At 31.5% G+C, this 72,089-nt stretch overlaps 5 protein-coding genes and 1 pseudogene across 21 annotated transcripts in view; 2 read left to right on the top strand and 4 right to left on the bottom strand.

The window, feature by feature from the left end:
* The window catches only part of LOC106756023, a 5,981-nt pseudogene extending 5,352 nt beyond the window's left edge, over positions 1-629 (top strand).
* LOC106756021 (pentatricopeptide repeat-containing protein At1g18485) overlaps positions 1-5,588 on the bottom strand; it is a 12,160-nt gene extending 6,572 nt beyond the window's left edge. For 2 of the 7 annotated variants that reach the window (XM_022778889.1, XM_022778890.1), the window contains exons 1-2: positions 2,404-5,588; positions 1,443-1,595 (exon numbers count right to left, since the gene is read on the bottom strand). In XM_022778889.1, the coding sequence (XP_022634610.1) occupies positions 2,624-5,554 (2,931 nt within the window). In that variant the 5' untranslated portion in view covers positions 5,555-5,588 and the 3' untranslated portion in view covers positions 1,443-1,595; positions 2,404-2,623. Of the gene's footprint in view, positions 1-994; positions 1,196-1,316; positions 1,596-2,393 lie in introns of those variants that run through there. The other 5 variants (XM_022778887.1, XM_022778891.1, XM_014638257.2 and 2 more) reach the window with 5 other exon arrangements.
* A 3,737-nt stretch (positions 5,589-9,325) lies between these two features.
* Positions 9,326-25,133, bottom strand: LOC106756020 (serine protease SPPA, chloroplastic). 2 transcript variants are annotated; one of them, XM_014638254.2, is made up of 13 exons: positions 24,572-25,129; positions 19,224-19,407; positions 18,448-18,585; positions 17,431-17,601; positions 17,251-17,354; positions 16,648-16,715; positions 14,749-14,915; positions 11,981-12,050; positions 11,008-11,162; positions 10,747-10,852; positions 10,030-10,117; positions 9,794-9,937; positions 9,326-9,716 (listed from the first exon to the last, which is right to left on the bottom strand). In XM_014638254.2, exons 1-13 carry the CDS (start codon positions 25,058-25,060, stop codon positions 9,486-9,488), a joined length of 2,115 nt encoding a protein of 704 aa, XP_014493740.1. In that variant the 5' UTR covers positions 25,061-25,129; the 3' UTR covers positions 9,326-9,485. The 2 variants fall into 2 exon arrangements, with proteins under 2 accessions (XP_014493740.1, XP_022634607.1); XM_022778886.1 differs by lacking the exon at positions 9,326-9,716 and adding an exon at positions 10,282-10,289 and having other exon boundaries at positions 9,805-9,937; positions 24,572-25,133.
* A 13,412-nt stretch (positions 25,134-38,545) lies between these two features.
* On the bottom strand, positions 38,546-40,591 carry LOC106776135 (dof zinc finger protein DOF5.4-like). Its single transcript, XM_014663485.2, has one exon. It carries the CDS (start codon positions 40,246-40,248, stop codon positions 39,283-39,285), a length of 966 nt encoding a protein of 321 aa, XP_014518971.1. The 5' UTR covers positions 40,249-40,591; the 3' UTR covers positions 38,546-39,282.
* Positions 40,592-49,862: 9,271 nt separating this feature from the next.
* LOC106755980 lies at positions 49,863-53,534 on the bottom strand. 3 transcript variants are annotated; one of them, XM_022776055.1, is made up of 8 exons: positions 53,492-53,534; positions 53,031-53,386; positions 52,805-52,900; positions 52,635-52,682; positions 52,406-52,487; positions 51,221-51,844; positions 50,277-50,611; positions 49,863-50,183 (listed from the first exon to the last, which is right to left on the bottom strand). In XM_022776055.1, exons 6-8 carry the CDS (start codon positions 51,818-51,820, stop codon positions 50,069-50,071), a joined length of 1,050 nt encoding a protein of 349 aa, XP_022631776.1. In that variant the 5' UTR covers positions 51,821-51,844; positions 52,406-52,487; positions 52,635-52,682; positions 52,805-52,900; positions 53,031-53,386; positions 53,492-53,534; the 3' UTR covers positions 49,863-50,068. The 3 variants fall into 3 exon arrangements, with proteins under 3 accessions (XP_022631776.1, XP_022631775.1, XP_014493704.2); XM_022776054.1 differs by lacking the exon at positions 53,492-53,534 and having other exon boundaries at positions 52,805-53,420; XM_014638218.2 differs by lacking the exons at positions 52,406-52,487; positions 52,635-52,682; positions 52,805-52,900; positions 53,031-53,386; positions 53,492-53,534 and adding an exon at positions 52,167-52,312.
* Positions 53,535-58,449: 4,915 nt separating this feature from the next.
* LOC106756587 (uncharacterized ATP-dependent helicase YprA) lies at positions 58,450-69,411 on the top strand. 8 transcript variants are annotated; one of them, XM_014639068.2, is made up of 27 exons: positions 58,450-58,720; positions 58,838-59,563; positions 59,783-59,891; positions 60,005-60,102; positions 61,077-61,232; positions 61,585-61,653; positions 62,207-62,329; positions 62,414-62,563; positions 62,687-62,818; positions 62,897-62,976; positions 63,079-63,173; positions 63,263-63,330; positions 63,535-63,636; positions 63,738-63,811; positions 64,607-64,714; positions 64,896-64,971; positions 65,528-65,664; positions 65,761-65,920; positions 66,015-66,191; positions 66,334-66,450; positions 66,538-66,693; positions 67,031-67,198; positions 67,303-67,415; positions 68,360-68,483; positions 68,715-68,810; positions 68,984-69,046; positions 69,136-69,411. In XM_014639068.2, the coding sequence occupies exons 1-27, from the start codon at positions 58,559-58,561 to the stop codon at positions 69,157-69,159; spliced, it is 3,663 nt and encodes a 1,220-aa protein (XP_014494554.1). In that variant the 5' UTR covers positions 58,450-58,558; the 3' UTR covers positions 69,160-69,411. The 8 variants fall into 8 exon arrangements, 7 of the variants coding, with proteins under 7 accessions (XP_014494554.1, XP_022634604.1, XP_022634602.1 ...); XM_022778883.1 differs by having other exon boundaries at positions 66,538-66,750; XM_022778881.1 differs by having other exon boundaries at positions 63,079-63,330; positions 63,738-63,827.
* The last annotated feature ends 2,678 nt before the right edge of the window (positions 69,412-72,089 follow it).

The following is a 72,089-nucleotide window of genomic DNA, read 5'->3' as shown; positions in this document are numbered from 1 at the left end:
CTTACCCCTTTCTTCATCGGCAGACAATTCAAAAGTTTCAGCATCTTCAATATCAAAATCTTCAGTTTTTTTCTTGGCAGACAAATCCACAACTTTAAAAGGCACTGAGAGCACGTAGGAACTCCAATGAAGATGTCGTTGATGACATGGTGATTGAATGGCCAAGATGATCAAAACCGTGTGATCGTTGGTCAAAACCAAAACTCCGATAATGGCAGCAGTAGACAGTGGTAGACAATGGCACCGCCGACAGCGGCAGATGTAGTAGTAGAGACACCAGAAACTTTTTCCTTAAAAGAACTTAGCTCTCATACCATGTTGAATATAGTGAAAAACTATATTGGGATTAATCTCCCTTGTGTTAAATACATACATATGATTCTTTATTTATAATAGAAGAAATATAAATTAAGTCCAAAATATAGATAAAAAATAATAACAAACTAACTAAAGATAAAAGATAAAGACCCTACTTTAGTATTGTTTGACAAAATTGCATGAAGACCCTACTTTAGTGTTTATTTTGAAGCGGAACTCATGTACCTAAAAAACAATTTTTTTATCTTATGATTTTTTTTTTTGGATTTTATGATATGAAATATCAATCTGTTTCGTTTTTTGGTATTTATAGTTTTTGTTTTAAGTTATAATTTTGTAAGAGTGTTTTGAAAAGAAAAGTATAACGTAAAAAAGATTTTTATAATTATAGAATTTTTTTTTTATCTATAGATATAAATATGAATTTTTGAATGTTTTTATTGAATTAGTTGGTAGTAATATTTAAAATAATTCAGAAGCTTATTTGTATATTTTGAGAAGCTTATAACATGGTGAGTTTCTCGATAGTTTAACACTAAACCAGAATGTAAATACATATAAAATGAGAGTAAAAAATTAAAATTGTAAAAAAGTGACTAAATAAATATTACAAAGAATCACATTTTATTATTTAAATAAACCATTTCTTATATTATGAGTTTCTAATAGAATAAGAATATTTTTTAACTTATTCTACTTTAGTTGGTTCATTTAGTTCTTGATTATTTATGTCGAATTTAAGAGTTAAATATAAAATTTGGTTTTGTTAAGTAAATTAAGAATCCTTATTTAAAATAGATGTTCTCATATCTTCCCCTTGATATAATTTCTTTGTTAAAGCCAATCTTCTCATACAGTTTCCCCAGGTTAAATTTTCCTACAAAAAGATGTTATACGTATATTATATCCTCAGTTAAATAATATATTCTGTAAAATAAATTTGTTAATAACTTCGTACTTTTAGCTTCAGTTAACTATATCTTCCNTTATACGTATATTATATCCTCAGTTAAATAATATATTCTGTAAAATAAATTTGTTAATAACTTCGTACTTTTAGCTTCAGTTAACTATATCTTCCTGCTATTCTTTCACCCACTGAAACAGTAAAACACTTTGTTTACCTGTGACCACTCCAATTGAACCGGATAAGGTAAGGCTTTCTGCAACAATAGCATCAGCTCCCATTGCCATATAGTACCCTCCGCTTGCTGCCACATCAGACATTGAAGCAATGACTGGTCTTTTAGCAGCCAAAAGGGATTTCTCCCCACATCCTGCAGATGATAACACCAGATAATGGTCATGATTCTTGGCACCAGAATATGATCACCTAAACATACAAATAAAAATATACTAGGCATAACAACATCATCAATGACAGCAATTGAAGATGTATTGTAAATTGAGGTAAACCACTAAATAAAGGATATGACTAACACCTCAAATCTAAAATTAGTGGTTTTGAATATGAAAATTATTTAATCAAGATTTTAAAAATTCTATACCTACGATAGCTGAAATTGGAAAATTTCATATAGGATTTCCGAAAACCAATTCTAGTGGATCATTTAAGCTACTGCTCTGCTAGTATACTGTTACACATGCCTCCACTGCCTATTCTTATGGATACAAATAAGAGAGTTGCGGTTAGTGCTAAACTTCTCCTTGGCATTAAAAATCTTGCAATTGCCAGGTGTTCTTAGTCATTAAGCATTTTTATTAATGTGTTATATTTTTTAATTTTTCTTATGAAAGGCCATAACTTTGCATGTGTATCAATTTTGCTTATAAATGTAGTCACCTTTATAAATTAAAGTTAAGAAAGAAAAATTGTGAGCGATGTTTATTATGGTCCAACATATATATGCCACTACTATCATCTCAAAATAAAATGCTGAAATCAAGAACAAATCAACATTATACAGGTACTCTAAATGAATGATGCCATGGTACAGAACAGATCTAGATCCATCCAACCAATAAATCAAACCAATGAAAAGAAAGCCAACAATTTCTTATCAAATACTTAAAATAGCAGCAGTTTTGAAATGATTGAAAGAAGGAAATTTTACCAGAACTTACAGATCAGAAGCAAGAGCATCACCTCCAGGGCTGTCAATTCTAATGATAGCAGCCTTAAATTTTTTTGACTCTGAGGGGAAAATAACGCTAGTGAGTGAATTAAAATAATACAATGTTAAAGGTTGCATATTTGTTAAGCAGTTCTTCTTAACTCCATTGATACTTATGGAGTTCTTCACTCAATAAAAAAATATTGAAGACTAACAATGTAGTCCACCAGCTACCAGTAATCTCCACAGGTACAAAATCCGTTTTTGAAATGATGAAACCGCTTGTTGTCCCTTACAACAATATCCCTTTGAACAACTTTTGATACTAATTTGATTGCATTGTGACAGTCTACACATATGCGTAAATTTTTGCAAACCCTCAATGTTGTACCTTTAGCCGTATTTAATAGACCAAAAGAAATTGCAAGCTTCTCGCTATGGTTCTTCAGCATCTTAATCTTTTCCTCTTCTTCCAATTCATGAAGCACACAACTGGTGTCGGGTTTATACCCAATTTTGCTTATTTTTTTCTCCAATTTATTCCAAGTCTGCTGAATCTTCTTTGATTCCAAATGTGATCCATCACTGACAAGAAATCTATAAACCTTTCCTCCTATTTCAATCCAACTGCAGCCTGCGTCTTTATGAAGACCAATCTCCTTCATTCTCTGCCGTACCTTTCTCACCTCATCCCATTTTCCTAATCCAGCATACAAGTTTGATAGCAATACATAATTCTCAACTTTATCTGGTTCCAATTCTAATAACTTTTTGGAAACTTCCTCTCCAATATCCAAATCCCCATAATTCCTACAGGAACTGAGCAATGAACTCCATATACCTGAATCTGGTTCATCTGGCATCTCATTTACCAACTTTAAAGCTTCTTTCAGTTGCCCTGCTCGACCAAGCATATCGATCACGCATGCATAATGTTCTAACTTTGGCTTTACACCATACAAACTCTGCATCTGACCAATATATTTTAATCCTTCTGTTACTATGCCAGCGTGGTTGCAGGCCATTAACACTCCAAGAAACGTAAAAGAATCCGGCCTGCAGCCATTATTTTGCATTAATTCAAACAGCTCAATAGCCTTCAGTCCATGCCCATGAATTCCATATCCTGCAATCATAACATTCCATACTGCTTCATCCTTGTTATTTACCCTATCAAAAATGTTCCGAGAATGTTCCATACATCCACATTTAGCATACATGTCTATCAATGCACAAATAACAAAGGTATTGTCAGATAAATGAGCTTTCAGTGCAAAGGAGTGAACTTCTTTCCCCAGCCGCAATGATGAAACCTGCGAACAAGCTCCCAGAACACTCATTACAGCAATCTCTTGTGGCTCAATTCCGCTTAAGAGCATTTGTTGAAATGTATCAAGGGCCTCACAAGGAAGTTCATTCTGTGAAAAGCCAGAAATCATGGCATTCCAGCATACTAAACTCTTGTTTCCCATCTTATCAAAAATTAACTTTGCTCGTAATATACTGCCACATTGAATATAAAGTGACAACAACGATATCCCAAGAAATTTATCCAATTCTAAACCATTACGCATCATAAAACCATGAATCTCTTTGCCACAGCTAAGGAATTTCAAGTGCGCACAAGCTAAAAGAAGGCTACCAATAGTAAACTGATCAGGATTCAAGCCAGAATCTCTCATCACAAGATACAAATCTAAAGCCTTTCTGGGAAGGCCATTTTGGGCGTGGGCACCAATCAATGCATTCCAAGAGCTCACCGTTTTCTCTTCCATACCACAGAAGACACGCTCAGCGCAATCCAGCAAACTGCACTTCGCATAGGCAGCAACAAAAGCATTGGCTACCAATTCATCAATCTGAAGTCCACGCCTAAGAGCATAACCATGAAGTTCTTTCAAGGTCAGCAGCTCATCCGAACAAGCTGGCAGAACATTTAACACCGTCACCTCATTCACCTTCACCTTGTCTTCTACCAGCATCTCTCGCAGCAGTGAAAATACTCCACTAAAATCTCCTTCCTTAGAGTATCCACCAATCATGGTATTCCAAGAAACAACATTCCTCCCACCATTCATATCAAACAAAACTCTCGCCTCCCCCATGTAACCGCATTTCGAGTACATATCCACAAGGGAATTATTCACCGTCACTTCCTCACTAATGCCAAGTTTAAAAGCCAAACCATGAAGAATCATTCCCATTCCCACTTCACCTAGAGTGGCGCACGCAGGAATCACCGTCACCATCGTAGCAACATCAGGTACCAAACCATCTTCCTCACTTAACAGTCCCTTAAAAACACCGCAACAAACCTCAAAACCCCCATTCTCAGAATACGCGTACATCATCGAGTTCCACGTCACCAAGTTTCTCTCCGGCATAGTTTCAAACACCTTGACGGCACTCTCTACGAGCCCACATTTTCCATACATGGCAATAAGCGCGTTCCCCACAAAAACGTCAAAGAAAAGACCAAACTTCAAAGCTAGCGCGTGAACCGCTTCGCCGAGTCCCGCGTCCGCCACCCCGGCGCACGCTTTAATCACGCAGGGGAGCGTGAAGTTGTCGGGCACGAGCTCCGTCGCGTAGAGCAAGTCAAGGAACAGCAAAATCGCGTCGCGGAAAAGCGCGTTTCGCGCGTAGCTACTGAGAAGCGCGTTGTAGAGGAACAGGTCCTTTTCCTTGGCGGCGTCGAAGGCGGAGCGAGAGTCCGAGGGGGACCCACACGCGGAGAACATGGAGATAATGCGGGTGTTGAGAACGACGTCGTTGCGGAACCGATGCGACTCCGAAACCATAGCGTGGAGCTTTCGCCCGACATCGATATCCTTGCGGAGCGTACAGGCTCTTAGTATGAGTCCAATGGCTTCTTTTATAACGTCTGAAGAGGAAACGACGGCGTTTTGGGTCTGCGAGTGGAGCAAGTTGAGGGCTTCGTTGAGGTTTCCGGAGTCGCAGAGATTGTGTAAGCTTTGGATAAAAGGCTGGTGTGGTTGGTTTATTTTGGCGCGTGAATGATCGTTAACTCTGCGTGTTGTTGGGAGAGAAAGAGAAGACTTTGGAATCGTAGAGGAAGAAAAATGGTTCCTTTTGTTGTGGTTCCATGTCCAACTGCTTCTGCTATGGCATGAGAGAGATGATGGCGACACAGAAGCCATTTTCACACTTCAGTTTCAGTGCACTCCAATTTGAATGGTAGTTACAAGTTCGTTAGCCATAGAGGTGATAAACACCAACCACTTAGTAATAAAAAAAAGATAATAATACTTTTACATATTATTTTTTTACTTTTACTTTTTTTTTTTCTAAAAATAATATAAAAATTTACTTTTTTATAAATATTTACTTACCATTATTAAAAAATGTCATATTTGAATTTATTAATTTTAGTTTGATATGCATTTCACTCCATATTTTGTCAGATAAAGTAATATTTTAAAATTCACCGCGTATCTGTGTTTATCCTTTATGATAATAAAAAATAAAATAGTTATTATCATAATTAAAATATTAAATATAATTTTTTTAATAATTTTATTTATTTTATAGATAATATTTTTATTATAAATAATTATTTTAGGTAAAGAAAAATAATTATGTTAAAAGAGTGGTTAAAATGAAAAGACATTAGACTTAAAAAATAAATAAGTACATTAAAAGAGAGAATTTCAATTGTATAATGATGATATAGTTAACTTCGATAGTGTCCACCCGTAACTATTAAATATGGCATAGTTAAAATTAATTAAAAATAATAAATTTATCAATTAATTGTATTGTTTCAAATTAGTTATCATTTAAACATAAAGTAGTTCAGTAAAATTTTAATATAGAACATATAACTCATTTTTTTCAGTATACTTTTTAATTTTTATTACATTCTTTAATATAAGATAATTTATAAAAAGATTTGTCTGTTTTTATTGAATTTTTGGAGTTGAACAATTTATTTAAGATTTTCGAAAAGTTTTTGCAAGGTTTTGTTTAATAGACATAAATGAATGAAATCTACAAAGACATTATTAACAAGTTTTTATAAGACTTTAGTCTTATATATAATTTTCAAATATAGCTTCAAACTTATAGATGCAATGTTCAAAAGAGTCTAGAGAAATTTAGACAATATATTTTTATACTGTTTCATCTAATAATCAATATTACATTAAAGTTTTACTAATACAAATTAAAAAAAAAAATAGAAGTATTATTTGATTCGAGTCATTTTTAGTTAAATAACAAGTATTCTTTTTTACACAATCATTTTGACTATATAACAAATATATTTCAGGCACAATTTGAATTTTGCTATTATTGACTGAACATGTATTCTTTGTATATAACATTAAATAATACATATTCTTTAAACATAATCATGACTAAACTTGAATATTCTTTTGGATTCAACTAACCTTGATTACAAAATAAGTATATTTTGAACATAATCACCCATAGGTAGGGTTAAAAAATAAAAAAACATAATAATAATAATAATAATAATAATAATAATAATAATAAGATAAAGATATGAATAAAAGAAGATCAAACAATTCTTATAACAAAAATAATAATATTAAATAAATTATAAATAAAAAAAGACAAGAAAGAGTTTGGATTAAATATTGTTATGAACATCAATATAGAATAAAAGACTGAAAATAATTTTATATAAGTTGTCATATTTTATGTGTCTTTTATTGTATTTATAAGTAAGAGAGAGTAAATAATAATCAATAATATTAAAATAAAATAATAAGTAACAATAAATCTTATTAAACTGAAATAGATGTAATAAAGTTAAAATAACATTTATTCATAAAATTAATAGTCAATATATAAAAATACAAATAACATTAGAAAAACTTATTTACTTATTTATTTTTTAAATTATATTAAATATTTCTAACAATCTCTCCAATTTTAAAATTAAAATAACAAAAAAATATATCATTTTTAAAATAAAATATTGTGTTTCGACATAAGAAACCCTTTTGGCACTAGTGCAAAAACGCTGTTTAACGTCATCTATTAGACGTCGGTTTCGTGAAAATCTGACGTCTATTATTGCACGGTGGCATTATCATAAATAAATTGGAAAACTAGATGTCCGTTTCGATGCCAGGCAACGTCTATGACATCATAGACGTCGCACCTGCCGCAAACTGACGTCCAATTGCCTGAGGTATGTGATAAGACAGTCCATTGACGTCGGTGTTCACGGGGACCGACGTCTACTAGGCTGCAATTAATGCTGCCCATCAAATTCCCAGGAGTGTAGACGTCGGCTAGAAAGGGCACCGACGTCTACGTCACTGACAGGAAATCAAACGTTAACCGGTTCAGCTTTAGACGTCGAATAGACGTCGGATCTCGTGAAAAAGCGACGTCGACTGGGCTACAATTAATGTTGTTCACCTAATTCCCCAGGCAATTAGACGTCACGTAGTCAAATGCCGATGTCTAAGGCCTGTTTGGAAGGCGGGAAAACAAAAATTCTTCAATGTAGACGTCGGTTCTGAGGGGCACCGACGTCTAAGTTCCTGTATTTTCACCAAATTCGAGGGTTTTAGACGTCAGTTGTGAGGGACACCGACGTGAACTACCCTGACAAGAAACCAAAACGTTAATCTTTTCAGCTTCATATACGTCGGATCCCCTGAAACACCGACGTCTATAGACGTCGGTTTCAGGAACAACCGACGCCCCATTTCATTTTAAATAGACCGCAGACTCTTCACACCATTCAGTTTCTGATCTCGTCTTCATCTCTTCTCCTTTTTCTCTGCTTCTCCTCTTCTTTTACTCGCTTGCGCACCTTTACTTTTTATCTCTTGCGGCATTGCATTGTCGTTTCTCAATATGTTATTGTCTTCATCCTCGCCTTTTTCTCTCTTGCATCCCAGGTGCGTGGTTTTTTTTTATGCTTTACCGTTTAAACTTTCTTTAGTTTTTTATCGATTATCTTGTCGTTCAACTGATTAAAATTTGATTTCTTTGTGTTGTGTTTTAGTGCAGTTTTGATCCTTTCTTTGGGTAACATAGTGTAACATTCTCCCTTTGCTTGCTTCCTCACAAGAAGAGTGACGATCTTTTGAGTTTTCTATGGCTTCCGACCCAAAATGGAACTTGGGTCCTTGTCTAGTTCTCGTATCACCGTAATTTTTTTATTTGCGGTTGAATAATGGGAAGTAGTCATAGACCCAGTTCGGTTTTGGGTTAAATCTCATAGAAGATTCAAAAGACGCAAACTTTTTTTGTAGGGAAACTAGCAAATAGTTATTGATGTATCAACCTTTTGGTAAGCAGATCATAATATTTTTTTCTGACCTGAACAAAGAGAAATCATATATAACAACTTAATTGTCAGACTGCATTGAAATACAATGTATAAAATTATTTAATAATTGTAAATCATATAACTCTTTTTAAGAAATTATGACACAAGAGTAGTAATATATAAAGGAATAATCTATGTTTTCATGTTAGATTGTTAAATAATTTATGCTTTCATGGTAGATTGTGAAATAACAATTTGTTTAACATATTTTCCGGATGTTGCACATCCACCCAAAGTAAAAACATAACCAATAGTGATTGTCTTTCGTAAAGGATACATTTAACACTAGGGTGTCCAAACATGCCATAAGGATGTCATTCAATAGTAACATGTTTTTAACATGCCTTTCGCTTTTCAGATCATAACCAAGACCAAATTTGTCTTATGCATGTCTAGCGTTTGAAAGTAGTAGGTTTAGAACTTTAGAGCTCTTAGTAATTTTTTTAAATCATTCTTATATCATGTAAATGTTTCCTCTTTATTTTTATTTTATTTTCATGACATTAGATGCATGGATCTATTCAAGGCAACCCAATGTCTTATATGCATGACTGAAAAAAAAGATGAATAGAGCCAGCAGCCAGTACACAAGATCTTCCATCTTAGTTTATGTGTAAAACTAACCTTTAAACTTTTCAACTTTACATGGTGTATGTACAAGGGTTGTGAGGGAGACATTAAAGGAGCCCTTTATAAAATGTCACCTATTTAAATAACAAAGGAAAGGAACATATGATGGAATGAACTATAGACAACTACAGGGAACTGAGGTAAGATTTTATTATTGACAAAATGGGATTTCCAAAAGGATATTCTTCCAATGTCTGAAACATGATTCCATCCATCCGGGCTTGAACTCCATCAGAAAATGTCATGCCCTGTAGCAGCTCCTTCACCATTCTGTCAGCTCCAACGAGGGAACTCCCAACACCTAACAAGATCTCGGGTAGAGAAGGGCTGGGTCTGGATATCTCCACAAGTGTAACCTAAGATAACTCAAGCATAATCACCATGTTTCTCAAGTACAACATTTATACAACAAAAATAAAGATTGCAAACCAACCTGACTGTCTTGAGGTATATTGGCCTTAACTTTTGCTATGGCAATAGCACGGGAAAGCCCGCCAATAGCATCAACTAAACCACGCGATGCTGCGTCGTTACCAGTCCAAACCCTTCCCTGTGCAACCTCCTCCATCTTTTCTACCTAGTGACAGTATACTAGCTGTGAGCCTGTGACAAAGATCTACAAGAAGGATGAACAAAAGCATGGGAATTAGCTTGTTAGATAAAACCTACGGTCATTGATCTGGACAATGCAGCCTTGTCCCGAAATTGTTTATAAGCATGCCTAGCAGATTCGGCAAATAACTCTGCTTCATCCGGTCTGTACCAAAACAAGAAAATCGAAAATTTTTCACTTTGTCTGTCTCATAAGTCAAACATGTACTTTACTCATAAACATTAGAAAAATAAGAACCCTGCAAAGTTCAACGATAAGAATATTTAACTACTAGAGGAAAAATTTAAATCATAAATGGAGGTAGAAACCTGGCCTCCTAAGGTTTTGAGTCGTACAGTTGGTTTCACAGTTTGGAAAGAGAGGGAGCGAGTCAAGGAAATGAAAGATGGTGAGTTATTGGAAGAAAAGAAGCATGAAGTAGATTAAAAAATTAATGGTGGGACACGCATTCTTTGCTTCCAGGCGAACAGTGAAGAAAGCCAAACTAACATTCGCTGCAACATATTAATTATGTTCCTCAAAATGCATAAAATGTGTTGGTTGCCTCCATAATCAATTATGGATAACCACGGGTTTATTTTTATTCTTTTCAGTTTTTTTTTTTTTTATATAAAAACAATCATCAATAATTAATTAAAAAAATTTCAGTGCTGTTTTTGTTTCTCTTCAACCAAAACAACTTCCTTTTCCACATATTTCTCACATATTACACTGTCTAATATTCTTTGCTTATCCACTAGAATTTACTCGAGGAAATGAAGAAATAATATTACCTGAAAGGACGTTGTTCAGCAGCAAGGACCTCAGCATATCTTCCCCTTGATATAATTTCTTTGTTAAAGCCAATCTTCTCATACAGTTTCCCCAGGTTAAATTTTCCTACAAAAAGATATTATACGTATATTATATCCTCAGTTAAATAATATATTCTGTAAAATAAATTTGTTAATAACTTCGTACTTTTAGCTTCAGTTAAGTAACTATATCTTCCTGCTATTCTTTCACCCACTGAAACAGTAAAATACTTTGTTTACCTGTGACCACTCCAATTGAACCGGTTAAGGTAAGGCTTTCTGCAACAATAGCATCAGCTCCCATTGCCATATAGTACCCTCCGCTTGCTGCCACATCAGACATTGAAGCAATGACCGGTTTTTTAGCAGCCAAAAGCCGGATTTCTCTCCACATCCTGCAGATGATAACACCAGATAATGATCATGATTCTTGGCACCAGAATATGATCACCTAAACATACAAAAAAAAAAATATACTAGGCATAACAACATCATCAATGACAGCGATTGAAGATGTATTGCAAATTGATGTAGACCACTAAATAAAGGATATGACTAACTCCTCAAATATAAAATTAGTGTTTTTGAATATGAAAATTATTTAATCAAGATTTTAAAAATTCTATACCTACGATAGCTGAAATTGGAAAATTTCATATAAGGTTTCCGAAAACCAATTCTAGTGGATCATTTAAGCTACTGCTCTGCTAGTATACTGTTTACACAGCTTGAGATGCCTCCACTGCCTATTTGTATGGATACAAATGAGAGAGTTGCTGTTAGTGCTAAACTTCTCCTTGGCATTAAAATCTTGCAATTGCCAGGTTTTCTTAGTCATTAAACATTTTTATTAATGTGTTATATCGTTTAATGCTTCTTATGAAAGGCCATAACTTTGCATGTGTATCAATTTTGCTTATAAATGTAGTCACCTTTATAAATTAAAGTTTAGAAAGAAAAATTGGGACCGATGTTTATTATGATCCAACATATATATGCCACTACTATCATCTCAAAATAAAATGCTGAAATCAAGAACAAATCAACATTATACAGGTACTCTAAATGAATGGTGCCATGGTACAGAACAGATCTAGATCCATCCAACCAATAATTCAAACCAATGAAAAGAAAGCCAACAATTTCTTATCAAATACTTAAAATAGCAGCAGTTTTGACATGATTGAAAGAGGGGAATTTTACCAGAACTTACAGATCAGAAGCAAGAGCATCACCTCCAGGGCTGTCAATTCTAATGATAGCAGCCTTAAATTTTTTTGACTCTGAGGGGAAAATAACGCTAGTGAGTGAATTAAAATAATACAAGTTAAAGGTTGCATATTTGTTAAACAGTATTGTTGATGGGGATTAACTATGATAAAAACCATGATAACAATTATGTTTACAGTCCTAAATGTGAATAGATAAGTTGTGTTGTTGCATATGCAATTTAATAAACCAAACAGAACTAGGCCCTATACTTTACACCCTGAATACAAACAAAGGGTTCGGCTACCGGTTACTTACTGGCTGAAGGATCTCTTGTTTTGTCTGCGGAAATTCATGCTCCATTTCATACGAGAATTATGTAAGAAATAAGATGAGTTTTAGGGGTGTTTGGTTTTGGAGAAATAGAGTTTTGGTTTAATTCGAGTGGATAATGCGATACTTTCGAAATCTAGCATATTGAGTGAGGAAATAAAAACATGTGGGACCCACATCTTTTTTTCTGTCCTTCATTTCCACACAATCAAAGAGAAAGAATGTACATCTCCCCTCTATTTCTCCTTTTCGCCCTCTCCTCCCTCCATTTCCATTCTTGCTACCTGGGTTCAACATCTATTTGATTTTACATTGTGAACTAATCAGAGGGTTTTAAAGAGCACGCAATACTAGTATACCAGTGCGGAGAGGCCCCTGCCCAATACAGGGGCTACTATAATGGAACAGTTTAGTGTAGCAGTCATAGCAAACCAAATAGCGGGCTGAATAGTGGTGCTATGTGTCGATTCCAAAAAATACCTTAAACATAGACATTAGGACTTGCCTGGAGAACTATTTTTTGGATTTTAATTCCCAATATAGGAATCAATCTATAGATAAATTTAGGAGATGATGACTGATAATTCTAATCTATGAAACTTGTATTTGACGTTTTGGATTTACTTATATGTTTTATTTAACACACCTATGACTTTTTATTGATATTTATGAATGTTATAAATTGAGTAATTTTTATCACTTTTGAAAATTTACATTTATATTATATAAACTATAAAAAATTTCAAATCGATTATCCCACTCTATGCTTTCTCGCTATGAAATTTTTGGAGCTGGCCAGTAGGCACTGCTATCCAGCATTTAAAACATTTCTTATACAACAGTATTGGGAAAAAAGCCATACTTCCTTTTTGGAAGTTGTTTATATGGAGCAACCGCCTGACTTTGTTGTTCAAGGGGAGTCATCTGGATTGGTATGTTGTCTTCGCAAATCCTTATATGGCCTAAAACAGTCTCCTCGGGCCTGGTTTGGTAAATTCAGCTGTGTTGTTCAACAATTTGGTATGTCTCGCAGTGAAGCGGATCATTCAATGTTCTATCGCCACTCAAGTGCTGGATGTATCTACTTAATAGTGTATGTCGATGACATTGTTCTCACAAGAAACGACTATCTTGGCATCTCTCAGATGAAACAGCACCTTTGCCACCATTTTCAAACCAAAGATCTTGACAAACTTCGGTACTTTTTGGGTATTGAAGTAGCACAATCCAATACTGGTATTGTCATATCTCAGAGGAAGTATGCGTTAGACATCTTGGAGGAAACAGGGTTAATGAACTCTAAATTTGTTGAGACACCTATGGATCCTAACATCAAACTCCTACCAAATCAAGGGGAGCCTTTCTCAGATCCTGATACAAAAGATTAGTTGGTAAATTAAACATCTTACTGTTACGTGTCCTAACATTTCCTTCGCAGTTAGCGTGGTGAGTCAATTCCTAAACTCCCCATGTGAAGGCCATTGGGATGCCGTTGTCCGCATACTAAAGTATATTAAAGGATCACCTGGAAAAGGTTTGCTATATGGTCCTAACAACAATACAAAAATCGTTTGCTATTCAGATGCTAATTGGGTTGATTCCCCTTCTGATAGGAGGTCTACTTCTGGATATTTTGTCTCTATTGGTGCAACCTGATATCTTGGAAAAGTAAGAAGCAGAATGTTGTGGCAAGGCAAGGTCCAATGCAGAAGCATAATATAGAGCTATGACATCAGCTACTTGTGAGCTTGTGTGGCTTAAACAATTACTTAGTGAATTGAAATTTGGAGATGTCACTCACATGACACGTATATGTGATAATCAAGTTGCTCTTCATATTAGCTCTAACCCTGTCTTCCATGACAGAACCAAGCACATTGAAGTTGATTGTCATTTTATTAGAGAAAAAATCATATCCGGAGATATCAAGACTGAGTTCGTTAACTCAAGCAACCAGTTGACAGAGATATTCACTAAATCCAAGCGAGGACCTAGAATTGACTATCTTTGTAACAAGCTTGGAACATATGATTTATATGCTCCAGCTTAAGGGGGAATGTTAGATGTTAAATTGTGTGTTTATGTTAATTGAGCTCAACCCATCTTGTATTGAGAGCATTAGCCCATATCTTACATTATAAATAAATTACCCTATGTGCATGAAAAACACACAAGGGAGATTTCCCCTAATCTTTTCCACTATTTCATAGAAGCGTAAGTAAAAGAAATGCAATTTATTCGTTTTCTTCTCATTTACCGTAGGGACATCAGAGAGTAATATTACTTTACTGAAACAAAAATATCTATGAAGCATTAACAGCAGCATCCATAATCAATATAAAAAGGCAGAAAATATTCCATTGAATAAGTGTCAATGTTAATCAGCGTCCAGCATTGAAGTTTAAAAGGTGAACTAGTAACTTATAAGGTCAGGTTTACCTCTGACAGTTCGAATCTTTTCAATAAACTTCTCTGCAGTGATGCCTGAGCTAGAGACACTTAATTGACTCTCTACACGACTAATGCTCCCTGATGCTCGGATAATGGCTATAAGTTCTCTGCCGCCTGATATTCCAACAGTCCATTTCCTAACTCGAGAGTATTTCCTGTATTAAATTGAAGCAAGAAAACATCATTATACAATTAATATGAATTACTTGGTATATTTTGCTAATCATATGGAACATCTGTTATAAAAAAGTAGAAAAAGAATGCAATTGTAAGCCACATGAAAGCTGTAATTTACACTCACGTAGGAAAGATTAATTAAAGGAAAGTATTCACTAATTAAATGTTATACTTTTAAAAGCTTTCTCAAGAAAATAATAAAATGAATATCCTCCAAACTAAGTTGTTCCCAAAATGTATAGGCTACACAAAAATCTAGCACCAAAGACAAGTTTTAGAAAGATCAAGGGTCAGTTTGTTACAAAATTTTTAGGAAAAAAATCCCGATTCTGATGTAATATAATCTATTGACATTTTTTTAAAAAGTATATGCTAATTTATGTTTATTTACAATAATAAGGCAATATTTTTCAAAATAAGCAACTGATTTTATGAGAAACTATTCAAGATAGTTTCTAATTATTTCGAAAATTTAAATTAAATGCATGATAAAAATATGAAAATTATTATTTTTTTTAGAAGCCATACATTTATGAAAAAACTATTACAAACAAGCTGCAGTTGTGGAAAATAGTCGTATTATTATTTTTTTCTTTTATTTTAGAAACTCTCTTTAGAAGCTAAAATAATAAAATGACAAATTCCCAAAATAAGTTATTAAAACAAAAGCATAAGTCACAAAAAGAACCAAGACCAAAGAAGTCGGGGTTGAACAAAGAAAGATATTTCAAATGAAAACTTTTAGTATATTACGCATTTGCTAACGTTTCCTCCAACATCTATAAAAACGAATTGTGGATTTGAGTTTTAAAGTTAATATTAAAGGCCTTTTAGGGTAAGCAACACAAGAAAGCACATGAGAGCTTAATAAAAATTTATTCACATTTTCATTGTGAAGCTTACTAAAATAAGATAAAAATGAGCTTATTTTAATAGACTTCTTTAGTATAGCTGATAACCAAAGGCTCAAAGGCGCTTATAGAAAGGTCAAAAGTTACTTTTACAATCTCAAAATCCTTCAAGAGAATCTCTTCCAAATGCCCCCTAAAATAAAACAATATACTATTACGTTGTATTCCAAACTCAATATTTTAAAGAAAGACACATGAATTGGATCTGCCAGTACTCAACAGGGAAAACTGTTACTTTTGAATATTATGTTATACTAACATGAATCAAATCCTGTAACTAAATTCCAACATTGAAGTAACCAGTATTAAAGAATTGCAGAAACAGAATTTGAATGATGGTACAGTGAATAGCACCAGCACCATGCCAAACAAATTTTACTGAACAAGAAAGTTAAACACTTTGGCACCTACGTCTCGGCAATTAGTAACTTAATGTCTGGTAACATTGCTTTCAAAGTAAAGAGATGGAGGTAATCCTAGGGTTCCAGAATAATCCCCAAATCAGGGTGAAGAAAGAAAGAGACAGCAACTGATATGAATGATTCTTTTCACAGGAGATTTGATTTGAATTTACATGATCACGGAAAGTATAAAAGCCCTAGAACTTGAACAACAGTGTAAAGTTCTAATGTTGAAAGTAACTAGAAGATTGGGAATGAAACTCTGTAAGAGGCAGAAGGTGCATTTTGAGACTATTGAATGAGAATTTATTAGTTACATTTATAAAGCTAAATTTTAGTCAGTTCAAATAAATAGCATAAACTATGGTACATTCTCGAATTCATATAGAAATTATTACCTGTAGTCCACCATTGGCAAATCTTTATCAAGTTTCACTCCAAGTCTCTCCTTCAACATGGTAATAATCTGCCAAATATCTAATGTTTAATATCTCACGTTTCATATCCTTTTAACGCTCTTTGCTTGAGATGTATCCACATCTTTCAAAGCACTTATCAACCAATGTTAATTATCAATATATTTGAATACAACCAACTGTGAAGACAAAAATAAACAAACTTTAAATGGAAAAACAATAAAACCAACAAATTTTTAGTGAGCAGGACAAAAACTATTTATACTTAGGATTTTTCCATTGAAATAAACAACCATCATTAGATGAGATTCCATCTTACTCAGTATAATTATGATTTTTAGATTAGATGACAAACTATCTGTACAACTAATCATTCTTATAACGTAATGATTGGTCAAAACAGTGATCCTAGGTGATTCTATAAAAGTAATGTTATAAGATCCAATTCATACGTCTGCCACTATGAGAAGCGCTTTAACTAATTACCATATCTAGCCAGGGTTAGCATCATGATTATGCCTATGGCAGTAGCAATTAAAGATCAAATTGGTTGTTCATATAATAACACTTGGGATTAACTATTACCTCGTCATCATAGATTATATTTGATATGAGTCCTTCTTCTTTCAGCTTGTCTACTCGATAAACACCTTCATTTATGAGTTTCTCAATATCTTCTTTACTTTTTCCTGTATTAAACTTGCAGAAGCCCACAAGTTAATATCTTGGCCCAAGAATCAACTAAAACATCAAATTTAAATGTACCTTTGGCAGAAGAGACTTTATCTAGCCAATTTGTATAGATATTATCAAGCAATGCAGTCAGCATCTCACAATTTTCCTCAGACATGGTTGTTCGAGCTAGTTGATCACCTGCACTTTTGTATTTTCCAATCCTTTCCACTTGCGGTTCAATTCCTATGTTATCTAAAATACCTGAAAAACAAATCAATAAATGATGTGAAACACAAGTTTTAGGCTTATTAATAGCCATCATAGGATTAAAAATTTAAAATGATTTACCAATATTCAATAATTTCTTGAAATGCATCTGCAGCATGTGCAGAACAGCACACAGAACATTTTTCGAGAACCAAAAAATATTAGAGACACTGAGTATTAGAATAACATCTGAGAAATTAACATGGCATGACTTAATGTAATAGAAAGGAATATCAGTACCAGACTTTAATTCAGGTTTTCTTAGTAAGAGGCGCAAAAAATTCTGTACAAACTTCAAACAAAAGGAAATCTATTAAGTCCCTTTCTGGGTTCTATGTACATAATACATGGAAAACTGCTTTTCTAAGGGAACCGCCAATAGGAGACCTTTTGTTTGAAATTTCTACCATGTTTCACCCACTTTCTATGACTGTGTTTCTCCTAACCTAGTAAGTATCCAATTGGCCCTCCAAACGTATATCTGAATTATTCTCCTTTTATCAGCCACAAGTAAATACCATCAGTGTTTTTTTTCTCTTCAAAGAACCACCAGACATCCCTGTAATGACCAATTTGGTGGCAAAGATACAATAAAAGGATGACGCTAGTGACATTAATGACCATGGAAAGAGAAAAATGATGTCACTGATAAATGAAGAACCAATATTGTTGCATGATTTGAAGGGCGAATTTGGAGTCATGTAGAGTTACACACACTGATATACATACACATTTCTATACACACACGTGTATGAGATGCTGTAAGAAAAGAAACCAAATTAACTGCATTCACTGTATGTGAAATTTGTAAGGAAAATAAAGTTAGAAAAATCATCTTACCTCTGAGGAATGAGGCTTGAACAGTCAATCCAAACAAAGAAAAGTAAGCACTGGGTGGAGAGTATATCTCGTCACATGCACATGCAAGGTAATATTCTTTTTCTTGACATAAAGGCACATAAGCCAGAATAAATTTTCCTACAAGTATAAGCAACAATCAAAGAATGTCAATCATAAGCAGGAAAAGAATTAACATAAACCAACATATCAACAGGGGAAGAAGAGTTATGCTAATATATCATCAATCACCATATTTACTTTAAATACAACCTTCAGTTACATCATAACCTAAGAAAATCATAGAGAAGAGAAGGTACATTAATTTATCATTACTTCATTGGTCCTACACGAGAGAATACATTGAATTCAGCAGGAGAAGCCTGATGCTTATGGCCATCAAATCAAAGATTGAAATCTAATTAACAATTATCTTGACTTGATTATTCTGTGGAAGGGTTCAAGATAACTAATTTGAAAAGCACTAAAACTTCTTGGCACATGCATTGGTAGTAAACATTTAAAAATGTCCGAGAAACAACTGTAGCTTGGAATTTGGAACGGGTGTAGCTATAGAAGTCAATGCAATTATACTTATATACGTAACTAGGCATGTGAGTTTACTGAATTATCTTCTAAATCTTCACTGGTTGGTTTATTTGACTCTAATATAAGTTTCTATAAACAACATACAATCTGCAAAGCTGTTTGGATATTGTACTTTTCCACATTCCTCTTTATTCCATATGAAAGATGCAGTACAAGTTCAGAGCCTTTACCTGATTTTTTGAAATCTGATATATGCCTTCGAATTTCTTCTACTTTACCCCACCCGCAATTTAAACTATCAATATGAAGATAGATCCCAGAAATACGAGGATCGTATGCTGCTTTCAAAAAGTTCTCACAAATTTGAGGCAGAGAAAGTCCCGGAGAGAACCTACTCTTCACTTGATCAGATATCTGAACATGTGAAACAATACAACGTTTTTGTGATTCTTTTTTGCATAACTAAGAATTACTTTATTTTATATTTTATTTATAGAGATATTAAAAAAGGAATAATAAATATTATTTTCCTCCCTCTACTTTATTTAATATTGTTTTCCCAACAAAGTAGAGTGTTATCTCAATAATTTATGTAGTAAAGGTTCATATCAAGGAAACATAGGTTAGCAGGGTGAAAAAGTTTACTCTGATTGGAAAACACCAAAAAGTAGAAATTGCATCTAACTTTTATCCTTTATAAAGTTATATGAAAAGTATCTTCTATTACTAAAAAAATACTTGCACGTCTTTCATTGTGCCCTGAAATTTAGGAAAATAATCAATGGACACTTAACACCAGATGACACATACGTGTAAGAGATGATATCTTCGGATAATACAAAGAAAAAGAAATAATACATGATGATGATGTGTTTGATATATAGGAGACTGTGAACATATGGTATCCATATAGCAACTTAAATAAGTTTGTACAAATATGTGACTTTCTGCATCCCCTAATTTAATATATCTCATAAGCTTCTCTACATCCTTCTTGTTAGATATATTATCTTTATCTTTTATCTTTAGTTAGTTTGTTATTATTCCTTATTTATATTTTGGGTTTAATCCATATTTCTTTTATTATAAATAGAGTACTCTATATGTATATTCAACACAAGGAAAATTAATATGCTCTCAGCGTCTTTTGAAATTGTGGATCTTCTCCCTTTTCCGCCCTGCATGGTGGCACGTCTCGTCTCCTCTAAGGCAGTGATTCAGAGTGTCGAGGTCGCTCCTTTTCCTTTTTCAGGTTCGTCGTGTGTTGTTGCACATCCCATCTCCTCTCAAGCAGTTATTCAAAGTGTCAAGTTCGCTCTTTTTCCTGCCTTGATTTGAAAATCTCGAATTTTTAAGGTTTCTCTCTCCTGTTCATCAATGGCTTCTTCTGCTGCTGTCTCTTCTAACCTCCCTTCTGTCACCATTACATTTGACCCATCCATATATGTTTTTTCTCCAGTGGCATAGGTGGCTTTTGTTAGTTTATTTATAGTTGTGGTTACTCTTCAACAATAACCTCTTTATCCACTGGATATCAACAATGCATTCCTCAATAGCAATTTACAAGAAGAGATTTATATGAAGCAACCTCCCAGATTTGTTGCTCAGGAGGAGTCTTTTGAGTTGGTATTTCGTCTTCTATGTTGTCTTTGCAAATCATTATCAATTTCGTACCACTCGAGTACAGAAGCAGATATTTTCACTAAATCTTTATTGATTATATTAGTAACTAGCTTTGCATATACAATTTGTATACACTAACTTCAGGATGAGTGTTAGATATATTATCTTTATCTTATCTTTATTTTTAATCTTTAGTTAGTTGTTATTATTCCTTATTTGTATTTTGAGTTTAGTCCATATTTCTTCTATTATAAATAGAATACTCTATGTATATATTCAACACAAGGGAGATTAATCTTTTGAAAATAAATTCTTTGTACAACTTGTAATACAAACAACATTCCTCATCTTTATAAATATCACTCTTCAGTTCACTACAACTCAAAATGATTGCATTGAATTTAATTCCCAACTTTGAGAGTTGCAATACATTTATTTTTCAATAAAAAAAAATGAATTAGATTAAACTACTAATACTTGGAACAAACTCTCTAACCTATTAATTTGAACAGCCTCTTTAAATAATCAAAGTTTATTGAAAATCACCAAATTTTGTAGGTTACATACTTTGCTTAACAAACCTTTCTCTCTTAATATTGTAGTCTTCCATGATTTATAATCAATAATATAAGTATTGTATAAGAAAAAATGTTTTAGAGTGTTTTGCTAGCCCTCATGATTTATGTTAACTGGATATTTGGATAAGTCATTGATTTAGTCTTTAAATGTGTTAAGCTCTATCAATTCAGTGCTGAAAAGGAAAATATTTATTCTAGTGCCTCAATGTGTAAAATGCCCTTCAATTATTGCCACATAAGTATATTGCTACCTCTGATCAGAACTTGGGATCACTAGTAATTCTACTATGAATTCCGCATCATTTGCGCTCCTCTGAATTCCTCATAAAATAAAACACTAAGACACATACTTTGTCTACAGGTAAAACACCACCTTTGTATCAGATAATAATAATTTTGGACGCTCTCGGACAGATAATTCGAAATGTTGTCCAAAATGGAAACATTGCCACTGCATTGGACATACAATTGATAGATGTTGGCAGTTGAATAGGAAACCCCTCATCCACACAATATTGCCCAGGCATCCATTGTTGAGTCATATGTTGGTCCTAAATTACCAGCTTATTCATCTCTAGAAACTTTTGAAAACTTTATCAAATGGTTTGCAACATGCCAATCCACTAGCAACAGTGCCTCAGTTGCATACACTGGTAATTGGTCTGCTTGACTCTTGCTAACTCCTTCTTTTGGACCCTTCGGTATTGATTTTGATGAAACTGATCACATATTTAGTAATTGTTCTTTCTTCTCCTTCTTTACTAAAACTTTCAATTTACTTTTTATAACTGCAGCTAATGATTAAAAAACCAAGCTTAAAACATTGGTACTACCCAACCCTTCCCATCCCTTATTGTTGACTTTGTTCTTTATTTTCCTAAATGCCCTTTTAATTTAATGTTTGTTATCCGATTGATCCAACCCTATGATGCTCACATTCACTAAAAATAATGTTACCTTACAGGATTATCAAGCTAACAATTGGCATTAGATGTGACCCACATGGCCTTTACTATTTCTATCCATCATCATCAAAATGTTCATTAACGGTCTCTCCAATGATGATTCATGAATGATTAGAACATCTTGGATTAACAAAATTGTAGAAGATGGTGCCAAGTTTAAAACATTTATCTATGTTGAATTGTGAGTCATGTCAATTAAGAAAACATGTTTGTCAATCTTTTCGTGATAGTCTTAAAAAACGAGTTGTCCCCTTTTTCTTTAGTTAACTCTGATATTTGAGTTCCTTTGTGTATTGACACCCTTTTTGGTTTTAAATATTGCGTTACCTTTATTTATTATTATTCAACTTGGACATAATTGTTTTCTATATTTCAATTTTTTTTAGAGAAATCAAAACACAATTTGGTATATCCATACGTGCTCTTCTAGTTACAATGCTTATGACTACTTGTCTAACCAATTTAAGCAATTCACAAAATCCAATGATATCCTTTATCAAACTTTGTGTCCTCATACTCCTCAACAAAATGAAGTAGTTGAATGCAAAAAGAAACATCTTATTGAAACTATTCTTATACTTCTTCACAATTATCTTCCTCGCCTCTTTAGGGGGATGCTTACACCATGTTATCTCTTAATAAGATGCCATCATTTGTTCTTAATGATCAAGTACCACTTTGTTCTTTTTCCTCATTCCCCTTTATACAGTCTTCTCCATGTGTTTTTCATACCACAGGTTTTGTACACAACCTCACACCTAGTCAAGATAAAATTTCTCCAGTCATTAAAATGTATCTTAGTGGGATATCATTGTTTTCAAAAAAGGAGTCAATGTTTCACTCCTGATCTTCATAAGTATTTTGTGTCTGTTGACGTCTCTTTCTTTGAGTTTGTTCCGTATTATACAATTGTTCATTCTAATGATGACATATGTAGTCACTTTTCGACCAATATCAACTTCCTTCATCACCACCAAATGACTCTTCCATAACTCAAGATATTTCTCCTGCACCACATTAGATATTTTAACATCATTCACAACCTATTGATAGTTTAGTACATGATCCATCTTTGACAGATAATCATATAGTGAAGGTCATGCTTTAATCCTTCCTCAACAACATTTCTTGTACCTGATCTGGTCTCATCTAAAAAAGATTGGCCTACTGCTATTCGAAAAGGTACAAAAACTCAATTACCATGGGGTTTCCCCCTATACAATATGCTTGTTATCTTCTATTCGTATTTCTAGTCTCCAAGTGAAGTTTTTTCTCATCTAGAGTGGCAACAAGGATGATTCATGAGATGTGTGCCCTTCAGAGTCCTGGTACTTAAGAGCTTGTTTCTTTACCAATTGGAAAATCAATTGTTGGGTGTCGTTGTACACTCTTAAAATAGGATCTAATGGTAAAGCTTGATTAGTTTCCAAAGGATATACACAAATTTAGGGTGAAGATTCTACTAACACTTTCTCTTTTATTGCAAAGATGACATCTACAGTATATTAAGAAGGCCCTTGGAAAAAGACTCATTATGAAGATAAGGGAAATATTCAAATTGTAGGATATTCTGACAGTTGACTTGGCAAGACCACCAAGCAATAGACACTCCATTTTAGGGTATTATGTTCTTGTTGGAGGTAATTTAATATCATGGAAAAGTAAGAAACAAAATGTTTGGCAAGATCAAATGTAGAAGCAAAATACAGAGCAATGACATTAGTTATTTGTGAGCTCATGTGACTAAAACAACTTAATTTTGAAGAAAGTTCCCAAATGCACCTCGTATATGAGGACCAAGCAATACTACTACACATTGTCTCTAATCCATTCTTTTATGAGAGGAGTAAAGGTGAATTGTCATGTCATACGAGAAAAAATGGAGTTTGGAGTACTAGATTTGCCAACTCTAATGAACAATTAAATAACATATTTGACACACACGACCTATTAGCTCATACTTGAGGGAAGTGTTATAATTATAAAAATAAGGAATATATTTATAATCATACAAATAAAGAGTTGATCATATATAATCAAAACTATATATATATATATATATATATATATATATATATATATATATATATATAAGAAGATACCAGATATCCATTGTTTTGTGGTACGAATTCCATTTTTTGAATATAAATAAATTCCTATTCATTTTCCTAAATACAAATAAAGCACTTCTGAATTCTAATATACATATTTCAGCTCAATGTTTTTATATTCCCTAAATTTTAACATGAAGCTATAACAGTAGGATCAAGTTGAGTCTGTTTACAAGTTCAAGTACTAAATCAGGTTTCTCCTTCTTTCCAGGAATAAATAAACAGCACAAGTACCAAATTGGTCATTTATCTATGGTTAATTTCTTCCTACGAGAAGCAGGCTGAGAACAGAGACGGTAACCTGGCCACGAAGCTTCATTGTGAGAACGCTTCCCTTGCGCACACGCTCCCATGGGAACGCAACCAGCATCTTAAGCTTAACGAGGAAGCTTCTCCATCCGGTAACCGGTTTGAAATCGAATTCGCCACTAGGATATTCCTCGTCCGTAATCCCGACACTCTTATCTTCAACGCCCTCGTCCTTTGCCACTTCTTTCAATCCTTCGTTGGTTATGGCCTCGGAAGAGGAATCGAAAACGCGAAGGGAAGGTTCTCTTCTGCGCGCGTGGGAGCGGAAGGGAGAGAGAGAGTGGTGAGGAGGAGAGAGGAGAGAAAGCGAGAATCGGCATTGGAATTGAAGAGGAGAAGCGGAAGAAAAAGTTTGAAAGCGGTGAGGGGAAGTGGTGAGGGGAAGAGAAGGTAGAAGAAGCAGGTTCGACATTTGTGCAGTAATGGTGTGAAGTGAGCAAGGATGATGGATGAGAGTAAGAAGGGAAAAGGAGGAACTCATAGGAAGCACGTTCTTCCACGTAGTTATGCCTGCAACCTCTTCCCTTCTTTATCTCATCCCTTCTCCTTTCTAATAAATAAATGTGATTTTGCATTGTCAATGGCTAATTATGTATAAAGTTAAAAGAATTAGTTCAATTTTTTTTTTAATAATAACAAACAAATTAATTAATATTGAATAACATCAGAGCATTTAAAAAATAATTAAATCATAAATCTATATAATTAAAATTAGTAAATAATTATAATACAAAATTAATGAAATATTATTGGTAAATTACGGATCAATAAGTGGCTTGAATATATTAAACTCATGGGTTAATGAATTGAAGATTTTTCAGATCACGATTTCAAGGTGAATTAGGTTGGTTGTCGGTTCAGACTTTATTGTAGTGCAACTTGACAAGGTTGTACGCCAGATACGAAACATTAGTTTATAAGTGATAATACACCATATGATCACAACCTTGCAATAAGACCATTCACAGATAACTTATGCATGCAAACCCCCCGAGAATTTGGACGCACTTAGATAAAGAGCAATTAAGTTCATGCAAGTGGAAGAAATATAAGACTTCAAGAAACATATACGAGTAGAAGCCTCATCTAATGACTAAATGGTTAAGAAGAAATTGTACGTTAAAGGACATGATTTAGACTCAAATAGTGGCCAAAAAGCTAGTTTCCATCAATATAAACCTTTGGAACCCACGAGGAAAAAAAAAATACTGGAAGAAGCTCTTAGTGCGGATTTAATACCCACACATAGAAGAACGTTGGTCCCTCTAAATGAGAACGTTAATAAGCATTGTTTATATCCTCATAACCTAGGGCATATGAGTAATGAGTGTACGTTGATGATGTGGTCGTTAGGTTTTAGTCGGTTAACAAACATGTGGTTGTGTTAAAGAAGTGTTCGATCATATAAGATGTTACAATATGCAGTTAAACTCCTCTAAGTACACCTTTGAGGTAGAAATGGGCAAGTTTTAGGTTTCATGTTGACAACGAGAGGTATAGAAGTCAACCCAAATAAATACATTATCGCTTTGAGTATGAGTAGCCTCTAAAAAGTTAAAGAGGTACAATAGCCAGTCGGTCAACTAACCTTTCTTTTAAGTTTTTTCCTTAATTAGCCGAGAAGATCAGACCAATCCTAAAGGTTATAATGAAACAAGTCGTAGTAAAATGAAACAAACGATGTGAACCAACCTTCACAGAGGTGAAGGCCTTATTAGCCAACCTACCTATAATAGCCAACCCAATTACCGGTCAAGAATTACAGTTATACTTGACAATAACAGAAGAAGCCATCAATGTAACCCTGATTAAGGAAGCTCTCGAAATAGAAACTCATGTACTTTATCAATATGGTGTTGCAGGTGCAAAAACCCGATACCAGCAAATTGAAAAGGTGGTGTTAGTACTTTTAACCGCAGTAAGGCGGTTCGAGCCTTAGTTTCAAAGTCATTAGGTAATTGAAGGAGAACCTTATTTATCATGGCATACCTGTTTGTTCCCTTTACAAACTCACAGGTTAATGGCATTGCCATAAATGCCTTCACCTAGTACGTATGAATGTTCAGCCCAATTGCACAGATTCTTGCCCCAATGGAAATGAGTCACATAGTCATGAACCTCATAAGGGTACCCAATCATAACCTAGGAAGACTGAGAGGTTCAAATTTTCCCCTTCATTTGAAAAATTAACCTTAGGTTTTGTGATTGAATCCTCCTTTAACATTGGGAGTTTTGTTATTCTTTTCCTCAGTATGTACACTTGTGGTCGCATTGTCGACCAAATCTAAACTTCATTCGATTAATCCCTAACTATTGTGTGAAGACTTAAATGAGGATGTTGAAGATGACGATGCATCATCGGCATATCCTTACTAAAAAACTCCACAAACGAAGAAAGGCGAACGATTGACATTATTACCTGAAGCGAGAAAATGAGCAGTGAAGGAGAGGCAACAAAAGAGAAAGGTGAAAATAAAAGGTCAACCTCACACCTATTTATGGAAGTCTGTATCTCAACCATCTTGAAGTCTCAATTATTAGATCTTTTTCCATATAATGGTCTAGAGTGATCCAATGCTTAATATTTGATAGATGCAAAGTTCAAAACGTACTAATTGCCACATTTATAACAATCATAGTTCAGCACGAGCAATCAACGCATAACATAATATTGAGTGGCAAAATTACAAACCTCTTCTCAACTTAGATGACGCTCAGGCTTGGGGTGCCTATAAACAATATATCTCGTTCGGTCAACCAATAGCCGAATGGTTGACCCTTCAATTAGCAAAGCAGTTATAATTCCTCACACTAGACCAAACAATCAAAAGTGCATTAACATGATAACAACCAAACGAACAAAGTAAGGAGATTTATTAAAAAAAAAAAACATTTTGGTTAATGGCTTAATAGTCATGTTTGGACCATAATTAGACCGGTATTAATGAAAACTCCGTTACAAAAAGTATAAATAGAGGTCCAAGGTAAGGTAATAGGTGACTCATTAATTACAAATTTATTACCCATGCTTTCATAATCAAAATAACTTTGGCATTGGAGGACCTTTAACAGGTATCCCTGATCGGTATTGACGAATGAGAATTGAATTTGAAGATAGAAGTGAACCATCGCCCATTGTCCGATTAACCAATAATCAGAAGGCCAATTCTTCAATCAACATTGAAATTCTTCTTAATATAACAGATAATCAGAAGGTCAATCCTTCGATCAACATTGGAATTCTTCATAATATATCAAATGGTCAAAAGTGCATTAATACTATAACAACTGAAGAATCAAAATAAAACACATTTACTCAAAATCATTTTTGTTAATAACTTATCAATTATTAATTTATTACCTTTACTTTCAAAACCAAACTAATTCTAGCATTTGAAAGGTCTTTCACAAAATCAAAATTGACAAATAGAAATTAAATTTGAAAATATGAAGGGAACAACCACCTCTTAAAAAGGAAAGAACGGACCCCACATACCAAAACTTTATTTATGGTTGTTATTATTATTATATTATAACTATTTATTATTATTATTATGATAATAAAAAGAGAAAAAAAATTCAAAGAAATTTAATAATAATTGATTATGGGTATATAATATTTTGAAAAATGTTTCAAAATGAGTATTTTCAGCATTAGACATGGATTTTTAACTACAGTTAAAAAATTATTTAACGAGGTATTTAGACCATTAGCTGTTAAAGTTATGGTTAAAGTTTGAGACTTTTAATGATAATTACCATCATTTCCTATGTGTAGTTCCATTTGGTATTTCTGTGAACTAACAGAATTATGCAGTAGTGATAATGCATTTCTTGCATGTAATTAAAGGCATACGTGCCTATTCTGTGTTTATAAATGATCACATAAATTACTGAAGTGTGCTTATACAAAATTAGAAGAACACATTTGTCCATATTATCTCAATGCTTATTTATTTCATAACAAATGAACACATCATTATCAGAAACGCACTTAACCATTCATCAGGGCACAGAGAAGGACAACAGCTAGCAATGTTCTCTTCATCACTTTATTTTGTAGTAATTTGTATTCTGGTTGATGGGTGGAGTTTGTTAGAAGTGGATTCTAGGTCTAACTCAACCTTACAAAACCGGTTTGTAAGGTGAGGTCTGCACCTCACTTATATATTATAAATTGGCTTTATCTTTAGTCAATGTGAGATATACCAGAGTTTTCATTCAAAAAGATATTTTTGAAAACTCATACTTATTTTATGTATATAAGATCCAACTCTTTTTACTGACTTGAACTTATTAGAACAGATGTCTGCCATGCTTACACACATAGTAAGCTATGGCTACATGATTTCATATCAGTATTCATCAACTGGTATTGTTCAACTACTAGAAGAAATATATAAATAATATTCCTATTCATCTAACACCTTATAGAAAGGTGTGGTTCGTGTGTCCACTGATTTGAACATGGTGTTCTCCACTGATCATATCATATCAGTTGCACTGGGGGATGATGTTGCTTATAAACTTGTGGTAGGATGTTGGTGTGTTTGTGGATCAAAATGGCTAAAGGCGTTTGGCGCTGAGAGATGTTCCATTCAAACTCAACGTGTCTTTTCTTTTAATTCATCTTTAATCATGTTAAAAGAACTTAATAAAATCAAGAAATATCTTCACTTTTGTGTCTTAAGTTTAATACAATATATATTTTGTTTCAATAAATGGTTTATATTTCTCAATTTAGCCCTGGCTACTATTCCTCTCCTTCTATAGGATAATTGGAAGAAAAATATACTTTTACATACATATATTTTTGCGTTAAATATGTTTTTGGTCCCTTAATTTTTGGTGAAAATTAGAATTAAACCTTTTTCAAAACTTTGGTCTAATTTAGTCTTCTAACTTTAGAAATGCATGGTATTTTGTCTTTTTAACCAAATTTTGTTAACTTTAATTGATGTTTCAAACGTGTTTCTAAGTAAACATTGAAGCAAAGATGTGTCAAACAGTGTAAACAAACAACCCAAATGCTATCATGAAACGTGTTAATAAACCTAACAAAGTTTAGTTAAAACGACAAAATTCATATATGTCTAAAGTTGGGAGATTAAATTAGACCAAAGTTTTGAAGAATGACTAATTTCAATTTTCACTAAAAGTTAAGGAACCAAAAATATATTTAACTCTATAATTTTTATATTCATTTGATATTATTTTTATCTACTTTTTATTCTCTTTTTTTTTTGAGAAAATAAAAAATTTTAAACTTTTATAATTATTTTATTCTTATAATATATATTCTAAAAGTGGATCGTGATACTGTTACATTAATTAAAATATGCATATTAGCATCTACGAACGTCCAGACTTGGGCTTTTGATTTGAAAATGTTGTAGCCCCATTATCCTGAATTTTGTCAAATAACCTTTTGCCTTTTCAGATGCATGACACAAGCTTTTTTTTTATATTTATTCAACATTTTTTCTTTTCTTTTATAAATATAAAAATTTATTTTTTTATGATTGTTTTATTCTTATAACATGGATAAAATGAATATCATATTAAACAAAAATACATTTTCAAGAGAAACGTATAGTACGCTATATTCACAGAACATTTCCACCAAAAACAAATTAATTTACAGATTCTTCAGCAAAAAGGGATAAAGTAATAAGAATAAAAGTTATGGCTTCGTCTTGAAAAACAAATTAAGAACTTGTTTTAAAATTGATGTTTTGAAGACGTAGTATGTGTGATAGTTTTCATTGTATTACACAAAGATAAGAGTTTCGAGTTTAGTACACAATCAATCTTAAAATTAATTAAGAAAAAATATTTTTGAGAGATAAAAGAATGTATCTTAAAATATTTAAGAACATATTATAATCGATTAGATACATCTAAATTGATTTTGAAATTTGTGTTTTCAAAATTGTATACATAGAATCTTTGATCCACTCTATCATATATATGATAATATTATGAAAAACAATGAGAATTTCATTTGAAATCTTTTTTATTGGTAACGTCTTTCTTTTCCTATTGTTGGAGTGCTTTCAACTTGTTTCCTCTTTAGTGTTCAAAGAACTTAATTGGTTAGCTTTCTTTTTAGTGGGTATGACATCTTTGTTGATAGTATTTTAGAATTGATTTTGTGTGTTTCATGTCTTGTATATGTTTTATATATGTTGTGTTTTTGTATTAAACATTTAAGAGATAATGAAATCTGGATATTCTATTATTGAATAGTTAAGATTTAATGTATAATCAATTATAATATGAATTAATATAAATTTTTTAGATGTCTCTACGTTGTTATCTCTTCTATCTTGTTATTGTTAATTTTTATCAATTTTGATTCCACAATCAATTGAATTCAATTTTCTAATAAAAACAATCTTTTAAAGAAATTTAAGAATTAATTTTTTAAAGGTTTAATCATTTCGGATGTATGCAGAGTTGTCTTAAATAGGTTCTTGTATTTTAATTATTCTCTATTAGGTTCCTATTTTTATAAATTTTTGACTCAATTAAAATCTTGTCATTAATTAAGATAGAGGGCGTTAAGATTGTGCAATTTTTAATGACATGTCATAGTGTGATCGTCTTACCTGGAATTTATTCCTTTTCCTCCGCGTGGTTCTTCATGAAGCACCGCCTTAGTGAGACCTCTGTGTAACAGCTTAGCTCCTGCGCATTAAGCGATGAGAAGTCCTTCGGCGAAGGCGTGCTCTGCACGCTCCTGATCAGCACGAGCAGGCTGTTCTCTTCGGAGGCACATAACCTCAAGATCTTCCACACGGGAGGTAGAGCTATCGGTCTTGCACCATATATGAAAAAGATTAAGGTTGATGGAATTAGCAATATATGAAAAAGTTTCGTTTTTTAAACATTTGTTACACTCTTTATCTCCTGCCATGGGTATGTAGATTTTGAAGATTTTTGTTTTTATTATTTTTTCTTCTTCTTTTTATTTTGGGGATTGTACTTGATTTCCAGAAGGTTGTTTAAGTTAAACTGACTTTTCTCTACTTTTCCAAAAACAAAGGACCTTTAAACATCCATTTTCAAATTATGTTCCTGGTTTTTAATTCGCAAATGTTGGTCAGTTTCGGGACTGCATAAAAAATCCTTCCTTTTTGGGTGATGATAGAGAAAATTGAGGAAAACATAGTGCACTGTGGAGTGTTTTTCCATTCCAGGTATCTGTCACACTTCCTGTATTGGTGAGTTATTTATTATTAATCCCTGGAACTGGCCTCTTTTTGCGAAGGAGCATCACCATTTTTGTTTTTGTTGGATTTGTTAAATCTAATGCTCCCAATTTTTAAAGTTCTCTTTTTTTTTCTTTTTTTGTTGTTATTTCTTATGGCGTTGTGGGGGTTCAGAGGCGACAAAGGCCTTTCTCTTGGAAGAGGAGTGCGAGTAGAGGCGGAGTCGATCATGGTCCATAGTCTTCTCGTTGACAACCACAAGATAGGTTAACGAGGATAACATTTTTGGAGTATTACGACTTTGAATTGTGCAAAAATGAAAAACGGGTTTCAGCTCTGTGAGTTTTATATTTGGAAAGTTGGAATCGAAACGAAGAAGATAAAGATCCATTTTCTGATATCTGAAAGAATGGAAAATGTTTTGAACGGTGAAGAAAGAGGAAACGACGTCGTACCCTTTTTTATGTCATCCAGTCAGCAAACCACAATGCCACGTCGTTAAAAATTGTCTAGTCAGCAAGTATAAGACACACAAATTTTAACGTCGTCCACTTTAATTAACGGCAAGGTTTTAATTGAGTTAAATTTACAAAAATAAAAACCTAATCGAGACTAATTTAAGACAATTATGCATAAACAAGGACATCCTAAATGATTAAACTTTTTTTAAAAAAGTTTTTAAAACCAAATCACCACCATATTAGTTTAGCTTAGTCACACGTTCTTTTTCAACATCGAAGTTTATTTTTGAAATTATTCAAAACAAAGATCCTAAAACTTTTTCTAAATGTGATTATACTAAATAATTTTTCAAAAAACTAATAATTAGAGATCTTTTAAAAAATTGAATGAAATTAGAGAACCAAACTAGAAATTAAACTTTTAAACTAATACATATAAAAGTTTAATCTACATGAATTCGCTTACAAAATTTTAGTAAATATGTCCATAAAAAATATTATAGAACTCTATGTCTATTTTGAAGTCCTCAAAATATAAAATCCAATACAACTTAAATAAGTAAAAAAAATAGTATCTATATAAAAAGTTATGACCAAACTAGTCAACAAAAGTAAAATAAGTTTATAAAATTAAAGTCAATTTGTACAATGAATCCAATTTATTACTATAGAAAGAAATGACTTAAAAATTTGAAAATAAAGTATATGGAAAATGCAATCAATATACAATAAAATTATAAATATATGTACAAAACATTTGTCATCACCATATAGACCAGCTTAGCAAAATTATCTCTAAACATTTTGAATATTGAAGTTTTCATTAGTGCTAGAAATGTGTATCTAGTCTCTTTTATATATATATATATATATATATATATATATATATATATATATATATATATAAAGTTATTTTTGCTCTTCCAAATTACAAACTAGACTAATACTTCTAACGTAACTACTCCTACAAAACACATTAAAGATTGAATTAATCCAAATAAGATATATCGTAAATCGTTATCGAAGACACCGAGTTGGTGCAATAATTAAGGCTTTATGTACTGAGACAAATATAGTAAAAGATAAATCAAATCAAAATAATTACAGAAAAATAAATTAATTAAAATTTTCCAATTTCTAAGAGACAAAAATTTGACTGCTATAATGCCGCTCTTAATGAAAAGCTATAAACTTTAAAAGGAAAAAATTTCTTTAACAATTTTTTTTTGACAATTTTTTAACAACGTATACGTGTATATATGATTGATCAGTTTCAAATATTATTTTAGAATCAATTCGAACAAACCAATAGAATTGTGACACGTGTCCTGTTGTAAAAAAGTTATTAAAAAAGAATTGTTAAAATATCATTATCCAAACCTTAATTAAACGAAAGTGAAAGAACAGTGAAACAGTAGTTGCAACAAACTCTTCCAAAATTGTCATTTATTTTACTTAAACAACGATTTAAAACTCTGGAAACGAAGTTACGATTGAAAAACATGTAAAGGAAAATCGAAACAATTGTCTGATATAAGATCCAAAGAACAAATCGAAGTCGGCATAGGAATGGTAACAGAAGGCGAAAACAAAAGCAACATACAAAATTAGTAAACACGGATGAGAGGCCAAAGCACGAAAAACAAAAGAGAGTAGAAAATCCTGTCATGCAATAGCGACGAGGTGAGTGTAGAGAATGGTGTGATGTGGTCCAATGAAAGCAGAAGGAGTTGGGTGGGCCCTAAGAGAAAGGGAAGCCTTCAGGCCGACCAACTGGGCCCAATGTGTTAAGCCCATAGTTGGTGCCTTTGGATGGATAGTGACATCCATTTGAAGATGGTTCCAAGAACAACCATCTAACACAATATCTTTTCCAATCTTGTGGATTGAGAAAGCTGCAAAATTTTGAAAAAAAAAAAAAAAAAAACTGTGTACAAGGATTCCACTCAAACATAAGCTGATATATATGCTTCCTCATGGGAACTTGTCTGGTTTCAAAGTTTCCATATGCATAGAATGATTATGCAAACCTTGAAAATTGCTATGAAGAAAGAAAGAAAGAGAGAGAGAGTAAGTTCTGGAGAAGTAGCAAATGATGTAATGGAGGAGGCCCTTAGCCGCCAGTGTCCCATGTGCATGTGAACATGTTCCCATCACCATCACTTCGCAACATTGTCACCCCAATTTTGTCTCAGTGCATCTCTCACTTTTGGCTCTATTATTCTATTACTATCTCTAATATTTTTCTTTTTTTTTTCTACAATTCAACATATTTATTACTTTCTGTTAACAACACTCAAATCAATGAGCCTTTTATATGTGTTAGAAGTTCTATTCTTGTAAAATTTGTAAGTATGATGCATGAGAGTGTTAATGAATTGGATATTTCATTTGAAACAATGTAATTTCCTTTCTTGATCTTACAAATTCTAGATTCGATATGTATTTTTAATTGGCAAGATTCTTGAAAGTAAATTTTGTATATAGAAATTCCATTACCTTATTTAAGTTTGCTAAATTTGAACTTCTAAGATGCAAATTATCATACAAATGAGAATTTTTATGAATCTTTGTATGGTTTGTTTGGTTAAAAGAAATTATCAAATATGGATTACATGCAACCAAGTTGTATCAAAACTTGGTCAAACTTTATGTGCTACTACCTAGTTGCTTGTTTGAAGCCATACAAAAAATTTGTAACATTCAAACATGAATGAAAAAGGGAACAATAAGACGAGAAAAAAGTGCATGTCAATTTTTTCATCCAATAAAAAATTATTGTGTAGGTAAATGTCATTATGGAGCAACTTTCAAACCTAGGATGAGTTTAATAGTAGTCATTTTAGTTACATCCTATTTATAGATTTAAAAGTCTCAAGATAATTAAGCCAATGTAATTTAGTGAATCATTTAGATACCAATTTGACTTTATGTCTCTCTTATGTGCCATTAGCATGTAATTTGAATTTGAAAGTCCATTTATAATTGACTTGTTGTTTTCCAAAAGGTAAAGGTTAACAACTCAAGTCGTGTTTGTTTAAAGGGCTCGTAATTAAGTTTGAATGACATATCTCTAACATTGATGCTTGATGACTCTTTAGTATGCAGTTAGCTCAATAGAGGTTAAAATGTTAAGAATGAAGATTTTATAGTTCTGGAAAAAATGTTTGCAAAATAGATGTTGGATATAGATAAAGAAACAAACTTAAAAATGTTGCAATGGTGGTTGTTGAGTTATGGTAGTGGTTTCTTAAGTCTAGTAGACTTTTAATGGGAATAGATAGATCAATGGACCTACAAATAGGAGGATTGAAAATAATAAATATGGTATGCTTAACTATAAAATCTATGACAAACCTAGGATAAATTTAGATTTAAGTATTTTACGAAGGGATCGAATAAGAGGAAAAATGTTTGTCTATAGAGAAAGGAAAACAATGTTCATAGAAAAGAACGTCCTTGAAAACCAATATTTCTCGATTACTAAGATCTCGTTTATTCCTAATTTGAAACCTAGACATACATTTATTCTAAATGTAGAATCAAGGCCTTTTCTATTGGCTTGCAAAGTGAAAGCAAAATATAAGCATCCAAAATAATTTAAATATTTAATGTTAACCATTTCACTAAACAAAATAGTCGTATACCAAATGTTGCTTGACTTCTATATCAAAAGCATTTGATGAAGAGGTAGATTTTTTTAACATACACTTTATTCAATTAACATAAGACAAAGTTGTATTTCATAATGTTAGAATAATTTCAACATACAAGACTCTTAAAAAGTTACATACAAAGAGTTAAAAATGTTAAAAGCTAAAAGGCTTAATATCATTGTTGGTCCCTATTTTTGTCAACTTTGTTCAATATGGGACTCATTTTTTCAAACCACCATAAACCTCTGCCCTTTTTCAAACCCTAAAATCCCAATACAAATAAAGAAACAAATACGCATGTAATTTATCTATTATCAAAGCCTGAAGTTGCAAAGGTTCATCCATTACTCTTACAATACACAAATTAAAGAATCAAAGAGGCTTTGAACCACCATCATTCTCCTGTGCATTATTGACTGTAGTTGAATAGCCACTCCTTTTAGAGCCACTATGGCTTGTATTGCCCTTCCCATGAACTTCCCTGCCTTGCTCAATCCACTGTTAGCGACTCCAAAACCACTGCCAACTAGTCTTGCTCCAACACCAATGCTAATTCATGTTTTAATTTCTTTGTCTCCTATAAATTTCAGAAATGGAAAAATTTGTTGATTTTCCAATAAATAAAACTCAATGAACTATTGTACTTCAATCTGCAAAATAATGGGGAAATACCTCTATTGGCCAACCACCAGCAACAAAAACATCCAATGTACCTATCAGTCCTCGTTAATTACATGTACCTATCATCCAATGAAAATACCTCCATAAGTTCAGTCCTCACTAGTTACATGGCAAGATCAATACTTTTCTGTACCTATATAGTGTAGTGGGAAATATATTTTATTGATGTTGTTATCAATATATGTATAAAACAATGAGATTAATAAAACCAAAACTAAAGATTGTGACCCATTAGCATTATGCGTAGGATTGATTAAGAATGAAAGGAGGAGAGCCGCGAACGACGGCAAGACTTCCAGCATCGACAACATCTCCAACAACACTTCCAACATCGACAACGTCTCCGACGACACTCTTGGCTGGTGGCACTCTTCGATAAAATCCCTAATATCATTAAATCACTTCCAAATATAAAAAATTTACATCACTATGTGTTTAAGTGGCCACATTAGTCAATAACTAAATGTCATTCATTGATTAGTTATCAAGTGTTCAATTCTTACTAAACTCATATATTAATATTTGGTATAAGTTTAGAACTTCAAAAGCACGTAAAAAAACCAATAAAAAAATTGAAAAGACCCCACTATACAAATAGAAAGAAGGCAAATAAAATTGACTTAAAAAAGAATTAGGTGTAAATCCAATTTATTTTAAACTTTATGTATAATATTAGTAGTTGATTGATGCAAATTTGGTAATTTGATTTTAACATTGTGTTGTACATGGATAGCTATGATTCTAAGTAGTTTTAAATAAATAATGCTTGTGGGGTAAATTTTATCTTGTTGTAAATTTTAAAAAATTAGATGTTTAATTTTATTTTATTTCATATTAAAAATGGTTGCAAATAATTGCAATTCAATCTCCTAAACCCAGTAAGTTAAGAGGTTTAAATATTAGTGGTGTGATATGCATGAAGCAATTGAAGGCATTCAAAGTCCAATTCATCCCATACAAGGATCACCAAGTTAGTCAACAAAACAAAGAAAATGTCAATAGGAAAATTAAGGCATGGCAACAATGAATGAAGTAATGCTTCAAAAGCATGTGCTCAATTTTTTATCAATCCATATTTGTCTCCTTTATTATCTATTTCCTCTTAACTTTATTTATGTTAGATACATATTTTAATTATTAACGAAAATTATTTAATTTTTTCTTCTATAAATAATAAGTTAACAAATTAACTTCTTTGAATAATAACAAAAATTATATCATTGATACTAATTTATACAATTGCTTTTATAACAAAAATAAATCTACTTTAATACTTTAGATGAATAGTTAATGATAATTACTATTACCGGTACAGTTTTTCTATTACTTTTTATATAAAAAAAAAACGTTAATGATACTATTAATAAGTTTAATATAAAAAAAAATAGTAACAACATTTAATATTAATTTGTTTTAAAATAGATATTTGAAATTATTACATTAAAGTTTAAATCTAATAATTTATATTCAAATAAAATTAAATAGTAATAACAATTACTAATATTAGAAATTTTCCTTTTTCTAAAGTTATTAAGTTATTTCCAATCTGTTTTCTCAAGTTTACTCACAGAAAAGGCATTTTGTTCGGATTGTGCTTTATTTGAGTTCGCGAAGACTCATCCAACCTAATTAGGTTATATTAAATTTTCCATTTACGATTTTAGATTATATTAAATTTTCCATTTATAATTGAATTTAATTCGACTTCACTTAACTTAACTCGTTTTACACGACTTAAATTAACTCATTTGTATACAAATTATACGATGAATTTAATATAAACGATATGTAACTTATTCTTATATTTACATTTTTTTTTTATAGTTGATTTCTTCAAATTTAAAAATTAAATTTTATAAAAATAATATATTTTTTTCAGTTAGATCGATAGTTTGAAAATAATAATTTTTTTAAGAATAATAATGAAATTGAAATTACGGAGGAGAGACGAAAATGTGAAATATTTGTGTGCAGGATAATAGTATTCTGAAGTTGTAACATATTTTGTTCAGGTAAAGGTACAAATATTTGGTTACCTGGGGGCAGTATCACCTGCACCAACAGCATTGGCCACACCGTTGTTCTGATCTTTTTAATCTTGATTATGAGTGGCATACTCATCCATCACATTCATCATGTCTTGTCAGCCATGGCATCCCTACATCTCCCACTCAGTCATGAGTCCCGCCACGTGGAGTCATCATCTCCGATGTGACCTCTCCCTACCATCTGATAATCTCTTCTTCCTCTTCATCATTTCGCTGTAGCAAAGACCTCCGTGGCCTTAAATCAGGCCATGATTATCGTCATTATCAACATGCATAGTGACGTGGCACATTATACGCAAAGTGTTACGCGTCCTTTTCAAATTCATAGCCATTAATAGTGCGGATGAAATACCATCCCAAACACGCCAAAACAACTTTACAATCCCAATCCTTACACCACCAACAACACCCTTCCTTTCCTATGTTTATCCATGCATCATACATACATTCATACATACATCAAAACCTTAAATAAAAATAGAAACTAACATCGTCGTCTTTGTTAGTTGCACATGCTCATCACTCTCATAATCACCCCTCCAAAAACAACTAAAACAAAAATTTACATACGCTAATTAATTCTAACTTCCTTCCACATTTTCTTTTTCTTTCCTTCTCAGAATACAAAAAACAAAAACAAATCTCAAGGAAGGTGAAAGAGAGAGGGATTATCTTGATCGGACCAATGACTGTGACTCCAGTATGTTTGATCAACGCTGTTAGGGAGATCAAACAAACCTTGATCCGCACCGCCTTGCCAATCCAACGACCCAAACCCTCCCTCATTACCACTCTTCTGCGCCAACGAACAAAACTCCACCGGCGCCGTCAGATCCAGAAACGACGCCGTACCGAACTCCTCATGATGATTCTGCTGTTGCTCTCCACCACCCGCCACTTGTACCTCATCATTATTATTCCCCTGCGGATGAGTAACGCCGAACCGAAACGTCGTCGCATCGAGGATGTTGCTGTTGCTGTTGCCGTTCCCGTTGTTATTACTGCAATTCCCAAACCCAAACCCCAATGCTTCGTTATTTGAAGCAATGAGGCCGGTGAAGCTCCCTATCTCAGAGAAAACGCCACCGCCCTCCAAAGAGGGGTTATTAGCGTTAGCGAACAGCTTCGACTCGCGGACGTTGTCCAGGAACAAAGCGTTGCTAGACAAAGTGTTCGATGTCGGCGCCGACATCGCCTCCGTGACGGTTAGGGTGGAGCTTTCGCTGCTGGAGTGGGAGTTCGAGTTGCGCTCCCGCTCCGCAGCAGACGGCGTCGTGGACGCGTTTGCCGGAGCGATCTGCGAGGAAGGGGAAGGATTGTTGTTGTTGCTGCTGCTATCGTTGGTGTTGTGGGCGGTGGTTTTTGGTTTGTTGGAGCGTTTCGACTTGCGGCAACCACCGCCGACGGGGACATTGCGAAGGACGCCGCCTTTGGTCCAGTAGCGGCGGCAGTTCTTGCAGAAATGGCGTGGCTGGGAGAGGTTGTAGTTGTTGTAGTAGCAGAACTTGGTGTTGAGTGAGTCACAGCGCGGACACTTTAGCGGCTGGTGGTGGTGGTGGTGCTGTCTGAGCCTGCGGTCACCGCCGCAGATGGAATGTATATCCTGCATTTCCGGGCAGAAATGGAAGGTGAAAATTTGCGGTGTGTGGTGTGTGGAAGAAAGAAAGAAAGAAGAGTTTGTTTCTCTGGGTGTGTCTGAGAGTGTACTATGTTTTGGGAGAAGTGTCAGTTTGTTGAAGAAGGTATGGGGAATAGTGTGATGGAGAAGAAGAGAAAGAAAGAGTCTTTGGGACTGACAAATATCCCTGCAGACCACTGCACTGCTCGTCTCGTTTCGCTATCTTCCATTTTTCTAATATTTTTCAGGGTAATTGACCGAAACGACCTTGGCCACCGGTGGGCCACCACACACCATGCCAAAATACTAATATGTCCCTCCTATAACAAAAATCTCAACACAAACCTTCACTCAAATATTTATATTAATATTATCAAAAATTGGGAATGTTCACATATTAATTTAATAATTTAATCTTAATTTAAATGGTATAAAGAATAAATAAATAAACTATATTTAAGTATAATAGACTCTGAGATTGAAAAAATTTTAAGATATTTTAAATCAATTTAAATTTTTCAAACTCAAAACTTATAAATTATTTTACATCTTCCATTAGCTACAAGTTTATTTCTTTATTAGTCGTAGAAGATGAGCATTATTTAATTTTTTTCCTTTTTATGTTTTTCTCTCTCTTTTTTCTTCAACTTGCGTTTTGATATTTATTAAGAGATAATGATTTGATATGTTCAAATTTATCGTATTTAAAATATGTTAGTGTTGATACTTTTTTATATAGAAAATATATAGTTTTTTTCTTTGTTTCTTTTTAATCTTGCAGATTTATTGACCATAAGATAAGAATCATATTTTTGTGATTTTTTTAAGATCTCTATTCTTAAGTAATAAGTTCTTCCTTTTCTTTTCAAGATCTTTATATGATTTTTAGTATCTTTAATCTAATTTTATATTTTCTCAATTTTTCAAACAAAGTTGTCATGTTAATGAAGTTGATGTCTTTTGATACTTTAGGTTATTAATTATTGTTGAAGGACTACAAAATCTTGATGTTTATCTTTTTTGTGTCAAATTTCTTTCTACATAACAACAAGATTATCTTTGTCCATCATTGTTGCTTATTCTCTAAAACATCCTAAATGTTTCATACTATTATATGAGGTATTCTTCCTAACTCTTTCAACACCTTTTCTTACCTTATAAATCATTTTCAAAACATCCTATATCTCTTTGATATTCTTACATATTAACATCCTACAAAACTTTCATTAAGAGTGAAGGTCAGTGATATGCTATTTGTATAACATATATTATCGAGTCTATATTTTTTTCTATACTCCAAATGAAAAAAAAAAATTTACAACATACATATTTTCAATTATCTAAAGAGGTATAAAAATATATAATTAACAATAACATTTAATACTCTTTTGTCAATTGACATAAAAAAGATTTAGTTTAATCATCTATGAGATCTCTGTCTATGTAGTATTAAAAATCATTTTTTTAACTCAATAAGGTTCTATTTGTGTAACGCACTATTCATTAATTTAAGTGAACATAGTTAAGAATGCACTCATGTAACATGCCTACTTTGCAAATTTAAACCATGTGGCAGGCACATTTATGTGGCATGCTAACTTTGTAATTGAACATGTGGCACATTGAGAATGTTAGTGACATGGATTCTGTAATTTTTAAATTAAAAAATTTTAAAATTTCACTAAATTCCTAATTTGTCAAAATCCAAATTCTTAATTTACCAAAATCTCTAATTAAAGGTACATGAGTTTTTCAAAGTTGTTTACTCAAATTAACAACAATGACGTAATTGAATCAATTTTACACGGATAGAAACCTAATTGAGTTAAAAAATAATTGAAGGATCTATTTGAGATGTTTTTACATAAATAGGAACCTCAAAAATGATTAAATCTAAAATTTTCATGCTAACTTTTTAAAAGGATAATTTTCTGTAAAATACAAAAATGATTCATTAACACAAACACCTTTGATGAAAAAACTGTTCAAACAAGTTTTAAAGTCATTTGTAAATAAAGGACTTGTTTAATATGAAGGAGGAGACTAGAATTGGTGTTTTTAAAATTTTTATGTTAGTTAACATATTCAAAGAAAATATCTTAAAATACTTGATTCAAGAATTAAGATTTTCGTAAGAGTAAAGAAACAAGATACGGTAAAGTATTGGTAATGATAAAAATATTTCATGCAAGATTTTTAGAATGGTTAAAATAAAGTGATTCAACATCAAATATCAATTAACTAAACTTTAGAGTGATTGTTTCTACTATCTTAAAATTACCTAAATTATAATCATGTTGTCCATGTGAAATGTACCCGAACGAAATCAAACTAATTGAGCCTGACAGAAATCCTTAAGCATGACCGGACGACCAGGAGCAGAACGTCCGGTCCAAGTCAATAATCAGGTTTTTCTACAAAGATTAAAGTAAATGGTAATGAGAGATATTGGACTGAGATCGGACCATGATTAGAGGTAAGTATTCGTATTTACTGCACATTAACCATAGCACTAAGTTACCGTACGAACAGTTTGCTAACTTTAGCATCCCAGAATCTTTGACAAATACACCTCTGAATGGTTGAGTGTAAACAAAAGCTTAGGTTAACTCTCAGATGACTTCCTAAGAAAAATTGTGTAAACATTGAAAATGACTCGACCTCATATCCTAAACAAAAAACATGCAATCACACTTAAGATAATGCACTTAGAATCCTTTAAAAAAATCCTCCCAAAAATTACGAATATTTACTTATAAATCTTGCAACAAATATATCAATAAGATGCATCACAGTATAAGAAAGTCATCATCTAAACTGGATGTGATGGATCACAAAGATTACAATCAATGAGAAAACAATTTTCATTAAACAACTTTGATTTTAATCTATTAACAAGAAATATGTTTTAACAAATATTAGAGATTATCGTAGAGCTTCACATATGTTTGTAAATGATATATTTAAAAAATATATATTAATAATCTCAAACCATCCGAAAAGCACTTTACAGAAAATTTTTCAATTACAACTTGAATCAATTATATAAAAAATTAACCATCTATTTTATTTTAAGTTATTTCTAAAAACAACGGAAAATATAAATAAAAGATTAATAAATTATTCTGAAACATAATTGGTTATCATTGTCATGCAAATGTATTCAAAATATTTTATTTTGATTGAAAATATCATCATTTATCTTAAAATTATTACTATTTTTAATTAATTATTACGTTAACGTCAAAAAATTAAATTGTTATAGAAATTTTTAAAAATAATTTTTAATATCTTAAATATTTTATTTTTCCATATATTATTCATGCTACTTAAAGTAAGATAAGATGTTCTGTACTTCATTACTAACATATATTTATAATATACAATAGATTGATTATCTTAATCATCAAATAATCTTTAAAAACATTATAATGTAATGAATCTTCAAATATTAATCTTTAATAACTTGATAAAAATAATAACTTGTTAATTTTTTAATACAAATAAATATTACCACCATGTAGGTCAAATGGTCTATATTTTTTTATAAAGAAGTTATGTTATTATATATATAATTTTTATAATAAACGAACAAAAATTGCTTAGGATGACTTTTAAAAGAAAGTATTATATTGAGAATGAATCTTTTATTAAGTAGTATATCTTCAACTTGTATGTATGAGTAAATCAGTTATATTTACTTACATCTTATCATTATAAACTAAAAAATATTTTACTAGATTTAAATGAGTTGGAAATACCATTTAAAACATAAGAAGAAATAATAATAGTTTTCTGTTTGAATATTTATATTTTATAAATGATTTATTTTAATATTTGATTATTTTATATACATTTGTTTTGACATGAAAACAAAATATGCAGTTGGTGAGTTGAAGAGGGAATGAGAGCAGGTGGAGAGAGGAGAACCTCATGAAATCTGCTGTCGAGTTGTCGGACACGCTCCTCAACACACAATATTAAAATATTTTATTTTTATTTTCTTTTATTTTATTCAGATTATAAATAAATTAGTAAATTATATAAATAAAAAATAATAACAAATAATTATATGTCTAAAATGTAGAGTTTAATAAGGATTTTTTTTTTTGTGTTACAATTCCATGTTTATTTAATAACTTATTATTTAAATTAGTTACAATTCCACCTTAATGCTATATCTTACTTATGTATTATGTAATTGTTTCAACATAAGTGGTATCATTTGAACTTAATGGTGTATATTGTATATAGAGAAAAATATTTGCATAAAAAAAAGAGAAAAAAATGGAATAAAATATAGCTACTGTGATATAGAGTTTTTCTTTATAAAAATATCAGATATTCTTAAAACATTTGATTATGAAATTAAAAAATCTATTGAATATTAAAAAGATATTTTTGTTGTGATTTTTAATTAGCGTTAACTATGAATTTTTATCACTATATTAGGTTATCATATCTTATAAATAAAAACATTTATTAATAATGGCTACATTTAAAACATTTTGTTAATATATTTTTGGGTTAGCTCTGTATGCTTTTGAACAATTGTTTCCGTAAGATAAGAATTTAATTTTTTTACAATTTAAGTCTATGTTAGACAACATATATTTTTTTTTGGACAAATAAGTTTTCATTTTCTATTAATTTCATAAATAATATTAAAAAATATTTACTTCTTTTTAAATAAAACAAACATACATTAAGATTTTTTTAATATTTCATTTATTAATAAAAATATCAGTATGTTATAACATCTTATTTAACACTATACAATTATTAAATAAAATATTATATAACTGATAATAAAAAATAAAAAAGTCAAAACCAAATTATATTACTAGAATCATCTAAAACTGTAACCATAATTTATATAACATGAATATTTACAATTGGAGAAATTAAAACTTAACCAAATAAAAAACTATTTAAAGTCTTTCACAAGAGTTAAAGGTAATATTTGAAAACAAAAAGAATAAATCAAGAAGACACAAAAACAAAAAAGGAAAAAAAGATGAGCTCATTTATAGAAGAAACTATACATTAAGTAAACAAATTCATTATAATACCTAACACTTCAAATAATTACAAAGTAATCAACATATAATTAATTCTTATAATTTAATTATCTAGATACATATATTGATATTGGATTCATTCAATACATATATTGTAGTGACTTCTATTATTTTATAAAGTCATTGTGAACGAGTTTCACCTTACCATACACTTTATCACACATTAATTATATTTATTTATTTAATTTTAAATTACAACTTATATATATAATTTGTTTTTATTTTTTATTATATATGAATATATTAGTAATTATTATAATTATAATATTTTTATAATTTTCAATAACAATTTCAATTTTATTTTAACATAATTTTTACTATTTATATTTATCTCTATATCACATTTATCTTTAAAAACAAAAAAATAATTATTTAATTTTATCTATTAAAATATTTTTTAATCTATCATAAGTATTACGTTATATACAAATTTTTATAAATTTTATTTTCAAATTGATTCATTTATTTCTTAAAATCATTTAATCCAACTAACATTAGAATTTTATCTCTCTCAAATCATCTCTCCAATTTAAACACCACTTAAAATTTGAATACTTAATTAAATTTCTATAAGATCACTTCTTATCACCTTACTTCATCAATAATATATTTTCTTTTGTTAACAACTATCATATAAATTAATACAACTTTTTTTATTGAAGATAACACTAATTACTTTTTGTTGATTTATTATATACATTAACTTTAACATAAATGATTTAACAAAAGCCGAGTAACTATTATTTCAAAATTCAAATTTTATATAGCTTTACAAAGCTAAAAATATTATATTAACTTTTATATATAAAGTGATAATGCAAACAAAAATTCATTTAAAATTTTTGATTATGATAAGATGTTAATCCTCGGTACATGTGATAGGTGGTGCAAACGTTGCCACGTGGGATGTTTCTATTGGTGAGATGTTTGATTTTATTTTATATTATTTTAAAATGGTAACAGCACAGCTAAAATGTACGACTCCGTAACTGCTCCCTTGTCCGTTTCTTCTACCCATTTTTCTATACCATCTTCTCCGTACATAATAATCTTCCATAACATTTTCATAGAACAGCGCTTCTCCAGACTACTTTGGTTATATATAATATTATTATAAAATTATTTCAGAGTGGTTGTTGAACTTTTTCTCTAAAAAAAAATGTTAAATACGTTTTTAGTTTTTATATTTTTGGACGATTTTAGTTTTAGTCCCTCTCTCAAACTAAGGTAGAATTTAGTCCTTCAACTTTAGAAAATTCTGGTTTTAATTCTTTTTACCAAATTTTTTTAACTTTATTTGTTGTTTCAAACGTGTTTTTCAGTTAAAATTGAAGCAAAAATGTGTCAAACAGTGTAAACAATCCAAATGCTATAATGAAACGTGTTTGAAACAACAAATAAAGTTAAAAATATTTGGTAAAAAGAACTAAAACCTGAATTTTCTAAAGTTGAAGAACTAAATTGTACCTTTAATTTGAAAGAGAAACTAAAACCAAAAGTATAGGGACTAAATACATATTTAACCCCAAAAAAACCTTGATTTTGTTTACCAGTTAAAGTCATTCTCTTTGTCATTAGAATTTGTTTTTTTAAGGCTCAAATACTTATTTAATGACACAGTTTATTAAAAAAATAATAATGTTAATATTTTATTATTATTATTATAATAAAAATTAATATTTTAAAAATCATAAGTAAAATATTAATTGATGAGATATAAAAGTAAAAATTTAAATTATTTTTAAAAATTTGTAACCTCTCAAATGAATGAAAATATTGGTTCAATAGTAAAGTAAATTTTGTTTATATTGTGTTATTATATTTAGAACATATAAAAATGTGGATAAATAAAATTTATATCAATACTGAGAGATTCAAATATATATTTTGAAAAATACTGCAAATATATACCATTTAATAATGAAGTTATAATCATTTCGTATTTAATTAAGATGGATAATATAGAATTAAATAAAGTAAAAAAAAAACTAATAAAATAAATTTGATTTTTAATTAAAATTTTATGTTATTAATGATAATATATTACAAAACATACAGCATAATTAGTAATTAGAAGTTGAGTTTGGAATATATTGGGATAATGATTTTTTCTGTTTTACAGTTTGACAATAAAAAAAAATATTATGCTGTGAAATAATAAGGTATTAAATTTAAGAGATCTTTTTGGTGGATGTGAAATAATATACATAGGATAAGTTATTGATGCATGTATTATGATGTGATTATTGCTTATTAGATGAAACATAAATATATTGTCTTACAAAAAAGTACTTATTTTGTCTCCCTTGACATATTATAATCCTTCCGTCTTACAAATAGAAAACATTTATGCTTTAAACTTTGTTTTAAACGTACTTATCAAAATGTGTAGAACTTGATGAATTTTCTCTAAAAAGTTGAAATATGTGCCTGAATTTTATTAATTATTCATTTTGAATTGCCATCAATGCTTAAAACCTCTCTTATATAATAAATATATTAACTATTCCCATTAGTATTGTGTCTTATATAAAAGTTTTTACTAAGTTACATATTAAATACTTTTGGTCTAATTATATTTTTTAAAAATAACGTTGTTAACTTTTTCTCTCGTGAAAAATTGTCTTACCAACATTAGTGTAGAAAAGGCTTTAGACGTATGTTATTTTGAACTTTTAACGTCAGACTCCGATCCGACGTCTTTATGGGTAACATTAATGAAACGTCAGACCTATAAAGTTCTATGTCTATAAAGACGTCGAACATGACATTAACCGACATCTAATAAGCTTTCGTTGTGTTTTAGTGCAATTTTACTCGTCTCTTTGAGTAGTTTAGTAACACCTTATTCCTTTGCTAGTTTCTTCATAAGAAAAATTTGCGTCTTTGGATCTCTTACGGCATTTGAACCCAAAATCGAACCTGGGTCCTTGCCTAATTCCATTCTAACCATCAATAAAAAAGAATACGGTGACATGAGAACTAGGCAATGACCCAGGTTCGGTTTTATGTTGAAATGTCATAAGAGATCCAAAAGACGCACGCTTTTCTTATGAGAAAACTAGCAAAGGGAGAATGTGCTCCTACACTACCCAAAGACACGAACAAAACTACACCAAAACACAACGAAAACTCATTTTAATCGGTTCAAATGGAAGACAATCCACCAAAGACTAATTTAATCGGAGTAAAAGTAAGTTTAAACGGTTCAAAAGAGATAAAACGCACCTGGAAATGGAATGTCACGGAGAGAAAAGGTGAGGAGAAAGACGATGAAGTGCGCGTAACCGTAGGTTCGCGATTTCTGATTTAACAAGAATCAAGACGTCGGTGCCCCCAATGCCCAACGTCTATTCTCTACTAGATGTCAGTGACCTCACTAATATGACATCCATTCGATTTAGAAATTAATATTTGTGGTGTATATAGACATCGGATGTAAGGGGAGCCGATGTCCAAAACAATTTTTCACTATCCTGTCATGCCATTTAGACGTCGGATGTGAGGGGAACCGACGTCCAAAACAAGGGGTGACGCGATTCGACGTCTAAATAGAAAAAAAAATGACTTTACACCTTCTCACACTCCCATTTTGGCGTCTAATTTTACGAACTGACATGGTTTAAAGTATAGACGTCGGACCTCCATTAACCGACGTCTACAAGGCCAATTTATTTACGAAAATGTCATCGGTCAATTTTTTCCGTTGAATATTATGTGAACCGGGGTGACAATAAAGGTAATTTCTGTGCAAGAATTAAATTCTTTGATTTTGGTTTTGATACCAATCATTAAATCAAACATTAATCACTACATTAAAAATTAAAACTTAGTTAAAAGTATAACAGTTCAAATCTCACAATTCAATTATCACTTAATTCATTTGATACAAATATAATGAATCATCTTTTAACAAATCTTTTAGAAAGTCTTGATGATACAAGAATTACATATGATTCTTCAACAAAATAAATAAAAGGACATCATTTTATTATTAGATTGTTCATACACTAGAAATTTAAGAACCCTAATAAAATCTTCATGGAATGGGTTCAAAAGTAGAGGTCCGGTCATGATCAAACTTTTCTATTAATTTTGTCTTCTTATTCGATGATAGTTGATTGAAAGATATAGAATGGTAATTATTTACATTGTGAAAAACTCCTTCCTCAAATTGGTTATCTTGAACATGTGTGAACATCATCATTTCCTAAGATGGAGAGAGATATAGACACTAATTAGGATGATAGAAAAATAAATGGCATTTCTTAAATTATATCTTAATCAAGTAATTTGTAATTTTAAATATTAATCAACAACAAATTACTAGCGAAAGATATAAATTATTAACTATTAATTTTTATTTTTTTTTTAATTTTTAATAATTTTCTTATATTCAAACAATACCTTAGTGAAGCAGCTGAGCACTATCTTCAAACTGGGTCTGAGACTGAACATTAATAGTTTAATAAAAATTGGCTATCACTTATAGGCATTCAAATATTACATTGGATGGAATTTGTCCTGCTGAGTAAAATCACATCATGGAGAGAAATTTTCACAATTGTTTGTAATATACAAATATAAAAGAGGGAGGTGTAGAACAACAAATATAAATATAAACATCACAATTATGGATCCTATAACACAATGAACTTAGACAAGGTATAGTAACTTTTATGCATAAACCTCGCTCTGCTAGTGTCTGCCGAACTGCAAAATTTTAGCAATCAACTTTTGCAGCAAGAGAATAATACCACTATCTTCTGCCATAGGTCCTTCCTTAATTGACTTTTTTCAGCTTCCAACATTCTCACCGGGCTTCCATTCCATTCTTCAGGTAATCTGTAAATCAAACAGGATTATGCCTAAATAGTTATGACCATAGATAGCTTCTGTATTGCCAAAGAGAGACAACTTAAAGTGTAAGAAACTTACATGGGAAAGGCAAATGAATGTGTGCTGCTTATGCTGTCATTAGAGTGATGAGAGGCATTGCTAGATGTCGTTGCAGGAGCAGCATGTGATGTTGGACTGCCAGATAGAGGGCCCTCAGCAGAGAAACAAGTCTCTTGAGGATCATTGTCTTGTCTTTTTCCTGAACCTGTTGGACTTTGTGAGTTACACATCTCAGACCTACACATGATTGTGTCAGTAACTTGCACACAATCTGCACAACATGGAAACTCCACCCTTCTGCCAACTGTACCCAAAAATGAATTTATTTGCCAATTCTTGAGAGATCTTGAAAACTCTGCTTCCGTTGCTATTGCCTACGGATTGTTACAGATACAATAGTTCAATGCAAATTTTGGAATGATACAACTTTTCTTCATGGTCTTTTCATTATTCGCCCGAATTTCAAAGTGACCATTCTATTTAGAACCAAATATTGAGTGTTAAGTAGTAAATGACAAGATCAAAACAAAGTAAAAGATAACATAAGAACAGAGAAAAGAAAAGAGATTTTCTCATTCAGTTCTTCTTTTTTTTCCCTAACAAATAAGAGTTTCTGTTCTCTTGGTTTTGCATTTGCTTATAGTTGACAAAGGCACACATAAATCTAACCTATCATATTTCTATCAGTGCAAGTGCAGGTGCTGCAACTAGTTTCTTATGGCCTTCCGTAGTGCAGTGACAGTGTGTAGATGGAAAGAGCTAATATATGGGTAGTAAGACTAGTTTCAATATTTTATTAATCATGCAGCCATGCATATGAAACAAAAGAGAACATGTGCATTGATATTGGTGGTTCAACCAAATAAGCTAAAAGAGAAGACACAACTCTATATTATTCTAGTGTTTATAGCAATATTCTAAAAATAAACTAATTCTTTGTCCGAAGAGATAAAATGTACAAGTGTGAGATTAAATTGTCTCACCTCTCTAAGGGTCTCTGGTGTTGTCTTCTTTTTGGGGTGATCAGTTGAAATATTGTATCCTGAATCCCCTTCAACATCAATCACTAAAGCTCTGGAGTCATAAAATTCCATTGCTTCCTTAAGGGAAAGAGGTTTAGAGGCATATTCTAGTCTTTTTAAATTGTCTGAAAATGCTTCCATAGTCCTTAGATTTGGATCTCTTCTTCTATTCATGTCAGAGTCAAAGTGACATGACATCATACCATGATCTTCTGAGAGGCACTTGCCTTCTGGTGGCACTCCCCTATTAATGCAAGTGTCCTTCACAAACTGTTCATTATCCTCTTGAATAAAAACAACCAGTTCAGGTACATCATAGTCCATGACATTCATTCCTGCTGAAAAGTTCTTTCCTTTGCTAAACTTTGACAACTCCCCTGAAGCACTTGTAAAATGCCCTACATTCAACAACCTCTTCACTGGAATCTCCCTTGTCCTAAAACTTTTATCAGTATCACCCTCCAGTCTCTCCCACACAATGTTCTTTTCTTCTTGACTTCTTTGATCTTCACGATGAAACAAATGTGTATGTTTCATGCTGCGACCTCTTGAATTTCTCATCTTGCCAATCTTATCACTATGTCACTGCATTGGAAAAACTGGTAGTGAGATTTGCAGGATGAATTTGATAAGAAAACAACAGTTCACAGTTCACACCGCAAACAAAAATATGCAGTCCAAGTCTACAAAGGTTTTCAATTGCACTTCCAGTTTTGTCACTATCCTTGAAATCGCAGAAAATTTTGGGCAAACACAACTGATGAGGTTGAATAAAAGTAATTAGATTAACATTATAATATATATATATTGGCTGCTTTCTACTTTTATCCGCGTCCTAGGACATTAAATATGAATGATGAAGAGAAATTAAATATGTATCTAATATAATAATTTTTAGGGTCTATACCTTGTCTCTGTTGGTGCCAATCACATAGAAAGAATTAATGCAGTCCATTACAGAGGAGAGGACTGAAGAAAATAACTTTATTTACACTAGACCCTACGCCAGTTTGAATTCCTTTAAAACGGAAGGTGGAAAATTCAGGGATGAATTTATATGCGAAAATTGTTTTAAAACTAATTTCTATAAAAAAATTATGAATAATTTTAAGGGAAAAGAAACTGTAGAAGACAATGACCACGTACCTGTAATTATCCCAGTCAAGGGGCCAAAGGATTGGCTATCACATTCAGTTTTCAGGGCAATAATTTCTGTTTTTGCATGAATCTGCCAAATTACATTGACTGTTTATCTTGTTTGAAAGTGATGAAATGAATATATGAAGAAAAGGGAGATTTTGAAAAGTTTCTGATAAACAAGAATGCAATCTGTGCAAAGTACGACATTTGAATACAGATAACAAAAATAGAATACCAAGTTCCCAGACAGAATGATCAGTAGAATGTTTTAGAGAATCCATGCCTGTAACGTGAAGCAAGAAAAACATAGATAGCCTAAATTTGCGGGACATGAAAATAAATGAGTAAAAAATACAAAAAATCCCCGAAATCATTTCTATCACTGATGAAAGAAGTAAACTTTACCCATGGCCCAAATGCAGATATTGAAAGTTACACTTTCTGTGTTGTTGTTTTCCCTCTAAATCTCACCACAAGAATGAAATTGTATTCCTCGTCATTCTGAAAAGAAATAATCCAGGAACAAGGCCATAGAACAATTTATGCAAATTGATAAAACAGAAACAGTGCACAAAGGATGCAATCAACAAAAAAGTGACGATCAGAATGATAAGAATCAAATTTGAATCACCAATATTTGATGTTCGAAACAACCCAGAGGTCAAAATTGGTCCTCAGCATCACATTCTTTGTTCTTGGATCATTTGCAACTCCATTTACCACAAGAAACGCAGAGTTATCTCACTCTAGTTTCAATAGAAACGGTTGGCAGAAAAACAAAAAATGTAAAGTAAAAATAATAAATGGACGGTTCAGAATATTTAATATCCTTAAAACAAACACCAAACAGCCAGATTGACAACACAAATGTTGTTTGCTTGCACATCCTCTAACATGTTTCCCCAAAGTCATGCGTTTCATAGTTTCCTATGATTCTCTCCTGTCCATTCCTCTTAAACACGCTCTTGCTGTTTGGTGACCATGAAACTTGCATGAGAACAGCACAAAGTAAATAATTTCAATACATGAACTTACAAGACAATGCAAGTATATGCATACATATTATAGAAAGTGGATTTAGATTTAACTTACCTCTGTTAAATCATCTTGCTTTTAGTATTATGTTGTGTTTTTCTGTAAGATTTTTTCTTTCTTTTCCTTGAATGTGATGCTTTGCATGATAATGGTTATTCATTTCAAAATTAGAAATTTTTGTTACTTAGAATTTGTTTCAAGCATTAATTAACCTTCCATAATACTTTGTTTGAAGGGTGAAGGTTTCAACTTTCATTCAATGGGTTTGACTCTGTTATCAACCATACTTATTATTATTATTATTATTTTCTTGTTTAGAAGAAACATAAAATTGTATCTTGTTTTGAATTAGGACACAATACAGTGTTTTTCAAAATTCAGAGGAGATTTAACCATGATGTTGTTTTCCTAAAATGTCAAAATAAATATAATTATTTATTGTAAAATTAATAAATATTCAAATTACTGGTAAATATTTAAATAGACTATTAATTACAATTAAAAAAATGTTAGTTTGATTATAATAATAAAATTTAACATTTTATAAAATATACGACTTTCTCCAAGTAGTTATAGTAATCAAATAATCATATTAAGTATTTCTTTATATTGTCATTAAATCACTGTACAAAATAATAAACATATATGATAGGAAGATTTATTAGTCACTATAAACAAGTACCTTAAAAATATTAATTAAGAACACTTGTTTTTAATATTAAGTAACATTAATTACATTTAGTTAAAATGTTGTCACTAGTTTCTATATTTTCTCTTTGTTTCATACTATTAGTTATTACCATAATTTATCTATCATGATGTATTTCTCTAATTTGCTTCTAATTTATGCGTATACGCTTTAAATATGTATAAATACACACAAATATATATATATATATATATATATATATATATATACTTTTAATTTATATATTTGGTGATATCATTTTCAATCCATCATTTGATTATCTTTTATTTTATTCATTCACTAAATTTCTAAAAGTATATAACATGGGAACATGGGTAAGTAAAATAAACTTTTAATACTATTTAAAATAATTTAGTTTAATGATAGTTTTGGTCTCTCATGATTTTACTTCCCATCTCTTTCATAATATAATAAGACTAGAAAATAGTTATTTTATTTTATTTTTAAAAATATTTTGAACATGTATAAGTAGGTGTCTAAACGATAATAAATCTTCTTGAATTAAAGATAATTTAGATTTATTATTAGGGGAGGAACATTCACTTGTTGAAGACAAAAGTGAATAATATTATAACATACCTTCCTATTGTCGGCTAACATCAAAGTTTTTTTGTTTGGACATTCGGATACAATATTTCTAAAATCTAAACATGTGAAACAATTTCTTCATTTGTCTTTTCTTAAAATTGGAAGTAACTCTTAGAAGGAAAAGATTAATCAACTAAAGAGGTGATAGAAAAACCAATAACCAATGGATGGTCATAAAAATGTAGCAAAAGCATCAAACGATGGTGTGACTTTTAAGAAAACAAAGTTGAACAACAAATAAGTAAACTATTTTTCAAGCATCAAACATTGTTGGTGAATTGTGAATGCCAAATTTGAATTCCGATCTAAGTGTCTATCAACTCTAAATTACAATTTTAAAGTCAAGCTATCATTCTTTAATTCTTCCAAAAAGAAACAAAATACATTAGATTTTCATATATATTTGTTTTTTCAAACCTCTTTTCAAAATTTTTAAGGAAAAGAGGATTGATTTACTAAAAATTAAGTTAATCTCAGTTAATTCAAGTGTTAAAATCATGTATGAAATTAAGTAAAACAAATATTTATTAATTACTTATTAAATTGAGTACTTTTGTAATTTAAACAGAATAAGAATATGATGATGTTAGTATGTTTAATATTTCAAATATAAAATTATAATGTGAAGATAAATTATTGTGTGAGGATCATTCTGCAGGAAGTGAGTATTTTTTGGATAATATAGTGTTTTCTGGTCATAACTAATTAACTCAGATTCGGCTTGACTCTTTAGAGGTACCTTCTGATCCTATATCTGATAATACTAATGTAGATGAAACTAATCATGAACTTATTTCTCTTGACCCTGCCCTTGATAATACTAATTCAGATGAAATTGATCATGAAATTGATTCTTGTCTGTGTGAGACCACCAACACACCAAACATTGAGTCTATTACTGTTCAATATAATCTTTCACCCCGTTCTAACCATGGTCAACCTCCAGCTAAATATGAACCAGACCTCCAAGCCGGTTTTGTGGGGTTGAGTTAGACTTAAAGTCCACTTCTTAACATGGCATCAAAGTCAGGTTAGAGCATATCCTAGTGATATTTGTTATTTGTTGGACATATTGTGTTAGCAATATTTTAAACATTATAGCATTTTTAGTTCCTATTTTTAAGGAACATAATGTGGTCCACTAAGTCGTTATTTTTTATTTTTTCAACTGCATAGAAGTTTTGGAGCAGTTACTAAATTTTGTTTCAACGTCAAACCCATTCATTTTTTAACCCTGTGATGGCCAAACTTTATAAAGGGAATGTGATACTCTATATTTTGATCACTAAGTTTGTTCCTTTATTCAGAAAACACACCATCGAGTTTTGAGCTAGTAAATGTTTAGAAAACAAAATTGTGTTTGGATTTTAAAGCTGCAATGGCAAGAGGTACTACGCACATTATGTTTTTTTTTTCTTGCTTTTGTTGTGTTCATCTGGATGTGTTATTATAATGTTTATATAGCATGTTTAGGTCAACTTTCACACTGTTATTTTATCATTTGGTATAAGAGCCGATGGTTCAGATTTGGTAATCGGGCCCAGACAAATATGTCCCTCCATGATAAGGTGAAGCCCAGGTGACCGGTGGCAATAACTAGATGAATCATGGGAGGTGGAGAGCAAGAAATGCCTAGTGGAATGACCGTGGGTTTGCAGACCATGGTGTACTCGGCTAAGAAAAGACTTCCGTTGTAGGGGAGGTGAAGAACCATAGTCCTTTGTTTGAGGGGAGGATTGTTAGGATACATGGTAAGAGGCCTTTTGGAGTGGTACCAAAAGCAAATTCGTAAAAGCTTGATCTAAAGTGGAAATATCTTACGAGTGTACATGTTTTTAATTCATGAATTTAGTGACATAAAACCTACATGTGGACTAAAGTCCTACTCAATTAGATTCATTATCTTAATTATAAAACTATCAAATTATGTTCCCTTTCCTTAATTCTTGTGGGTAAATTAAGTATAGTTTAATATTTTGTCCTAATTAATTATATAAATATGACAAATTTTTTGTGGGTAGATCTTATCATATTATATACAATTAGTTACAATTAATGTTTATCATGTAGCAAAACTTTATATATAATTTTAATTGATTAAAGATGTTATGACTACTCTTTAATTTATTAAAACTATATTACTACTAAAATATTAATAATATATAAATATTTACATAAAATTCTTAATATAAAAATAAAATAATAATAATGCATATTTTAATTGAACGTATAACAACCAAAACATACATACAAATAATATCTACAAAATAACATAATTATTAATCCAAAACATTTAAACATATATCACAAATATTTAATATTATATGTTAAAAAAGTTAAATTAAACATACAAGCACCATTGAATACGTGCTATAATTCGTGTTTGTAGTAGCTCATTAAATTGACCCAAAAAAAAAAAAATTCAAAACACAAAAATAGGGTTTAGTGGCAGAACCCCTTTTATCTTTATTAATACACATAAAGATAAATGATCTATTAATGAATTGTTGACCATGTGTGTTCAAAAAGAGGAAAGAATAAATAAGAATAAGAATAAACACAAAGGAAAGATTCGTGCTAAGCCAGACATAAAGAAAGAGTTGAAGTGTTTCTTTTGTAAAAAGAAAGGACACACGAAGAAAGATTGCTTAAAATTTAAGAATTGACTTGATAAGAAAGATACTTCATTTACTTTTGTCTGTTATGAATCAAATATGGTTTGTGTTAATCATAACACATGATGAATTGATTCTGGTTCTACAATCCATGTTTCTAATACTTTGCAAGGTATGCAAAACCTAAGGAGGCCAATGGGAAGTGAACAATACATCTACCGAAGGAGTAAGATGAGTTCACCTATGGAGGTCATTGAAACGTGCAACTTAATTTTAAGTAGTGATTTTGTTTTGCATTTGGAAATGACATTTTATGTTCCTTTATTTTCTAAAAAGTTGATTTCTGTTTCAAGACTTATATACCTTTGGGTTTTTCTTTTAATTTTTCAAGTTCTAGTTTTACCTTAATGAATAAATATAAAGTTGTTGGTTTGGGTGAATTGTGTGATGGTCTTTATTCCATTTTTAAATAAAACAAACCAACAAGTGGAGGAGAAATTCAAGTTACTCTATTTGAGAAACTGATAGAATGGAAATGAAGAGTTTACCTAAAAGATTACTCTAATAGTCTTTAATCTTCAAACAAACTGATGAGTAAAGAAGAAAAATCCTTATAAAGCTTTTAAAGAACTCTAAAAAAATAATTTTTAGATGGATAATACATTTTAAAATAATGAAACTATTTCTCAACAAAACTATTTATATTAAAACCTTTAATATTAAAATAGTTAAGTCTTACTAGTTTTAAATTACTATCACTTTTAAAAACCTCATTTTCTAAATCATTACAAGAAATACCATAGATATGATAATATAGATTAATAAAAATAAATATATACATGTGTTTTTATTTTTTATTGTAGCAAAAATTCACTAAATTATAAAATAATTTTATACGTATATTTTTTATTACATAAATAATTTTTTAAATTTAGAAAAATATATTTTAAAAATTAAAATAATTTTTTTATTATGAGTAATTATTTAAATTTTGAAAGCTAATTACTAAAAAGTAAAATTAAAAAAGAAAATATAGAAAACAAAAATTGAATCAATGAAGTATATAGATAGTACAGATCATTGGTAAGGTAAATGCATTTTCACAGCAGTTGCCCTCCCTTGAAGTTTCGCTTCCCATTGTAAACACAACGGCATATGGTGCAAGCGAGCGAGGTCTGGCTCAAGTTCCCGCGTTGTTAGAATAGAAGGCCAATGTCGGAGAGCAACCACACGGAAATCCAAATCCGTGCCCTAACCGGCGAATCAGTCACTCTTCTCGTCACTCCCACCACAACCCTCCACCACCTGAAGCTTCTCCTCCGCCATTCATTCCCCCCCGCCACCACCTCCCCCAATTTCCACCTCTTTTTCAAGGCACCACCACCACACTATTTCCCTCCTCCCTTTTCTCTTTCACCGACCGTCGCACTTACTTTTCTTTTCTAGAATCAGTGATTACTAACTAACTAACTCACACATTGCTTGTTTCAGGGTGAGAAATTGCGATTGCAGACTCAAATTGCCTCTTACCCCATCCAACGTGACGAGTTTCTCGTCCTCATCCCCTTCACCAAAAAGGAAAAGGAACCTTCTAGAACATCCGAATTTCTTCTGCCTAATGTTCCTCACACTACCAATGCTTCAAGTTCGACATCTGAACTCGCGGATTCTACGTGGTCCTCCATAAAGGAGGATTTATCACTTTTACGTGATGCTACTGAGAGTAATGCGTCTAATTCCGAGTCAGGAAATGAAAAACCGTTGGAGACCTCAACCGAAAGGGGTTTAAGTCGTGAGAAGCAGATGGAGCTTCCCTATCATCTTATACTGAACACATTGCGAGATGGTAGCGAGGGTGGTCCACTTGGCGAGCACAATTGCGAGGTTTTCGCGAAGGTTTTGGAATCCGTGAATTGTTTATCGGAACTGCCTCTCGGACACTGCAAGTTGCTGAAACGAGCTCGTTCGAAAGAAGGTGGTGGAGGCGGCGGCGGCCTGAGAAAACGTGTCAGTGACGGTGTTATATGTTTGTGTCCACCGTGGTTGAAGATAGTGGTGAAGGCGTTTGCATTTGTGAACATTTTTTCCGCGTTTATTTATTTGCAACTTCGAGATTTGACCTCGAGTCTGCTGGAGGAGGCGCTTAGTGAGCTTGCTAAGTTTGGGGTTAAACTTGGCCTCGGTGACATCAAGAATCTTTCGCTTCTCTGTCCTCATGTAAATTGATTGATTTTGTTTCTCCTTTTTAGTTTTTTGATTGAATTTCGTAGTTCGTTGTTGTTCATGTTTTGGTGACGTTGTAGGAATAGCGATATTTCCTTAAAGTGACTATTCGGTGTTCAATGCATTGTTTTTGTTATGCTTTGTATGCAACAAGGAAATGGTTACGGTATGTTGAACTTTCCTGCTCTTGATTGTGGATTGAATTCTTTGCAGATGGTATGTTTCAGGGATGATGTAGAGAAGACAAGTTTTGGTGATAACATTGTTGTCCTTAATCATTCAACAGACAATAAAGATATAGTTGAAGAAAATCCTAAAAGAGGTATACTGAAGATGTGGACTGTTGTTTTGTTGCTGTTATTTACTGATATTCTTCTATTTCATCAGAATAGCATTTTTGTTTTTCAATTTTGCTTGACATGTCTTGTTTAATAGTGCGCAAGTGGTTGTATATTTCAAAGACTGTCAGTACATTGAAGAGAAGGGACAGTTCTTTCCGTAAATTTCTAGGACGGGCTTTTGAACAGCTGCCGGTATGTCTCTGTTACATTATTCTTCACAAATGAGCCACTGTGGACCCAATTATGTTTAGTGAAAGTTGCTATAATAGATAGAAATTTGTTCCTGGAATCAAACTTTGATTGTATTATTATCATAGAATTGGCATTGTATCCTATACATCCACCTGTGTATACTTTGACTGATATTTCGCTTAGTAGTGTGGAACTCTTTTTCCCAATCTAAATTCACAAATTACACTCACAAATTGTTGGCTTGTTTAACGGGGAGAGGGGGGGGGGGGGGGATTATGATAGAATGGTTATAATTCATAAAGTGCTAGTTATTAGGTAGGTAGGTAGGGATGCAGCTTCCTTTGTTGAAGGAATTGATGCAGTAAAAATGGTATATATAGACTGTGACTAAAATGCTAAGAGTTTGGGAAGAGAAGTAGGTTAGATTCAAATGGAACCATAAAAGGAGGGGTTTTAGTGAGTATAAACCTTTCAATTTACAACTGTAACATGATGACCAAAGATGATAAATAAAGGTTTCTAGGATTGTATATACTAGACTTATACACTTTGTGTAGCTCAATATTTCAGAGTCTCTATAGGGTCAGGTCAGGTTGTTTAAACTTAAAATAAACATTTCCATCTTTAAAATAATCACTTACTTAAGAAGTAGATAGAACTTGCTTATTAATTATAAAAGCATAAAGCTGTTTATTTTTAAAATAAGCAGATTAGGCAGACAGAAAAACGTATATTTGCTTAACTTTTATTAAAAAAGCATTTTTTTTTTCAAAAATATAAGTACAAAGTAATTCACCCATAATCTGGAGTCTAAGCCTTATTGAAAAGTCACATGCTAGTTGTGTGTTGTTGACTTAGTATGAATAAAACAGACAAACTGAAATTTTAAATGAACATTTTTAAGTTGCTCCTGCATGAGGCACAATGATTCAGTAGTATTGAAGATGCTGAAAAATGTGCATTCTTATTTGCAGTATGAATTTGGAGATGAGATGACTGTGGGGATTTCCTTGGAAGAGTTGCTTGTTGCAGTCAAGGACAATGATTTTGTCAAAAAAGAAGACAAACCCAAACGTGTAAAGAGAAACAAAACTACCTCAAAATCTGACCTAAACCATATTGGGTGTCATGTACGCATTAATCCATGTTACATATTTATTTTTAACTTCTAGTCTTCTGCGTATATCCAAAGTTTACCTGATGCAAGGAGATAACTAAAGATAGAAATAAAGGATAATAAAATGCCTGTTTTCATATGCCAAAAGAAAAAAAATTTACTGTTTAAAAGGTCCATTTGGTGCGTGTCTGAAGCTGAAATTTTCAATAGAATTTTGGTTTGATTTTTAAAGAAATGGTTACTAGCAATTATTGCATCATGAAATATATTGATGAAAAAGATGTTTATATATTACTGAAAATTCTACAATTAGGGTAGACCATACAGTGGTGCGGTGCTTTACATCACTTGTTCTCGTTTGGCAGGACACAAAGTCATTAACGGCTGTAGAGATGATTGATCATCTTAAGAAAGGAATTGGATCAGAAGGGCAGGTCTTTGCTATTTTGTTGCAATAGTTTTTTGGGCTTTTGGAACTGTAACATGAAATCTTCAAACCATGATTTGCATATTGACAACAGCAATGTCAAATACTCAACAATAATATTTATTGATAAATTTAATGTTCGTTTTTTGCTCATGAATATGTACGGTGTCGTTTGGCAATTGGAAAGGTTTTCCAGGAATGGATTTTAGCCAAGTTTCCCACTAAGACATTTCTATAGGAGAGAGGTGTGAAACTAACTGTCCTGAGTTAAAGTAATTTTTTTACTGAAAAACTTACCATTTTACTTTTATTAAATCATTTAAAGTGTTAAAAAAATTAAAGATTTTGATAAAAATAATTCATTACGTTTTGATTTAAAAAACTTCTGTAAATATTCCTAGGAAATACTTTTCACCTACCAAACAATATTTAGTAATTCCAGGGAATCTTAATTCTCAGGATTCATGAATCATGGTTCTGGGGTATGGAAAAAAAATTCCTTCTACCCAACACTTCGTACTAGTGCTGAAGGCTGCATTATGAATGCTTGGTTAATGCAGATTGTGCATATTGAAGACATATGTGCCAGGAAAGCAATTTACAGCGAGATCCCTATTGATCTATCAGAGAAAATGAGATCTGCACTGAAGTGTATCGGAGTTTCCAAATTTTACTGTCATCAGGTACAAAATGAATATGTGGAACTGCATTTTCCAAACTAATAGTTTCTCACTCAATCAAAATTTTCTGCTGTGTGGTTTACATAGGCAGAGTCTATACAAGCTTCTCTTCATGGTGAAAATGTTGTTGTGGCTACAATGACATCTAGTGGCAAATCCCTTTGCTATAATCTACCAGTTCTAGAAGTTTTGTCTACGAATTCATCTTCATGTGCTTTGTACATATTTCCCACAAAGGTTGTTGCAGTCTATCATTTATTTCTGAATTCTAAAGTCTAAATGCCTCCACATAATCATAATATCTGTTTTTCGGTTTTATGTGGATTGTTGTTTAGATAGCTAAAATATCTTATTCTGCAGGCATTAGCTCAAGATCAACTAAGAGCTTTGTTACACATGACAAAAGGATTTGATAACGACTTTAATATTGGTATATATGATGGTGATACTTCTCAGAGTGAGAGGATGTGGCTCCGTGATAATTCTAGATTGGTAATTTATTCACTAATTTTTCCTCTGGATCAAGCAGATTCCAATAAAATGTCCTCATTTGATATTATATCGATGCAGTTGATCACAAATCCAGATATGTTACACATATCAATCTTGCCCCATCATCAACAGTTTAGTCGAATTTTATCAAACCTAAGGTATATTGGTTTGGTATATGATCAACCATATTGGTTTGGTATTTGTATGGAATATTTCCTAATGGATTGTTATTGTGTTGTGGTTTATTCTATCTTAATTAGGTTTGTGGTAATTGATGAAACTCATACTTACAAGGGAGCGTTTGGAAGTCACACCGCCCTTATTTTGAGGAGGCTAGAACGACTCTGTTCATATGGTTTAGAGCTTTGCAAAACATTTCCATATAAACTTGTGTATTTAAATTTTAAAGGGAACTGTGAATCAACAATTTGGTTCTACTTGCAGTATATGGATCTGTTCCTTCTTTTGTTTTTTCTACTGCAACTTCTGCAAATCCTCGGGAGCATTCTATGGTAAACAATTCTTGGAACTAGTTACACTTTTATACACTTGGTTTTACATATTTCTTTAGCATATGGTCAGTCAGGCGGACCTGACTTTTTTTAATGCATGCATGTTTTACTTTTTATTTTTTTAGAATTCTATGGTTATTTGGTATTCTTCTCGGAATTGCTTTAATTCCATACTTTGATTAAGCCATGAATTGTGTGTCCTAGGAACTTGCAAATTTATCTACGCTGGAGCTATTTCAGAATGATGGAAGTCCATCTACAAGGAAACTTTTTGTCCTTTGGAACCCTGCTGTGCGTCCAAAATCTGTAAGTTGAAATTTTAATGTATATATGAAGTTGAACAGTTCTTATACTGTTAACCAAAGACATATATTTATGAGATAAATTATGTTGCTACATGACTACAGTTCATTAAAAAAGCTCAGTTTGCTATGGGAACTGATGAGTTGGCTGATGAAAGTGCTAATTTTGTTCGTTCAAGGTGATAATCCTTATATGTAAGGAAAAAACTTTGCAACTATTGCTTTTGATGTATGCAACCTTATGCTTAGTTGAGCTGCATGCTTTAAGCACTGCTAATGCAGTTTTAGCTTGAGTAATGTGTTATTATAATTGTATGGATAGATTCCCTAGAATGATTTATACCTCCTATATCTTACCACATGCAAAGGCCTATTGGGCTTAAGGCATGCTCTTAGGATTGTCTGACCTTGGACCGATATTTAATTTAATTAAGAAAATTGAAGAATGACATTTAATTCGAATAACATGTTCATCATAAACATTCCTAGAAGCTTAAGCTGTTATGTGAAAGCCTTGGAATTGCTTTATACCTAACTGGAAAAAGTGGCCAAGGCATAGAGCAGAGAGAAACGGTTCAATTCAATCTCAATTTGATAATTTGTAGAACTGACAGAACTTTCTGGTGGGAAACAAATGATAGGAACCTGACACCTGTCCATGCTCTGGACAAGTTTAGTGTATTAGTAGACATCATAAAAGAAGAATTATTTTTTTAAATATATATTTTCGTGTTTGAGATTTAACAAAGCAACATATTTAGATTTATAGTAGTAAACAATTAGAGTTCCCTATAATTTGCAATTTTCTTCATATTAGATTTAATGCATACCAATAAAGCAACTTAACATGCTTTATAAAATGAAGTCTTGAATTGTTAATATTTTTATGATTTGTATAAATATTAGGATTTGCAGTATTCTAAAGTATCTTTAATTTGAATGCTTTTTGTGTGTCCTCTTGGTTTTCTTTGCAGCCCAATTGTGGATGCTTCACGTATTTTTGCAGAAATGGTTCAGCACGGTCTTCGCTGTATTGCATTTTGTAGATCACGGAAACTTTGTGAGCTTGTTTTATCCTACACGTAGGTCAAATCAATTTTATGTTCTTGTGTAGTTTAGTATAATCAATATTGTGAGTTGATAATTTACTTTTCTTACATTATGATTTTGTTATTTGGTATCTGTTTTCATATTAAAGTTAATGGTTATTTAGTGGGTTTTAAAGGCAGATGCTCATGCAATTTGAATTGCTGTACATGACAGCCGTGAGATTCTTCATGAGACAGCCCCGCATCTGGTTGATTCCATATGTGCATATCGTGGTGGCTACATTGCAGAGGTCTCTTTTATTTTCTGGTTTGAAATCATAGCAAAACATAGATTTGGTGAAGATTAAAATGATGATATTTACATGTTGGAAAATATAGGATGAAGAACAAAAGTTAGATAGAAGCTGCTACTGAAATTTTGGTTATTTGTTAGAGCCTATCGCATGAGTTATTGAGTCTAACTGCGTCTGACTATTTGGACTTGCTTCTTGTTGTTGAAAGGATTTCTACCTTTTTACACTATCAGCTTGTTATTGTATCTTTCGTTCTTAGTCACTGTTTATTTTATATTTTTAATTTGAAACTTATTATTGTTTATCAGATTCTATATTTACCCTTAGTTCTATTTATTTATATATATGTATGCATATAGAGAGAGAAGTGGCACTAATGAAGTTTTGTAGAAAAGTAGTAAACCTCTCTACATACATCTGATTCTTTTTTTGGTCCATTTCTCATTTTAATTTATTTTCAGTCTAACTCTTGTTTTTCTTAATTAATGGGCTGATCATTTTTGGACATCATATGGTTCTCCTAGACTAAGTGCTGGTTGCTTCACATTGACAGGAAAGAAGAAAGATAGAGAGTTCATTTTTTGGTGGTGAAATATGTGGTGTTGCGGCAACCAATGCTCTTGAGTTGGGCATTGATGTTGGAGAAATTGATGCCACTCTGCATCTAGGATTTCCTGGTAGCATTGCAAGGTATTTTCCCAGTTGTTTTAACATCCATGACTTATTAAACATATTTAATAGCTTTATATGTGTGGATTTATGTACTTTAAATCAATTACACTTTAGCTTATGGCAACAAGCTGGTAGAGGTGGGAGGAGAGATAAACCATCGCTTGCTGTCTATGTTGCATTTGGGGGGCCTCTTGATCAATACTTCATGAGACATCCCAATAAACTTTTTGGAAGACCAATTGAATGTTGTCATGTTGATTCTCAAAACAAAAAGGTTCTTTAACTTTGGCCTATTGTTTTTTTTGATCTACTATTTTGAGTTTGAACAAATGGAAGGGTTTATGCTAATTATGGCAGACTTTGTTCAGATTCTTGAGCAACATTTGGTCTGTGCTGCTCATGAACACCCTCTAAGTGTGAACTACGATGAACACTATTTTGGTCCTTGCTTGGAGAGTGTTATAATTTCTCTAAAAGCTGCAGGGTACTTGAGTTCTATTCTATCATCTGATTCTTCTAGAATATGGAACTACATTGGTCCTGAGGTTGTGATTTATTTTTTGAAAAAATTAGGCTTCATGTCTGTCTTTCCTAGTTGATTTAATAGTTTTTGAGCTCTATAAAATATATGCAGATTCTAAGATTACTATTTTTTCTTGTTTGTCTGTGGTTCCTTCTATGTTCCAGAAATTACCCTCACATGCAGTCAATATCCGAGCAATAGAAACTGTTAGATACAGTGTCATAGATCAGAAAAAATATCAAGTCCTTGAAGAGATAGAGGAAAGCAAGGCATTCTTTCAGGTTGTGACTTCTACTCCCTAGATGAAAAGAGTAATTTGGCTTCTTTTTCTTATCTATGTCTCATTAAGTGTATATAACTTGATTCAGGTATATGAAGGTGCTGTGTACATGTGCCAGGGGAAAACCTATTTGGTTGAAAAATTAGATCTGTCTAATAAAACTGCTTTCTGCAAAGAGGCTGATCTAAAGTATTATACAAAGACTCGAGATTACACTGATATTCATGTCATTGGGGGTAATGTTGTATGTATTCTCCTGCTTGCTCGAGATCCTTTGGATTATCTTCATGAGTTTTATAGTGTACGACTATTGTTAATATTTGGACATTATTGATTCTTGTTCTTTAGACTTGTGTTGTGCTAGATCTTGTCACTGATTGTTTAGAAAATCATGATTTATTGTTTACTTCTTGCTCAGGCCTGACTGCATCAAGTAAGAATTAGATGTATCTAATTTCAGCAAAGTAAAAACCTACAAGCTTAATGTACTGCTAAATCATGTAGAATAATATATACTGTACATAATTCCAGAAATTAGGAACCGGGATATTTAGGTCTTTCAAAGGTCATGTGTCTTGCAGGCCTATCCGCTCAAAGTAGAAACGAACAAGTTTCCAAAATCAAATGCCCGGGCTGATATATGCAAAGTAACAACGACTTGGTTTGGCTTTTATCGTATTTGGAGAGGAAGCAATCAAATCTTTGATGCTGTTGACCTCGCACTTCCTCATTACTCATACGAGTCACAGGTAATTTGAGCACTTTTAGGTGTTTTTTTTTAATGACTTACTTTAATTATTCTCATGTGGCATGTGTTTGTTTTGACATCAATATGTTCTATGCCTCTAAGTAGGCAGTTTGGGTTCCTGTGCCACTGTCTATAAAAGAAGCAGTAGTCAAGCAAGCTTATGATTTCCGTGGAGGTCTGCATGCTGCTTCACATGCAATTTTGCACGTAGTGCCTTTGTAAGTTTCTTATGTTAATCTTTAAGCTTTGGCATCAGCATGATATACAGTAGTCCTATTCTTTTCATTCAAGTTACCGTCCATCATGAACTTTGTTGTTTGTGGCAGATTATGCTGAGCTCTATTTTATTTGTTTTTGCTTTAAATATCGTACATTTAGAATTACATCATTTTCCTTCTCACCCATTCACATAAATTACCATTAACAATACTATCATTGATAGAGTCAGTCACACCAACGGTTTATTGCCTCAATTACACTCAGCTCATCACTTTTTCATACAATGATCTCATTTTATCTTTCACCTGTATGTAAAGCTACAATGGGGATTTTTCATATTGAGAATGCTAAACAAGGTGTTTGACAATCATGGGAAGTTAGTGAAATTTTTCAAAGAAATAAAGCCAGGTGTAATTTGGACCAAATCTAAAGATGTTCTTTGATATTACTAATATTATTTCAGCAGATATAGAAGTTTTGTAAAAGTTCTTAACAAATCTCCCAATCTTTTGAAATCTGTATGGAAATATATAAAACTATTGGTAAAGGAGTTCTTATCATTTTAGTGCCACTTTTCATCTTAGCAAGTTGTTTGTTGCTCATTAATTGCCCCTTGAGTTTGCTCATAAAAGATAATAATTATATGATTGATTGTCAATTTCTATTCAGATGCTTGCCATTTTTGAGTTTGTTTATCTATGTTTTTGAAGTAAGGAATGATGTGGCTATGAATTTCTCTTAATTGAGATGTTGGAGTTTACTTTTTCTGCTCTCTGGACCCTGTATTAGTGAAACTTAACATGGAAAGTGAAAATTTGCTAGTCTGGCATATCAAGACATTAAAACCTTTTCCTCTTTCTACTGCATGATACTGTTACTCTTTTTCGTCCCGTGTAATTCTTATTAATTTATGTGTAATATCATTACATGCATTTGCTTGCAGACACATCACTTGCAACTTGTCTGACTTGGCTCCTGAATGCCCAAACCCTCATGATGCCCGATTTTATCCCGAAAGAATTCTAATATATGATCAACATCCCGGAGGATGTGGAATTTCAGTGCGGGTGAATAACTTGAGCTGTCTAACCATTTAGATGATATTTAACTTGCGTTATATTTTCATCAGTACTTATCTGATGCCTTATATTTTCAACAATACCTTTCTGTTCTGGTTTTGGTTATTAAATAATCCTGTTTTAATAGATTTGTCGTACTACTTTCTGGTTTAACGATTTTCCCAAGTACCAATCAATGAGCAGACTTTCACCTCATGATATTTTTGGAATTTTGTATAGGTTCAACCCTATTTTACAAAGTTCCTGGAAGCCGCACTAGAGCTTCTCACATGTTGCTGCTGCTCAGCGGAAGTGGGTTGCCCTAATTGTGTTCAGGTCTGGATCGTTTTTATTTTTCAATGATTAGTTCCACAGTTTTTTTTTTTTCCAATTTGCATCTGTTAGCTATTTTTGGTCAGAAAAAAATTATTTGACCGTTCATTGATATTTCTTTTTAAATTGCATCCTAATTGGCATCTAGTGTTCCTAAAGTTTTTTGCATATTGTAGAGCTTTGTTTGCCATGAATACAACGAGGTTTTGCACAAGGATGCAGCCATCATGATCATAAAGGTAACTTGATTGAACTTCATGGCATGATTTAAGTGGGATAATTGCATTCCAATTTCCACCTTGATGATTGGGGAAAGTTGTCCTTTCAGGGTATTCTGGATGCGGGAAACTAGTAATTCAAAGCATGTGCTTGGCTAATTTGAAGGCATGTTAAGGAAAAAGCACCAATGAAGTTTTCTTCTATAAAGTTTTAACTCTTCAATTTTAGTGAATTAAGATTACAAAGCACTATAAATTAAAGGCGCACATGCCTTTATTTTTCTTTAGAACTTGTTCTTATTGTCTGGTTAGTTAGGAAAGTTGAATGTTAAAATAAATTGCATTGAATGTGAAATGTTAAGAAATAAATAAAGTGCCTATTTCAAATGTTTTAAGAAAAATGTTAGCTCCTAAAAAATTAAACAATTATAAAATTTAATTTAGGTATGATTGAAATTTGCTCTTACTGGATTCATTATAACATGTTTCATTGAACTATAAAATAATATGACAATGCTTTATTGACATTTTGTTTATATATATATATATATAGTTTGCGATGTTGTTATTCGAAGTTAATATAAAAAAATATATTACAAATATAAACTAAATTAAACCAATTTTCGCGATTTTATTTGGATTGGTGTTTGCAATTTTTAACTTTTAATAGCTTATTCTATATTTTTCCTTTTATTAAATATCTATCATCTCTTTCCATCATTAAGGAATATAAACATAAAACAAAATGTCAATTTGAAAAAAAAAGCCCTACCAAGTTACCAAATAGGTCATAATAACACATTAGATCAAATATAGCAACCTATAAAAAAATAAAAATAAAAATAAAAAAACATTGGATCAACAGTCAAATATACGTATAGAAAATAAAACCTCACATGTTAAACTTTAATTGCAACATTTCCTTTCATTTATTTGGAAAAAGAAACATATCTTCTCAATAAATTATCATAAATCATTATAAAATATAATAACCAATATAATTGAAAAAATAATTAAATAAACATATGTATTTTTCTTTTCTCTCGGTATCTTGTACAAGTTCTTTAATTTCTATTGAACATGCGAAGTATTTACTCTAATTTTGTGTACAAATGAATGCTATGATGCCCGTTTAGAACCACCTGGTTTTGAATCATTATAACGTTTTCAAGAATTTTGCAAACGAAATCGAAGATTAGAAAGCAAATTGAAGAAAAAAAATAAAGCTGTCCATTTTTTTTTATTGATTTTTCTCCAAATCCATGTAAATGATAACGTGAAATATGAAGTTTGCACTAATGAATGTAAACGTAAAATCAATGAATTGATGTAGTGCTTAAGCAGCTTACGTTTACACCTTCATATAATGTTTGATCTCTCACATGTCAAAACTCACAGCAACACAGTAACATAAAATCATTTTCCTTTAAAATAATTAGAAAATTAATATAATAGATTTTTTCACCTTCACATCTTTATGTTAATTCTAAAATATGATAAAGTTGTTAAGTTTTAATAAGTTAATACATTATCAACGACTTAATAAACTTATTTTTTCTTTTATTTATAATACCTTGATTAATATGGATAATGATATTTAGACAACATTTTTTTAACAACATTTGAATATTGATTATCTGTGATTGGTCAAAAATTACTCCACAATAATGTTTATGATTATTATTATTGATTGTGGAGTAATTTTTGACCAATCACAGATTGACATGTAATCAATATTCAAATGTTGTTAAAAAAATGTTGTCTAAATATCATTATCCGATTAATATTTTGTTTATATAAAACTTAAACTTGTTATCATAAGTTCATAAATTCTTTGTTAATTAATCATTAATTTCACAAGAATTTAATTATACCTAATAATCATTCAACTAACAACACGAAATGTTAGATATCTTATATCAAAGTATAACAAATTACTAGTTAATTTCCTCAATAATACCAAGTCTAAAGAAATTATATATTTCTTAAAAAGAATTTTTCATTGGCAATTCAAAATAACTATTAGAAAACCTTCTTTGAGTCACTTATGATTTATGTACAATTTATATGTGCAATTTAAAAACAAAATCTTTTAAACTTTATCTCATCAAGACAACTAGACATATTGATTGATATATTAATCAGATTAATGATTTCTTATCCTCAATAATTTTATGATCAAGAATAATTTAAATTAAAATTATACGAGACGAATTTTTTGTTATTATAATCTCTCTTATATTAACAAGTTTTTAATTTTGATGAAAAACCCGATCATATAAATTCAATAAATATGACAATGAAATAAAAATAATAAAAAAATCTTTATTATTACTAACATGACATTTTATCTAGGACATACTTCAAATCCAAATATTCAATCTTTTATCTATTATTTTTACTCAATATGCCTTTTATATTTTTCAAAAATACATGCTTATGTTATATCAACATGTATGTTGGAACAATCCAAGTTAAGTTTCATATTAGATAAAAACTAAAAGCCATATAAGAAAAAAAGATCATACATTCAATGTCTCTAATTTTCAATTATTAATAGTTATATCTGCACCAATCGTTTGATTAGCATCTAATCCTACATTAGTTTAAAATCATTTAAATTAAAAGCTGACGTATTTTGGATTATTTGTGCTAATATATTCTTTATCTTAAAAAATAAAAAGTAATTTGATATCATTAATTTTAAAAAGTCTTTCCGAATTTGGCTTTTTTTTTTGAACTTTTGTGTCTTGTACTGTATCTTCAAAATACAATAATATATATTAATTTTAATATTTTAAAATATATTACAATCCTTTTTAATATCCCAACATTAATATATTATAAAGAGTTAACAAAAAAAAAATAATGGATATAAAATGTGTAAAATTTGGTTGGATGTGAAAACAATACTAAGTGAAATATATATATATATATATATAGGATAATGATATTTAGACAACATTTTTTTGACAATATTTGAACATTGATTACGTGCCAATCTGTGATTGGTCAAAAATTACTCCTCAATAGTGTTTATGATTATTGTTATTGATTATGGAGT

This window comes from Vigna radiata, chromosome 2 (assembly GCF_000741045.1).
Source record: "Vigna radiata var. radiata cultivar VC1973A chromosome 2, Vradiata_ver6, whole genome shotgun sequence".
Lineage (NCBI taxonomy): Eukaryota > Viridiplantae > Streptophyta > Magnoliopsida > Fabales > Fabaceae > Vigna > Vigna radiata.
Note: the sequence above shows the minus strand (reverse complement) of the source record. Positions and strands in the feature narration are given on the sequence as shown.

Bases quoted from the DNA above. Each gene is read 5' to 3' on its own strand.
- LOC106755980 (XM_022776055.1), bottom strand. From the start codon at position 51,820: ATGAGAAATTCAAGAGGTCGCAGCATGAAACATACACATTTGTTTCAT. The intron at 50,612-51,220 runs GTGAGACAATTT...AACAATCCGTAG, and splicing joins CACCAGAGACCCTTAGAGAG to GCAATAGCAACGGAAGCAGA. The intron at 50,184-50,276 runs GTAAGTTTCTTA...TTTGATTTACAG, and splicing joins CATTCATTTGCCTTTCCCAT to ATTACCTGAAGAATGGAATG.
- LOC106756587 (XM_022778880.1), top strand. From the start codon at position 58,559: ATGTCGGAGAGCAACCACACGGAAATCCAAATCCGTGCCCTAACCGGC. The intron at 62,819-62,896 runs GTAATTTATTCA...ATATCGATGCAG, and splicing joins TCCGTGATAATTCTAGATTG to TTGATCACAAATCCAGATAT. The intron at 64,972-65,527 runs GTCTCTTTTATT...TCACATTGACAG, and splicing joins GTGGTGGCTACATTGCAGAG to GAAAGAAGAAAGATAGAGAG.
- LOC106756020 (XM_014638254.2), bottom strand. From the start codon at position 25,060: ATGAGTTCCTCCTTTTCCCTTCTTACTCTCATCCATCATCCTTGCTCA. The intron at 16,716-17,250 runs GTAATAGTTAAT...GATATTTGGCAG, and splicing joins ATATAATCTATGATGACGAG to ATTATTACCATGTTGAAGGA. The intron at 9,938-10,029 runs GTAGGTTTTATC...TACTGTCACTAG, and splicing joins CATTGTCCAGATCAATGACC to GTAGAAAAGATGGAGGAGGT.
- LOC106776135 (XM_014663485.2), bottom strand. From the start codon at position 40,248: ATGCAGGATATACATTCCATCTGCGGCGGTGACCGCAGGCTCAGACAG.